General features: G+C 36.9%; 1 protein-coding gene across 1 annotated transcript; it reads left to right on the top strand.

Annotated features, from left to right (window-relative positions):
* Positions 1 to 45,337: 45,337 nt before the first annotated feature.
* On the top strand, positions 45,338 to 63,699 carry SLC40A1 (solute carrier family 40 member 1). The gene is made up of 8 exons (XM_069064536.1): positions 45,338 to 45,741; positions 46,487 to 46,554; positions 52,337 to 52,496; positions 54,614 to 54,729; positions 55,687 to 55,813; positions 58,361 to 58,606; positions 59,904 to 60,563; positions 62,258 to 63,699. Exons 1-8 carry the CDS (start codon positions 45,699 to 45,701, stop codon positions 62,569 to 62,571), a joined length of 1,734 nt encoding a protein of 577 aa, XP_068920637.1. The 5' UTR covers positions 45,338 to 45,698; the 3' UTR covers positions 62,572 to 63,699.
* The last annotated feature ends 8,390 nt before the right edge of the window (positions 63,700 to 72,089 follow it).

The following is a 72,089-nucleotide window of genomic DNA, read 5'->3' as shown; positions in this document are numbered from 1 at the left end:
TCCTTATGATTTCTTTTCCCTGTTTACCTTCTCATGCTTCTCTTTCTTCTTGTATCTGAATGTCAAATTTTCTATTCAACTCTGGTTTTTTCATCAAGAATGCTTGAAAGTCCTCTATTCCACTGAATGACCGTATTTTCCTCTGAAACATGATGCTCAGTTTTGCTGGGTAGGTGATTCTTGGTTTTAATCCCAGCTCCTTTGACCACTGGAATATCATACTCCAAGTCCTTCAATCCCTCAGTATAGAAGCTGAAAGATCCTGTGTTATTCTGATTGTGTTTCCACAATATTCAGATTGTTTCTTCCTGGCTGCTTGTAATATTCTCTCCTTAATCTGGGAATTCTGGAACCTATCTATAATATTCCTAGCAGTTTTCTTTTTCAGGTCTTTTTCAGGAGGTGATCAGTGGATTCTTTCAATCTCTATTTTGCCCTCTGGTTCTAAAACATCAGGGCAATTTTCCTGGAGAATTTCTTGAAGGATGATTTCTAGGTTCTTTTTTTGATCACTGCTTTCAGGTACTCCAGTAAATTTTAAATTATCTCTCCTGGATCTATTTTCCAGGTCAGTGGTTTTCCCAATGAGATATTTCACATTGCCTTCTATTTTTTTCATTATTTTGGATCTGTTTAGTAGTATCTTGATTTCTCATAAAGTCACTAGCTTTCATTTGCTCCCATCTAATTCTGAAGTAGTGATTCTCTTCAGTGAGCTTTTGAGATTCTTTTTCCATCTGGCAAATTCAGCTTTTTTTTTTTTTTTAAGCAATCGGGGTTTAGTAACTTGCTCAAGGTTACACGGGCAGTTATTTCTGGGTGTGGTGCTGAGTGTCTGAGCCCGGGATTCGATCTCCAGGTCATCCCAACACTGGAGCTGGTGCTCTTACTCGCTGAGCCACCTGGCCACCCCAAGCATTTTTTCCCTTGAATTTTTTTTTTTGTTTTGCCTTTTGGAGGGCAATTGGGGTTAAGTAACTTGCCCAAGGTTACACAGCTAGTTCTTTTTGTGTGTGTGTGGGTTAAGTGTCTGAGGCTGGAACCGACTCCGGTCCTCCTGATTCCAGGGCCAGTGCTTTACTCAGTGCGCCACCTAGCCGCCTCGCAAATTTGGCTTTTTAAGGCATTCTTCTCCTCATTGGCTTTTTGAGCCTCTTTTGCCATTTGAGTTAGTTATTTTTTAAGGTGTTATTTTCTTCAGTCAAGTTGTTGACTCTCATTTCATAATTTTCTTGCATCATTCTCATTTCTCTTCCCAATTTTTCCTCCACTTCTCTTATTTGCTTTTCAAAATCCTTCTTAAGGTCCTCTGTGGCCTGTAATCAGCTCGTATTTTTCTTTGAAGCTTTTTATACAGGAGTTCTGACTTTACTTTCTTGCTCCTGTTCCATGCTTTGATCCTTTTTGTCCACCAAATAGGAGTATAAAGTTGGGTTGGTCTATTTGTTTTGCTTCCTTTGCCTGCTCATGTTGCCACTTAATTACTTGATTTTGGGGCTTTTTGCCACAGTAGGACTCTGCCACCAGACAGGGGAGCTTCATCCCAAATGCTGGGGTTTTCTCAGCTGCCAAAGATGTTAGTTGGGTGCCCTCTCTGAAGCCTCCACATGCTCCTCTGGCAAGCTGGTTACACACCCCAGGACCTCCACCCTAAACTGCAGTCCAGATCCAAGCAGGTTAAAGCAAGAGCAATTACCCCTCAGACTGGTCACTTGGTCCACCTACAGTCTGCAGGCCAGGAGCTGAAGCAGTCACATGGCTACAGCTGCAGGGCCTCAGGGCCTCAGCAGCTTCTCCCCCCAGGGGCAAAAGCCAAGGTGCTCCCAACTACTGGATCCTAAAGTCCACACTGCACTGACCTCTTGCTTTGTCCTTAGCATCTATGTGTTGATAATTCTGGAAACCACCACAGCTGCTGGTGATCTGAAGTCCCTCAAGCCAATGGTTGGTCAGGCCCACCCTGGGGCTAAAACTTTGGGCTCTCAAGGGGCTGGGCTGGGCTCCCAGAGCACTAAGCTGACTGCTTGGTGCCGGCCTCCCGGGCTGTCCTCAGCAGGAGGTTAGCTTCTCTGTGTCATTTTGTGGGTTCTGTGGCTCCAAAGTTTCTTCAGAGTCACCTTTTACATGAATTGGGGGAGGTGGAAACCAGAACCCTATGGAAGTCCTATTCCTACTCTGCCATCTTGACTCCCTTGCCTTGAATTTTTCAAAGCAAATTGGGCATTGCTACGAGTTATGGGGATAATAATATACTCCACTTTACATCTTTTGCCCTGCCTGATTTCAACTTCACAGAACAAGATGCCCTTCCCAGGATAAGTTTATCAGTTCTAAACTCACCACCATGCTGCTGACTCCAGCCTTGAGTGATACCACCTCTCTTAGCTTTCTTTCCCCTCTGATTGGAGGGAAGAGTACTAAACTCCTTCCAATATTTTTCTTTATAGAGAGCAGAAATTGGACTCAGCTCACTCCACTCTGCATCTACTGCCTTGCCTGATTTCAGCTCCACAGAACAGGATGCCCCATGCCAGGTAACCCATGGTATACTGTTCACTCCCTTTTCCTTCCTTTCCTATGTTGTCTCCCCCTTTAGATTATAAGCTCCTTGAGTACAGGGACTGTCTTTCTTTTTATTAATTGTGTCCTGAGCACTTAACATAGTACCTGGTACATACTAGACACATTTAATAAATGTTTATTGGATTGGATTGGATAATGTTAAATTTTGCATATACCAAAACTAAACTCATTATCTTACCTTTTAAAACTGCTCCTGCTCCCAACCTCCTTCAGAGACTGGAGGCTAGAGGAAAGAGTGCTCATCCTGGTGGTGCAGAATGGGTCAGAGGGACCCTTACCCACTCCTCTTTCCCCCCCCCCCCCAACTACTGTGCTGGCTCTTCTCTCCTCAAAGGCAGGGTTAGACATAGATTAGATATTTTTTCTAATCCTTATGGCCTATCAAAAATGTCCATAATAAGAATTATGTGCAAAGAATTAATTACAGCTATCTCCTTGGCCTAAGACACCTAGAACCTGATGAGCCAACAAGAGAGTAGGCTAAAGCTTAATCCCTAACTTGTTCACTTAGTGAGTGCTGTCCCTCCTCCCCCAGGCCCACTCTCTAATAAAGCTGTACAACAGTACCCACAGATATGCTCTCAGATCCCCTCAGCAATTCCTTTGCTGCTGCTGCTGATTTTATCAGCACAACCCCTGTCTCTGCCCTCATTCTACAACTTTGAGGCAAGAATTCAATTCTGCTCCCCTAGAGTATCTTGACTTTGATTCTGAGAGCTAGAGAGACCATATGAAGCATTCATATGTAGCCAGTACCATATATGCAAAATGAAATTGGCACTTTGAGAGTTGTATAAATATTCAAAGGGACAGATAAAAAAGACTCATACTGAAATGTGACCATGTATCCCCATATGAAGTGGTTAAATATGGACTCAATTTATGGCATGACGATTTCAATTGCAATCATTTCTAGGACTGATTTCAGACCATACAGTTATCCTTTCCACATCATGATTTTCCCCATCATGGTTTTAATATATCGCAGGTCAGTAAAAGAAATTAAATGGAAATTTGGGCGGGGGGGGGAGTTTTGTGGAAACTACAGAAAATATATAAAAGGCCAGCAGATGACAGAAAAAGTTTAGAAACTCAGATATGTATAAAATATATGTATATATTGCATAATATAAACCCAATCAAGTATAGCGCCTGCAAATACTCTCACATTAGGCATTAGTCAGGTTATAAAGAAGGATTGTAACAGATGGAATGAAGAATTGGAAAGAGGAAAAAAAACCAAACAAGAAAACAAAAAAGGGCAGGTATTTGGCTTAAATCTGGGTTCAATCTCAGTTCTTTCTCTGGATGTAAATATCTCTCTCCATCATGAGTCTTTTGGGTTTGACTTATATCTCTGGATGGCTGAGAAGAATCCAATTTATCAAAGTTGGTCATCACACACACACATTGTGTCTGTAATTGTGTACAAATTCCTCCTGGCTCTACTCTTCTCACTCAGCATCAGTTCGTATAAGCCTCTCCAGGTAAATATGAAGTCCATCTGCTCCTTGTTTCTTATTGCACAATAGTATTCCATAACATGAATATACCACAACTTGTTTGGCCATTCCCCAATTGATGGCCCCTTAATTTCCAGTTCTTTGCTACCACAAAAAGAGCTGCTATAAATATTTTTGTACATATGGGTCTTTTTCCCACTTCTATGATCTCTTTGGGATACAACCCTAGAAGTAGTATTGCTGGGTAAAAGGGTATGAAATTATTTATAACCCTTTGGGCAAAATTCCAGATTGTTTTCCAGAATGGTTGGATCAGTTCACAACTCCACCAGCAATGCATTAGTGTTTCAATTTGTCCACATCCTCTCCAGCATTTGTCATTTTCCTGTTTTGTCATCTTAGCCAATCTGACTGGTGAGGTGTGGTACCTAAGAGTTGTTTTGATTTGCATTTCTCTAATCAGTAGTGATCTAGAGCATTTGTTCATATGCTTATAAATATCTTTAATTACTTTCTCTGTAAACTGCCAGTTCATATCTTTTGACCATTTATCAATTAAGGACTGACTTGTATTCTTACAGATTTGACTCAATTCCCTGTATATTTTAGAAAGGAATCCTTTATCAGTGACATAGGTTGTAAAAATTCTTTCCCAATTTTCCACTTCCCTCTTAATGCTGGTTACATTGGCTTTGTTTGTACAGCAGCTTTTCAATTTAATGTAATCAAAATTATCCATATTGTATTTTATAATGCCCTCTAATTCTTGTTTGGTCATAAAGTCTTCCCCTCTCCACAAATCTGACAGGTAAACTATTCCTTGCTTTCCCAGATTGCTTAGAATATCAGCCTTGATTTTGGTATATGGTGTTAGATAATGGTCTATGCTCAGTTTCTGCCATACTATATTCCAGTTTTTCCAGAAGTTTTTGTCAAATAGTGAGTTCTTATCCCCAAAACTGGGGTCTTTGGGTTTATCAAACAGTAGATTACTATAGTCATTGACTGCTGAGTCTCGTGTACCCAATCAATTCTATTGATCCACTACTCTATTCCTCAGCCAGTACCAAGTATTTCTGAGGACTGCTGCTTTATAGTACAGATTAAAATCTGGTATAGCTAGTCTACCATCCCTAGCATTTCTTTTCATTAATTCCCTTGATATTCTGGACCTTTTGTTCTTCCAAATGAATTTTGTTACTATTTTTTCTAGCTCTATAAGGTAGTTTTTTTTGGTAAACTGATTGGTATGGCACTAAATATATAATTTAATTTAGGTAAAATTGTCATTTTTATTATATTAGCTCGACCCAGCCACGAGCAATTGATGTCTTTCCAATTAGTTAGATCTGACTTTATTTTTGTGAAAAGTGTTTTGTAGTTGTGTTCACATAGGTTTTGGGTTTGTTTTGGCAGGTAGATGACCAAATATTTTATAATGTCTACAGTAACTTTAAATGGGTTTTCTCTTTCTATCTCTTGCTGTTGAATTTCATTAGAAATATGGAGGAATGCCGAGGATTGATGTGGGTTTATTTTATATCCTGCAACTTTGCCAAATTTATTTATTGTCTCAGGTAGTTTTTTGCTTGATTCTCTAGGATTCTCTAAGTATATCATCATATCATCTGCAAAGAGTGATAACTTAGTCTCTTCTTTGCCTAATTTGATTCCTTTGATTTCTTTTTCTTCTCTAATTGCTACTGCTAACATTTCTAGTACCAGATTGAATAAGAGGGGTGATAGTGGACATCTTTGTTTCACCCCTGATCTTACTGGAAATGCTTCTAGCTTCTCCCCATTACATATAATACTTGCTGATGACTTTAAATAGATGCTACCCATTATTTTAAGGAAGGCTCCATTTATTCCTATTCTTTCTAGTGTTTTTAATAGGAATGGATGTTGTATTTTTTCAAAAGCCTTTCCTGTATCTATTGAGATAATCATGTGGTTTTTGCTAGTTTTACTGTTGATATGATCAATTATACTGATGGTTTTCCTAATATGAAACCATCCTTGCTTTCCAGGAATAAATCCTACCTGATCAAAGTGTATTATTCTTGTGATAAGTTGCTGTAGTCTTTTTGCTAATATTTTATTTAAAAATTTTACATCTATATTCATGAGGGAGATTGGTCTATAATTTTATTTCTCTCTTTTATCTCTTTCTGATTTAGGTAGCAGTACCATATTTGTGTCATAAAAAGAATTTGGTAGGACTCCTTCTTCATTAATTTTCTGGAATAGTTTGTAGAGTATTGGAATCAATTGTTCTTTAAATGTTTGATAATTCACTAGTAAATCCATCTGTCTCTGGAGATTTTTTCCTAGGATGTTCACTGATGACTTGTTCGATTTCTTTTTCTGAGATGGGGTTATTTAAGTAATTTACTTCCTCTTCAGTTAATTTGGGCAATCTATATTTTTGTAAATATTCATCCATTTCACTAAGATTGTCAAATTTATGTGCATACAACTGGGTAAAATAATTCCTAATTATTGTTTTAATTTCTTCTTCATTGGTGGTAGGTTCACCCTTTTCATTTTTGATACTCATAATTTGGTTTTCTTCTTTCTATTTTTATCATATTGACTAAGGGTCTATCAATTTTATTGTTTTTTTTTATAAAACCAACTCTTAGTTTTATTTATTAATTCAATAGTTTTCTTAATTTCAATTTTATTAATTTCTCCTTTGGTTTTCAGTATTTCTAATTTAGTATTTAATTGGGGATTTTCAATTTGTTTTTTTTCCTAGCTTTTTCAATTGCATGCCCAATTCATTTACCTCTCTTTTCTCTAATTTATTCATGTATGCACTCAGGGATATAAAACTTCCCCTAAGAACTGCCTTTGCTGCATCCCACAAATTTTGGTATGTTGTCTCATGATTGTCATTCTCTTGAATGAAGTTACTGATTGTTTCTATGATTTCCCGTTTGACCCACTCATTCTTTAGGATTAAATTGTTTTTAGTCTGCCTTTCCATGGCCCTTTATTGCATATGATTTTTATTGCATCATGATCTGAGAAGGATGCATTTATTATTTCTGCCTTTCTGAACTGAATTGTGAGGTTTTTATGTCCTAGTATATGGTCAATTTTTGTGTATGTGCCATATTCTGCTAAGAAGAAGGTATATCCTTTTTATCCCCATTCAATTTTCTCCAGAGAGTTGTCATACCTACTCTCTCTAAAATTCTATTCACCTCCTTAACTTCTTTCTTGTTTATTTTGAGGTTGGATTTATCAAACTCAGAGAGGGGGAGATTAAGGTCTTCCACTAGTATAGTTTTGCTATCTATTTCTTCCTCTAATTTCCTTACCTTCTCCTCTAGGAATTTGGATGCTATACCACTTGGTGCATATATGTTAAGTAATGATATTGCTTCATTCTCGATGGTGCCTTTTAGCAGGATATAGTTTCCTTCCTTATCTCTTTTAATTAGATCCATTTTTGCTTTTACTTTATCTGAGATAAGGATTGCCACCCCTGCTTTTTTTTACTTTAGCTGAGGCATGATATATTTTACTCCAGCCTTTTACCTTTACCCTGTGTATATCCCTCAGTTTCAGATGTGTTTCTTGTAAACAGCATATTGTAGGATTATGATTTTTAATCCATTCTGCTATCCACCTCCATTTTATGGGAGAGTTCATTCCATTCACATTCACAGTTATGATTATTATCTGCTTTTTTCCCTCCATCCTATTCCCTCCCCTGTTAATGCTTATATTTTTTTCTCTCCTTCTCCCTTCTGCTCCTTAATAATTTTTCTTTTGACTACCACCTCCCTCAGTATTCCCTTATCAGCCCCCCTCCCTTTTGTTCCCCTTCCCCCTTACTTCTTCCCTCCCTACTAACCCCCCCTCTTTCATAGCCCTTTCCCCCTCCTACTGCCTGTAGGATATTTTTATGCTTAATGAAGTATGCTATTTCTTCTTCACACCAAGAGTGACAGGAATAAATCACATGCAAAGCTCTTCTCCCTCCCCTCTTTCCCTTTCATATGATATGTTTTGTGTCTCTTCGCCATAGAGTCCTATGCTTAACTGGTTGTTATTCTCTCCTTGCACCAGACCCAATGAGGGAAAAGCTCATATAATACTCATTTCCCTCCCTTCTTTTCCTCTGCTATATTGTTTTTATGCCTCTTTGTGTGGCATAATTTACCCTTTTCTACTTCATTTATTCCTCTTCTTCCATTGCAGTCCCTTTTTATCCCTTAATAAGATTTTTTAATCGTCATTTTGTGTAATTTATACTCATATCCTCTACTTGTCTATAAACAGTTTGCTCTTATTAAATAACAGGGTGTGTGTGTGTGTGTGTGTGTGTGTGTGTGTTTTCCTTGTTTACCTTTCTATGTCACACTTACATCTTGTAATTGGAGGTTGAATTTTCCATTGAGCTCTGTCTTTTTCATCAGAAAGGTCTGGAAATCTGTTATATCATTGAATGTCCATCTCTTTGCCTGGAAGAATATGCTCAGTCTTGATGGGTAGGTGATCCTTGGTTGTAACCCAAGCTCTTTTACCTTGCAGAAAATTGAATTCCACTGCCTCCGATCTTTCAGTGTAGAGGCTGCCAAATCCTGTGCATTCCCCTGCATTGAGTAGGATTTTTTCCCCCTAAGACATACTCTGTCCTGGTCAGATCACATATAAGTTTTGCTCTGGATAAGAGGATCACTTAGTCCTTTGGCCACATGTACTGTAGTTATAACAACCAACAGTGTAGAGACAAGTTGGCTTTTTATACCATTAGGTGTTTTTTTGTTTGTTTTAAATATATGAGTAATGTTTAAGTTCATATCATAATGATCTTTGGCTAAAAATCATAATTTTATTTGTAAAATAGTGGTGCTTTAGAGGGCGATACCATGTTTGAGGGCAGCTAAGTGCTGGGCCTGGAGCCTCCTCTTCCTGAGCTCAAATCTGGCCTCAGACACTTGCTAGCTAGGTGACCCTGGGCAAGTCACTTAACTCTGCCTGAGTTTTCTCATCTGTAAAATGAGCTGAAGAAGGAAATGGCAACTCCAGTATCATTCTAATTTTCATTCTAATTTAATCATGGTATTAGGAAGAAAGAGTGTGGATATAAATGACTGCTATGTGCTAGGCTTTTTATAAATATTATCTTATTTGATCCCTACAACAATCCTGTATTAATGTTTTCAATGTAATTGATTCAGGTTTAATGACATTAGGTGAATTATAGGGAAATTAATCCACATCAGAAAACCATTTCCAAGCTTAGTAACTTCTTGTTTTTGACAGAGGCCCATGACTTATATTGGTCATTTTTTTTGCATTTCTTGAAAACTGTACCTTATCTCTTCTGTATCTCAGAATATGGAGCAAAGAATGAGATTTACTTTGGACATGAAGTGAAATGAAGGACTATTGGACTAACTTGCCTGATAAATCATTTTTTGGTTGGTGCTGTTCAATCCTTATAGTACTGACAGCAAGCAGCAAGGCCTAGCATTTCATGACCCTCTCCTTCAACAAATGTTAATTATTAATGAGGTCAACTTTACTAAAGTAAGTCAACTTTACTCACCAAAAAAGTTGAGAGGGCAAGAATAATTTTAAAAAACCCATAGCTATTAATGGAGCTTAAAAGTTATTTATTTATTTGTTTATTTTGCTTTTTGGAGGGGGGAGGGCAGGGCAATTGGGGTTAAGTGACTTGCCCAAAGTCACATGGCTAGTAAGTGTTAAGGCCAGATTTGAAATGAGGTCCTCCTGACTCCAGGGGTGGTACTCTATTCACTGTGCTGCCTAGCTGCCCCTATGGAGCTTAAAATTAGTTATTCTCTCTAATTAAAATTTTTTCAGGTATGCAGCCACTGGCTAATAATTAGCCAAAATAACAAGCTCTTCTAGTCCTTGGGATGAAAGACAACTGGGTAAAGACAAATGGTTATTATTATTATTATTATTATTAATGGCTTCACATTGAATTTTTCAGGTGACAATTATAATTTGGCACTTTTATGTGAGGATCTCAAAGAACATTAAAAACAAGGATTCATTAAAGTATCATAGAAACCCATATAAGGTAAGTATTATTATCCCTGTTTTACAGATAACCAAACAAATGGAAAATGGCTTTTTACAAGGTCACAAACAAGTCAATAGCAGAATTGGAATGTGAAGCTAGCTTCTTATTACAGACAGTTAATGTTGATGCCTCCTGGGCAGACTAATCAGCTTTCTTTCTGTCACTCAGTTGTTTACCTGGGAATAGCTAAGACTCACGTGGTTATGCCCTGGCTTTAACTGGGGGATTAACAAAGACCAATTATATCTGTATGTCTTTACAAACTCACTCTGTGTTATTAAGGAATTTAAATGCCTTTCTTGTGGCAAAGGAAGACGATTTGTCTTTCTGTTTTAAGGTCCTTAATATTCCCAACCATGTTACAGATGTTCCCAAAGTGGGTGATACCACCACCTGGGGGGCACTATAATGATGGGGGGGATGATAGTAGCCTTGGGTGCAACTGCAGACTATTGAATAAAAATAAGGGGGTAGTGAAAGCATAAGGAAAGAGGAGAAGAAAACTTTGAAAAACCATTCCTACACGTTTTATCTGTTGTATAACAAAGCTAACGTCATAATAATGACATTATTTTCCAAATCAACACACAAAATGCAAGTTATAACCAATTGGTGGTTAAGCTTGCCAACAGGTCTTCATAAGTGAGTATTGGCAGGCAAGCATGCTGTACAGTTGTTGGGAAGTCCAGCATGCATGGGCAGGAACATGTTCATGTAATGACTTGTTTACAATACAATACTATATGGTTATACAATGCAATATTGTGTCATTAAAATTTCAATGCAGGAAAACCCCCACAAATTTAAAATAAATTATTAAATTTAAGGTGTCATTAAAAAAATTATACATACTTTTTGAAATGATGCGAATTTTTAAAAAAGTTAAAGAAAGTATATTTCTAGGGGGGCACTGAGTAGTTTGCTTTGTTTTGTTTTTCCGAAAGGGGAGCAGTAGGTCAAATTAGTTTGGGAATCTCTGGTATAGAAGTTGTAAATAGGAATATTATTACTTTGATGTACACTTGCTGAAGTAACAGTCTTAAAGTTTGCACATGTTCTTTTAATGAGAAAAGAGTAATGTGTAAGGTACAGCACCTGGTTCACTACTTCTTACATATTTCATGACCAATAAAACTATTGATTGAATGGTTGAAAATAAAATGTGAACACTTTTCCTTTATATTATTCTTCTACCTTCAATAGAATATTAGGTGATCCTCCACTGTACAGCTGATCCCTGGAACATTCCTGCTACCCAGTGTACTCTAAAGTTTGGCTTCTTAGGGTAAATGTATTTGAGAGTTAACAGAATGCTGTCTCTAAAACACTTCCCTTCAGAAGAAAAATAGGCAACAATTCTCCCATTATCTTTATTGCTTTCCAGTACTTATGTTACAAAATTTTATAAAGCTCTGACTGGGTTGGTTTCCTTTTTTGTTTTTTTAAGTTGAATACTTTAGTCCAGAGCTTTGCTCATAGTAAGTGCTTAATAAATCTAATTCCTTAAAGGCTGTGTGTCGTAAGATGAGATAAGACCACAGATCTAGGTCTGCAAGAGACTTCAGAGGTCATCTAATCTAAACTAATGATTTTATAGAAAAGGAAATTGAGACCCTGAAAAGTTGGGGACTTCTTCAAGGTCACACAAAATATCAAGTGTCAGAGGAAAGATCTGAATCCAGGTCCTTTGATTTCATAGCTAATTCTCATTCTACTGGACCTCCTCTCCTGCTGATTTAGAAAACTATGGAGATGTCTCAGGTAGGTATAAAAGAATCAGGTTAGTTTGCATCAGGCCTTTCTCTATTAAGTAGCAATTATTACCTGTTGCTTTTAAACTACCTGACAAAGGGTTAGGCTAAAAAAATTACATTACATTTTGGCTTATTTTTGCAACTGTTTTCCCTTAAACTGTGGTATGATTGGATATTTATATGTGAAGTTGGAATGTATTTTAATTTACATTTTTATATGAGTGTGTCATATGCTGAGAACTTAAATACACACCAGGTAATATAACAAAAGTGTCCTATGAAGTTTTTGACTTAGAAGTTTTGAATCCAGAAAATAGCCCATTTCCTCATCTTGTCCTGCTGAATTCCTCCTTGGTCTTCATGACATGTTTGGAATGAACAGTATTACAGTCTAAGTAGAGCTGTTCATTCTAAGCTTGATTGCTATTGGTTCATGTTTTCCTTGACAATGAGAAGGTAATGAAGTGCTTTACACTAAATTGTAGTAAAATATCTCTGTAGTTTCTGAAGGGGCAATAAACAGAAAAGGTGATAATGTTTACAAAGGAATTAATAAATTGATATCACAAGAAAAATTTGCTGCAAGAAAAAAAGTAACATAGATAAACCACTACAGAGTTATTCTTAGTGATTGATGATAAAACTAATAATAATAATCCAAAGGGGTGGCTAGGTGGCACAGTATATAGAATGCTGGTTCTGGAATCAGGAAGACTCATCTTTGTGAGTTCCAATTTGGTCTCAGATGCTTACTAGCTGTGTGACTTTGGCCAAGTCACTTAACCTTGTTTGCTCCCGTTTTCTCATCTTAAAAGCTGGAGGAAGAAATGTCAAACCACTCCAGTATCTTTGTCAAGAAAACCCCAAAATGGGGACATTAAGAGTTGGACATGACTGAAAAGATTGAACAACATCAAATAACCGAAAACACTTTTTCCCCCTCAATGATGGGTATTTTTTGATTAGGTTTTTTGTCACCTAAACTCTTTCACAGATTACAGGGCTGCAGGATCATAGATTTACAGCAGGCAGATACCCTAGAGGTAATTACTTTAGGCTAACTTCCTTGTAATACAAATGAGGAAACTGAGACACATAGATTTTAAAGCAACTTCCAGAGACAGTAAATAACAGATTTAAGAGTTGAACCCCAGTCTTCTGAAGCAAAACTGAGTATTCTTTTCATGGTGGGTGGGGAGAGGCAGGATACAACTCCTTTTATTTCACTCAGAAAAGTAAGTTCACTTTGTTCCTGAGAGCATATGGTCCTGTCATTATCATTCTCACCATCAATCAGGGCCCCCTTTACAGACTTTTTTCAGGTACTTATTTTAAGACTTCCTCTGGCCTTTCCATTATCCATACTTTTTCTATGTGGATTCCACTGTCAACACCACACCTATTAACTTTTCACCTTTGTCCCATTCCCTCTAATGTTCTTAAGAGAAAAAAAAGTAGTTATTCCTTTTAAAGTATTGGGTAGTCCTGACCTCACTGTGTTCCATTCTTTATTTTAAATTTCCTTTTATATTCTTTGCTTCCTGTTTAAGTAATGTATCTATTTCTTCAATGTTGTTTATAAGATAAAATATAGCATTAAAGACTGGGCTTTTCCACATTTCCATTGGTGAATACCTTTAAAAAGAAAATAACCAAAATTTGTATAGAGGACCTTAATGTTAAAGAATAAAAAAGATTGAAAGACAAATATTAAATACATCCTTCTCAGATCATAATGCAATAAAAATAATATGTAATAAAGGGCCATGGAAAGATAGACTAAAAACTAATTGGAAACTAAATAATTTAATCCTAAAGAATGAGTGGGTCAAGCAAGAAATTATAGAAACAATCAGTAACTTCATTCAAGAGAATGACAATAATGAGACAACATACCAAAACTTGTGGGATGCAGCAAGAGCAATTCATAGGGGAAGTTTCATGTCCCTGAATGCATACATAAGTAAAATAGAGAAAATGGAGGTCAGTAAACTGGGCATGCAACTGAAAAAGCTAGAAAAAGAACAAATTGAAAACCCCCAATTAAATACTAAATTAGAAATAATGAAAACCAAAGGAGAGATTAATAAAATTGAATTGAAGAAAATTGTTGAACTAATAAAGAAAACTAAGAACTGGTTTTATGAAAAAACCAATAAAATTGACAGACCTTTTAGCCAATATGATAAAAAAAAAAGAAAGACAAAAACCAAATTAAGAGTATCAAAAATTAAAAGGGTGAATCTACCTCCAATGAAGAGGAAATTAAAACAATAATTAGGAATTATTTTCCCCAATTATATTCATAAAAATTTGACAATCTTAGAGAAATGGATGAATATTTACAATAATATAAATTGCCCAGATTAACCAAAGAGGAAGTAAATTACTTAAATAACCCCATCTCAGAAAAAGAACTCAAACAAGCCATCAACGAACTCCCTAGGAAAAAATCTCCAGGGCCAGATGGATTTACTAATGAATTCTATCAAACATTTAAAGAATAATTGATTCCAATACTCCACAAACTGCTTGGGAAAATTGGTGAAGAAGGAGTCCTACCAAATTCTTTTTATGACACAAATGTGATACTGATGCCTAAATCAGGAAGAGACAAAATGGGAAAGAAAAACAGCAATTTCCCTCATGAATATAAATGCAAAAATTTTAAATAAAATATTAGCAAAAACACTACAGCAACAGATCACAAGAATAATACACTTTGATCAGGTGGGATTTATTTCAGGAATGTAAGGATGGTTCAATATTAGGAAAACCATCAGTATAATTGATCATATCAACAATAAAATGAGCAAAACCTACATGATTATTTCAATAGATACAGGAAAGGCTTTTGACAAGATAAAACATAGATTCCTATTAAAAAACACTAGAGTAATGGAATCTTCCTTAAAATAATAGGTAGCATCTATTTAAAGCCATCAGCAAGTATTATATGTAATGGGGAGAAGCTAGAAGCATTTCCAATAAGATCAGGAGTGAAACAAAGATGTCCACTATCACGCCTCTTATTCAGTCTGGTACTAGAAATGTTAGCAGTAGCAATTAGAAAAGAAAAAGAAATTGAAGGAATCAAATTAGGGAAAGAAGAGACTAAGCTATTACTCTTTGTAGATGATATGATGATATACTTAGAGAATCCCAGAGAATCAAGCAAAAAACTACCTGAGACAATAAATAAATTTGGCAAAGTTGTAGGATGTAACATAAACCCATGTAAATCCTCGGCATTCCTCTATATTTCTAATGAAATTCAACAGCAAGAGATAGAAAGAGAAATCCCATTTAAAGTAACTATAGACATTATAAAATATTTGGGAATCTACCTGCCAAAACAAACCCAGGACCTATAAGACACAACTACATACCACTTCTCACACAAATAAAGTCAGATCTAACTAATTGGAAAAACATCAGTTGTTTGTGGCTGGGTTGTGCTAATATAATAAAAATGACAATTTTACCTAAATTTTGCCTACATACCAATTAATCTACCAAAAAAAATTACTTTATAGAGCTAGGAAAAACAGTAACAAAATTCATTTGGAAGAACAAAAGGTCCAGAATATCAAGGGAATTAATGAAAAGAAATGCTAGGAGAGGTGGCCTAGCCATAACAGATTTTAATCTGTACTACAAAGCAGCAGTCCTCAAAACTACTTGGTACTGGCTGAGGAATAGAGGAGTGGATCAGTGGAATAGATTGGGTACACAAGACTCAGCAGTCAATGACTATAGTAATCTACTGTTTGATAAACCCAAAGAACCCAGTTTTGGTGATAAGAACTCACTGTTTGACAAAAACTGCTGGGAAAATTGGAATATAGTATGGCAGAAACTGGGCATAGTCCATTATCTAAAACCATATACCAAAATCAAGTCTAAATGGGTGCATGATCTAGATATAAAGGCTGATACTGTAAGCAATCTGAGAAAGCAAGGAATAGTGTACCTATCAGACTTGCATTATAAAATGCAAATTGAATAATTTTGATTACCTTAAATTGAAAAGTTTCTGTACAAAGTCAATGTAACCAAGATTAAGAGGGAAGTGGAAAATTGTGAAAGAATTTTTACAACCAGTGTCTCTGATAAAGGCCTTATTTCTAAAATGAGAATACAGAGAATTGAGTCAAATCTATAAGAATACAAGTCATTCCCCAATTGATAAATGGTCAAAGGATATGAACAGGCAGTTTTCAGAGGAAGAAATTAAAGATATCTATAAGCATGTGAAAAAATGCTCTAAATCACTATTGATTAGAGAAATGCAAATAAAAACAACTCTGAGGTACCACATCTCACCAGCTAGATTGGCTAAGATGACACAACAGGGAAATGACGAATGCTGGAGAGTATGTGGGAAAATTGGAACACTAATGCATTGTTGGTGGAGTTGTGAACTGATTCAACCATTCTGGAGAACAATCTGGAACTATGCCCAAGGGACTATAAATAATTGCATAACCTCTGACCCATCAATACCACTTCTAGGGTTGTATCCCAAAGAGATCATAGAAGTGGGAGAAAGGCCTATCTATGTACAACAATATTTTTAGCATCTCTTTTTGTAGTGGCAAAGAACTGGAAATTAAGGGGATGCCCATCAATTGGGGAATGGCCAAACAAGTTGTGGTATATGAATGTAATGGAATATTATTTTACTATAAGAAATGAGGAGCAGATGGACTTCATATTTACCTGGAGAGACTTATACAAACTGATGCTGAGTGAGAAGAGCAGTACCAGGAGAAATCTGTACACAATTACAGACACAACCCATGTGTAATGACCAACTTTGATAGACTGGTCTTTTCTCAGTGATGCAAGGCTATAAGACAACTCCAAAAGACTAATGGTGGAAAAAAATGTCTACATTAAGAGAAAGAACTAGAGAGAACAGAGTTTGAATGCAGACTAAAGCAAACTACCGGCTCTCTTTATTTTTCTTGCTTGGTTTTGCTTCCTCTTTCACATTGTAACCCACAAGTTGCAATCCTTCTTCACAACCTGATTAATGTCTAATGTGAAAGTATTTTCAGACCCTATACTTGATTGCATGATGCCGTGGGGGGGGAGAGGAAAGGGAGAAGAGGAAGGAGGAGAAATTTTGAAACTCAAGGGAATGTAGAACTGAATTTTATAAACTAAAAGTAAACAAACAAATTAATAAAGGCAGAGAAAAAAAGAATAAAAAAGATTTGTTGATCCAGGACAAAAATTAGTCTTAGGAAACTATCATAGGGTGACTACCATTTTTTCATATTTGTTTTCAGATTTGGAAAATTAAAAAAGAGAGGATTGTGCTTCAAAGTTGCCAGTCAATGGGACAACTAGGTGGCATAGTGAATAGAGCACCTGCCCTGGAGTCAGGAGGTCCTGAGTTCAAATTTGGCCTCAGACACTTAACACTTACTAGCCATGTGACCTTGGGCAAGTTACTTAACCCCAATTGCCCTGCCTTCCCCCCTCCAAAAATAAAAGTTGCCAGTCTTTTGTTTAGTGTTTTCAGAAGTTCAAAGGACTTGTTTTATTATGAAATGTTCCTCTATACTATGGAACAGGGCTTACTTATTGTTAGTAGAAAGAACAAATGCTTCAATTACAAGAAAAATTTGCCCCTCAAAAGATTTTCATCCTTAGAATTCAGTTCTTAATGTAAATGGAAAGAATGATGTATTGAAGGCAGAGAAGTGGGATTCAAATTTCAGCTTTGCTTCTTCCTACTTCTGTGACCTTAGAAAGATGACTTCCCTTTTCTGATCTTTAGTTCTCATATCCACAAAGTTAAGATGTTGAAGCAGATGGTCTCTATGATTCCTTCCAACTTTTAATGTTCACTAATAATGGATTAATGCATTCATGCAAATGGTAATGCAATAATGTACATGTGCTGTGGCCAACCAAACCAGTCATAATAGTAATATTTTACAAGACTGGCAGGTTTCTGGAGAAAGTGGTAAGGACATCTTGCAACATAATATGCCCACAGTTGCATATATAGCTGTTTAAAAAGGTTCAGGAGATTGCATCTTGAATTCCCTTTACATTTTACTTCTTCCAGATGTTTACCACTGAACTGTATATTGTCTTGCATGGTTATAGAATGTAAAAAGATAGTCTGCTTCAAACCTGACAGAAACTCAATTAGTTAATTTATGATGGCACTAAAGATGAAATACACCACCGTCCTCTTACCATAGAGGTGATGGGCTTCAAAGCAGACATGAACATGACCAATACAGAATTTATTTTCTAGACTATTCATATATGTAGTGAAAGTTTTGTTTTAAATTTTTTTTAAATTATTCAATAGGGGGAGTGAGGAGAGATATTTAATGCTTGTAGAAATTAACAAATTTTTTTAAAATTTAAATTTACATTGGGCTCTATACCCTCCTAGCAACCACAGTGCTTGAGCCTTTTATCCAGGGTACTCGTTTTCCAGTGTTGAGTCACCTGCAAAAACAAATTAAGAACTAGAAAATTGATTGGAGAACATGGAATTGTAACAAAGGGACAGTCTCAAGGCATTCTTTATAAGATCATAAATATAGAACTGGAAAGGGAGAGAACAAAAGTCATGTAGTAAAATCCCATCATTTTACATGTTTGGAAACTGAGTCCCACAGATCATACAGGTAGTAAGTGTCATAACAGGTATCTGAGCCCAGATCCTCAGATGCTGAATCTGATTCCTCCCCTGCTCACCAATATGCCATACTGCCATCTTTTGTCCAGGCAAACTGATAACCTAGAAACATCTAAGAAATACCTAGCATATTTAACAAAACAAGTTCTTCTTACTCAACCATAAAAACTTTCCTAGGTAAGTGAAATACTTTGTCTGTTAGATAAACACTAACAAAGTCTTACAGGGAAATACCATGGTGTAGTGAGGAAAGCCCTGCATGTGGAGTCGGAAGCATGTTTGTTTTGCCTTGCACTCAGTAACCACGTCTATACCCAAGGTATAATAGAGCTTGGGTGTATAGTTTTAATTTCTCTTGAGTCTCAGTTTTCTCTTCCATAAAACGGAGATAATAATATTTACACTCAAAGTAAGGATCAAATGAAATTATGTCTGTATAGTGCTTTATAAATGATCCTCTTCACTTCTCTCCTTACAGGCGGGTTTGGTGATTTCATCTACTCCTATGGGCAAGATTATCATCTCTACATCTATTTAGCCTTAATCTCCATTTTGATCTCTGGTCCCACATCACCAGCAGCCTGTTGGACATCCTCCCCTGGATAGCCCATTAACATTTCAAAATCAGCATGTCCAAACATGTCCTTAAATGTTTCCCTCCACCAAACTCCTCTACTTTTTTTGAGAACTCCACTATCCTCCCAATCATTCAGATTGATCGCCTTATAATCATCTTTGATGTCCTTCTCTCTCAGCCCCTCTCCCCATATTCAGTCAGTTGCCACGTCTTAATTTTATCTCCACAAGATCCCTTGCATCTATCCTTGTTCTTCCATCCACACAAACATCATCACTCTTCACCAGGCCCTTGCTAATGATTTTTTAACAGCCTCCTGGGACTCCCTGTACCTAGTATCATCCTTCTCCAAGCCACCCTCCTCCACACCATTGCCAAAATAAATCTTTTTAAGGAACAGCCTTAAGACCATGTTTTCTCCCTTACCCCCAAAACCTTCAGTAACTCCCTATTACCTCTAGAATAAAACAAAGAAAAACTTATCAGTCGAGATCTTAAGGCCCTCAATTAACTGTCCACAATCTACTCTTTGAGCTTGATTTCATATCCCTCCCCATCCACATACTCTGTGCTATCTACCTGTTGACTAGTCGTTTACTAAACTCTACATGCCATCTCCAATCTCCAAAAATTTATATCATCTATCCCCCATGCCTGTAGCCTCCTTATATCTGCTTCTTTGGATCCTTCTCTTCCTTTAAGGCTCAATTCAAATGCTCCCTCCTCTCTGAAGCCTTTACCAATTCTCACAGCTGTTAGTGCTTTCTCCCCTCTCAAATTACCATGTATTTACTCAGCTTGTTTGTACATGTGTTCCTCTCTCCCTTGACACTGCACCTCCCTCCAAATCTCTAGAGGGCCAGGAAACTTGGGTTTTTGAATCCTGAACACCTAGCAGAGGACCATATACATGGCAGGTGCTTAATAAATGCATACAAAACTTAATTAAATGTAGGCTGTTTTAAAGACTCTCTTTTATTGAGACTCCATTAGAACCACTCCTACCCTTTTATTTGCCTTTGGTTATTATGACATTCTATGTTGTCACTTCAACATACATTAAAATCTGTATCTCTAATTTATTCTAAATGTTAGGGTGGTTGTTTACTGGTGACATGTAGGGAGGCACCTTAATATAATCAAGGAAACTATCTCCAAATCAAGTTTGTGTTCCTTCTGGGAAGTTTTCTGATAAACAACTTCAGAATCCAATCCTATCCCTGATTCTTGTTACCTTTAGTTACAGCAGTCACTTCCTGATCTCAATATCTTGTCTGAGTTCTTGATGTATCAGTACAGGAGACTGGGTCAAAGTGCTCGCCCATCCCATAGTACCTCAGAAAAACCCAGTTTTCATTTTCAGATACTTATTAGCTATGTAATCCTGGGCAATGCATTTAACCTCTGTCCACCTTAGTTTCCTCACATGAAAAAAGGGGATGATAATAATATCACAAAGCAGTTGAGAGGATCAAATGAAATAATATGGGGGGGTGTGGCTAGGTGGTGCAGTGAATAAATCACTGGCCCTGGAATCATGAGGACCTGAGTTCAAATTCAGCCTCAAATTGACCTTGGGCAAGTTACTAATCCCTAATTGCCCTGCATTCCCCCCTCCAAAAAGCAAAAAAAAAAAAAAAAAGAAAAAACATTTGGAAAATGCTTAGCACAATGCCTGGCACATAGTAGGTGCTTAATAAATCTTTGTTTTTTTCTTTCAGTTGACTACCTGCGCCATGTACTTTTTGTCTCATCCACCAGTCTGTGTTCAGGATACCTTACTTGAATTTATGTGGAAGGAAAAATATAGCCAGTTTATGTATTTAAATTAAACAAATATGTACTTCTTCACCCCTCCTCATTAAAAGTAAGTTATGTTTGTGCATCTCATTGGAAGTAAGAACTTTTCCTTTCTATGTAGTGTAAAGAAAATTTCATCTCTATGGGATACATGGGTTTTCATCCCAGCTCTGACACATTCATTTTAGTTGGGTGATTTTGGATATGTCAACTAGTTATCTTGAACTTGAGTAACCTTGTGTAAACTTTTTATAAAAAGGTTTCTGACCTGCTTAACATTTACCCTAAAAATGCCTATTAATTCTCTTCCTCTTCTCTAGTAAGGAAGAGCTCATCTTTCTGTAGTTATCTTCAGTTGACTGGCTTTGTTAATATCATAGAGGTTTTTGTTGGGATACTTTTCAAATTTGTTGTGGTCCATTTTATAGTTGTAGAAGTGTATACTCATTGGTTTGTTGTTATGTATATGTATACTCATTGCTGTTTGTTTCTTTTGGGGGGGTTGTTTTTTGTTTTTTTAGAGAGGGGAAGGCAGGAAAATCGGGTTTAAGTGACTTGCCCAATGTCACACAGGTAGTAAGTGTTAAGTGTCTGAGGCTGGATTTGAACTCAGGTCCTCCTGACTCCAGGGCCAGTGCTCTATTCACTGCGCCACCTAGCTGCCCCTTGTGTAGCTGTTAATTGCCTTAAACATGTTCTTCCATAATACTTTGATTTTAGGATGACAGTAAGTCTTACACGAGTCACAGATATCTCTTTCTATGGGACCTTTAAGGTTACTGTGTCTTCATTTAGGAGATTAAGGTATCTGTAGGTGTCATCTTCATCCACTGATTCAATGCAACCTCCAAATTCAAGCATAAAGCCTCAGTTTCTATCTTTCTTTGGTGTACATTAATAACCTGACATATAGTCCAAATGATGTTTTGGTATCAGTGGAGAAATATCTCTTACAATGAAGTTTTTAAAGTTTTTGGTGGAGTCATATATAATAACTCATTATCATCCATGTACATCAAGAGATTAATAAGATGTTTTGGTGTGATTCCCTTTGTATTTGGGAACTATACTTAGCTCTATTAAGAAGTGATGAGAGGGGCGGAGTTAAGATGGAGGAATAAAAGCAGGAACTTGCTTGAGCTTGTTCCCCAATCACCTCCAAATACCTGTAAAAAATGATTCTAAACAAACTTTAGAGCTACAGAGCCCACAAAAGGATAAAGTGAAACACATCTCCAGCTGAAGACAGCCTGGGAGGCAGACAGGAAGGGCCAATCACACTGGCCTGGAAGTGGAGCACAGTCCTGCAAGTGCCAGTTGCTGGCATAGACCAGACCGGCCAGAGCAGACCTCAGAGGACTGAATCACTGGCAGCTCTGGCAGTTTCTGAACTTCTCAACCCACAAACAGCAAAGACAAAGTAAAAGGTCAGTGGGGAAACTCTGTTGGACCTGGGTGAGAGAAGAACGCAGTCTGGCCCCAGGCCTGGGGTGGCAGAGATAGTAGCTGCAGCAGCTGCAGCAGCAGCATCAGGAGCAGTGGCTGCTTCTAGAGCTCCAGGTTCGCAAATGGTAGGGGGATCAAGGGGCTGATCAGAGGGCAATTGCAGGGATCTCTTTGCTGGCACTGAGGCAGGATTCTCTTACTTTGCCCTGCTTGGATCTGGGTCACAGAGTTGGGTGGCAGTCCTAAGGTGAAAAGGATTGCTGGCATTGCAGAGCTTGTGATGGCTGTGGAGTGAAAAATCCTTCTCAAAGTTCTGAGGCAGAAAAGAGTGCTTGTGGTCAATCATAGACCAGAACACAGACCAGAAGAGAAGTAAACACCTCTCCTTTCATCATATCACCTTAGAAGAACTGAAAATTTACAGGTGCCTAAAAGTAGCTCTGACAACAGCTGTGCAAACCCCCAGAAATTTAGGACACAGCACTCTCCACTTTGGAAGCAGAGTCCTACCTTGGCAAAAAGCTCAAAAGTCAAGTAATAAGCTGGAAAAATGAGCAAACAGAGGGAAAAAATCAGACTATAGAATCTTTCTTTGGTGACAAAGGAGAACAAATCATACAATCAAAAGGCAACACAGTCAAAACTCCTGCATCAAAAGCCTCCAAGAAAAATATGGATTGCAGGCCATGGAGGAGCTCAAGAAGGATTTTGAAGATCAAGTAACAGAAGGAGAGGAAAAATTGCAAAGAGAAATGAGAGTGATGCAAGAAAATCATGAAAAATGAGTCAACAGCTTGCTAAAGGAGACCCCAAAAAAGTACTAAAGAAAATAACACCTTAAAAAAATAGACTAGCTCTAATGGCAAAAGAGGTCCAAAAAGCCAGTGTGGAGAAGAATGCCTTAAAAAATAGAATTGACCAAATGGAAAAAGAGGTCCACTGAAGAAAATAATGCCTTCAAAATTAGAATGGAGCAAAAGGAAACTAATGACTTTATGAGAAATCAAGATAGTATAAAACAGACTCAAAAGAATGAAAAAAATAGAAGACAATGTGAAATATCTCATCAGAAAAACAACTGACCTGGAAAATAGATCCAGGAGAGATAATTTAAAAATTATTGGACAACTTGAAAGACATGATCGAAAAAAGAGCCTAGACATTATCTTTCAAGAAATTATCAAGAAAAGCTCCTTTCCTGGTCTGTGGTCTGGTCTGTGACTGACCACAAGCACTCCTTTCTGCCTCAGAACTATGAGAAAGACTTCCTCTCCACAGCCACCACAAGCTCTGCAATGCCAGTAATCCTTTTCACCCTAGAACCAGAGGGTAAAATAGAAATTGAAAGAATCCACCATTCGCCTCTTGAAAAAGATCCGAAAAAGAAAACTCCCAGGAATTATAGTCAAATTCCAGAGTTTTCAGGTCAAGGAGAAAATATTACAAGCAGTCAAAAAGAAACAATTTGAGTATTGAGGAAACATAATCAGGATAGCACAAGATCTAGCAGCTTCTACATGAAGGGATCAAAGGGCTTGGAACATGATATTCTGGAAGTCAAAGGAGCTAGGATTAAAACCAAGAATCACCTACCCATCAAAAATGAGTATTGTTCCCCATTCAGGGGGAAAAATGGATATTCAATGAAATAGAGGACTTTTAAGCATTCCTGATGAAAAGCCTAGGGCTGAACAGAAAATTTGACTTTCAAATATGAGAATCAAGGGAAGCATGAAAAGGTAAACAGTTGAACTGTTTACATTCCTACATGGAAAGACAATATTTGTAACTCACGAGACTTTTCTCAGTATTAGGATAGTTGAAGGGAATATGTGTGTGTATGTATGTATATGTGTGTGTATATGTATATATAGACAGAGGGCACAGGGTGAGTTAAATATGAAGGGATGATTTATAAAAAATAAAATTAAGGGGTGAGAGAGGAATATATTGAAAGAAGGAGAATGAGAGAGATAGAAAAGGATAAATTCTCTCACATAAAACAGGCAAGAGAAAGCAGTTACAATGGAGGGGAAGAGCAGGGAGGTGACAGGGAATGAGTTAACCTTACTCTCAACGTATTTGACTTAAGGAGGGAATAACATACATACTCAATTGGGTATCTTACCCTAGAGGAAAATAGGGGGGAAGAGGATAAGAGGAGGGGATGATAGAAGGGAGGGCAAATTAGGGGAGGGGGTAGTCAGAAGCAAACACTTTTGAAAAGAGACAAGGTCAGAGGAGAATATAGAATAAATGAGGGGCAGGACTGGATGGAGGGAAATATAGTTAGTTTTTCACAATATGACTACCATGGAAATGTTTTGCATAACTGTACATGTATAACCTATATTGAATTGCTTGTCTTCTCAATGGGTGTGGGTGAGGAGGGAAGAAGGGAGAGAATCTGGAACTCAAAGCTTTAAAAACCATTGCTAAAAAAATTTTTTTACATGCAACTGGGAAATAAGATATACAGGCAATGGGGTATAGAAATCCATCTTGCCCTACAAAAAAGTAAAGGAAAAGACGGGGAGGAAGGTGTGAGATAGGGAGAGATAGAAGAGGCATATTGGGGTAAGGGGTAATCAGTATACTTGCCCTCTTGGGTTGGGGGATAGGGGAGATATGGGGAGAACATTTGGAACTCAAAATCTTGTGGAATGAATATTGAAAACTAAAAATAAATAAATTCGGGGGGTGGGGAAGAAGTGATAATAATGCATTTAATGTTAGGCAGAACGATAATGCATTTAAAAACAGTCTCCCTAAAAATCTCATGTTTTATATGAATTTTTCTTCAGATGACTGAGTTGGTATATTTTAAATAAAGAATGGTTTTTCATATGTTCACCATGTACTCTAATATTCAACACATTTAGGTCTATTTTACATTTTTACATTACATGAGAAAGCCATGAATGTGGAATTGAGTCAAAGGCTTTGAGATAATCAAAAAAAGGGAATATGAGTGTCATAGCACATTTGGGCAATTTGTTCAGTATTACTGAATTCATATTAAGTTGCTCCCTGGTACCTCTTGGCTTCCATAACTGGCCCCCCATAACCACCAGTCTTGGAAGTAATGCCCATGGAGATATAACCTGGCATCTGTAGACCTTCAGCCTCAGTAGCCACAGCTATAAAGACCCAGAAAATAAAGTTCTTACCCACCAAAGTCTCCGCACTGTTCAATGGAATCAAAATCAGAGATATTATTTTATCAATAGAAATTACATTAAATAAGATGTGTTACTATACAGACAATGGGACATTTTCACCTGACTTACACCTGAAAGCTCCCCTGTGTGTCATCTCCTCCACTGGAACATGAGCAGGGATGGTCATCCCCAGCACTTAACACAGTTCCTTGTACATAGTAAGTGCTTAATAAATGGTTTTTCATTGAGTCATTAGTAATTCATGTGTCATTGTGAAGTGTTGGAGATTATTCATCTTCTCTGGTTCTGCTTTTCTTCCTTTCTTTTTTTTTTTACAGAAGCTAGAGTTTCAGTTATTTCCCTTTACATAACTGTAATCTTTCATTATATTAACTATGTACAAGCTTTCTGTTTCTCATTTAATCAAATTTGCATTTTTGCTATATTGGATTTCTTGCAAACACACAGATAAAGTAATTCCCCTTTTCCTTTTTGGGGGGAGTTCTCTCTCACCCTTGATTTCTTTATTTCTCAAGCCTCTGTAGTGAAGTTTTAAATTGATTATTACTAATGATTTATTGTGCTCTTTGTGCTGCTGTATTGCTTTAATATTTTTTATATTTGCTTTCAGTTGTTGATTAAGGGAGTCTAGAAATTCTGATATGCTTTGTTTTTGTATATATTTTTGGTTGTTGTTATTGCCTTTCACTGGGAGATACATATGGTATTCATTTTTTCTACTGTGTGTGAACAAGTCAGATATTGGTATAGTTTTCCAAATGTCCCTGTACAGATCTTCAAGTAGCTTTTGTTCAGCTGGTCTTTGATTCCTGTCCTTAGGGATAGTCTTCCTTGATTGTTCCACCTTAGAATCTATCTTGGAATTTTTATTATAGCCAGAGCTGCCATACATCCTCCTGTGTACAGGTCTTGAAATGGTTGCCTAATTCTGTCAAATACTGTGGGAAAAAATTAATGATAGTTATAATACACCAGCCTTTTAAAACTACTTGATATAGTTGATCTACTAACTGGATTCATGCTATCAAACTGAAAGGGGGCTTTTAAAAATTCCAGTCTAAGAATACTCTTTGCCTTTTAAAAATAATTTGAGACATTGGTGCTGTTTTTATCCTTTCATTATTAGGTAAAATTTCTAGAGTTTGTATCAAGTGAAGATTTTTAAAGATCTCAAGGTCTTCAACTTTTTCTCTTCAGAAACCTTTTTCTCTTAGCAGCTTTATTATTTCATCTATTTTGTCTACTTTTATTGATAAAAATACTCAAAAGCTCCACTTTAAAATCTTTTTTTTTTTGCTTTTTGGAGGGGAGAAGGCAGGCAATTGGGGTTAAGTGACTTGCCCAAGAACACATGGCTAGTAAGTGTTAAGTGTCTGAGGTAGAATTTGAACTCAGATCCTCCTGACTCCAGGGCCGGTGCTCTATTCACTGCGCCACCTAGCTGCCCCCAAAGTGCCACTTTTTAAGCTTATATGACTTGACTTTATCATTTAAGAAGCCATATTTTTTTTTCCTTTCTGGTATCAGGTAGAAGAAAAAGCATAATATGACATTAAGTATATTTGAGGGTAAAAGCAATAAAAATCAAAATGATTTTAAGCAGGTTGCTATCACCATTCTCATTTTATCTGACATTTATTATTTAGTCTGAGAATAGGATTTCTAATATTATATTAATTGATTGAGACTACTTAATAATAATGTCAATTACTTTGCCCTACAGAATCACAATTTCAATTAAAAAAAAGTCTCACACACAAACTAAAGTTCTGTCACTCCATGGATTATATTGCCAAAAACAAATTTTTTAAAAAGGGAGAAGAGAGCAAGAACAAGGAAAAGAAAGACAGATTGTATATAATCTTCCTTCTAGGAAGTGATAGGGTAGCCACCCATCCTGAGTTCTGTGAAACTGTTCCAATTTAACCAGGAAAACTCACATCCTGTAAGCAATGCTTTCATATCTAAAATGTATTTAATTTTGTTTTAAATTAGGGGCACTAAAAGAACTTGCAATGTGATGAAGGCTTTAACATCATCAACTCAGGTTAATTCAGCAGATAGACTGAAAAACAGCAAGAGCCTCCTGCCCCAAAGAAGACCCAGCAGTGAGTGACTATTAGATTAAATCTCTTACAACATGTCAATGTTAAAGGCAGATGACCTTTCATCACAGTATATGGCACCTAATATAAAAAAAAAACTGAATCAGTGTTTTGGTTAAAGAATTCATTTTACTGGTATCCAAAAGATGTCAATACACGGACACTAGAACTTCTATATTATGGTACTTTGGCCTTAGTAAATTCACAATTTCATCAGTGTGATATTCCTTCCACCCATGCAAATCCTGGTCCTTCCAAGCTTTCTCATCCTATTCTCCATGTACTTCCACAAATCCTTTATAAAAGTACTCAACATGTTGGGGATCTAGAAATCAAAAAGACATTTTTTGGCATATTCTCATCTGTGTTAAGGAGAGAGGAAATTTATTTTGTTTCATATTCATATTCACCATATATACATTTAACCATTTATTTAATATTGGCATATATGGATTACTAGGTGCTTTCACTGGAGGAATCAGCACTCAAAATTGTTCTTAAGGATATAAGTAAAATTTAATGTCATCTTAGAATTCAACTGCTAATCATTTAAATTGTCTGAATTATATGTAATGCTGAGGTCCTGATCAAGTTTAAGAATTAGATATTAGGAATAGTTCTGAACTATAACTATGAAGTCTTTATTAAAGTTGTTGTTAAAGCATTGGCTAATCTCCTACAAGCTCACATTCTCTGGCCTACAACAGTGTCTTGAAATTGGGGCTTTCAGAAACAAGTCTGACTAGAATTATTTTTTCCTAAATAGTAGAAGTTAGTAATAAGATTAAGAATCTGTAGAACAGGAAGAGATCTTAGATTTCATCTGTCTAGTCTAATGCCTTCATTTTACAGATAGAAAAAGTGATCTGCAAGAATATAAAGTGATTTGCCCAAGGCTACAGAGGTGGTAAGTAGAATTACATAATTTTAGACCCAGAAGATATCATAGAAAAGTCATTAGCTATCCTCTCCCATCCTCCTAAAATATGGCAGACATATTACACTAAGTTATATTGATCTTATAATAAAACTAAATAAGCCCACATAAACCATCAACATTTCTATATAATATGAACAAAATCCAGCAGCAAGAGAAAGAGAATTTCCATTTAAAATAACTGTAGACAGTATAAAATATCTGGGAGTCTATCTGCCAAGACAAACCCAGGAACTATAAAAAATACAATTACAAAGCACTTTTCACACAAATAAAGTCAGATCTAAATTACTGGAAAAATATTAACTGCTCATAGGTTGAGCCAATATAATAAAAATGACAATTCTACCTAAATCAATTTACTTATTTCATGCCATACCAATCAAACTACCAAAAGTTATTTTATAGAGCTAGAAAAATAATAACAAAATTAATATGGAAGAACAAAAATTCAAGAATGTCAAGGAAGGAAGGTGGCCTAGCTGTACCAGATTTCAAAATATATTACAAAGTGGTAATCATCAAAACAAGCTGGTATTGACTAAGAAATGGATTGGTGGATCAGCAGAATAGATTAGGTACACAAGACACAGTAGTAAATGACCATAGTCATCTTATATTTGATAAACACAAAAATACAAACTTTGGGAATGAGAACACTATTTGACAAAAATAACTGGGAAAACTGGAAAGCAGTTTGGCAGAAACCAACACCACACACTGTACTCCAAAATAAGGTTAAAATGGGTACATGATTTAGACATAAAGGATGAGACCATAAGCAAATTAGGGGAATGTGGAATAGTTTATCTGTCAGATCTATGGATAAGAAAAGAATTTATCACCAAACGAGAAATATGGGAGATAAAGTAGATAACTTTGATTACATTACATTAAAAAGGGTTTGCACAAACAAAACCAATATAGCCAAGATTAGAAAGAAAGCAGAAGACTAGGGAAATTCTTTTATCACAAGTTTCTCTGATAAAGGCCTCATCTCTCAACTAGATAGAGAACTGAGTCAAATTTGTAAGGGCATGACAGATAGTTTTCAGATAAAAAAACCCAAAGCTATCTGTAGTCATATTTTTAAAAAATGTTCTAAATCACTATTGATTAGAGAAATACAAATTAAAACAATTCTGAGGGACCACTCCACATCTATCAGATTGGCTAATATGACAGAAAAGGAAAATGACAAATACTGGAAAAGATGTGGGACAATTGGAACTCTATTGCAGTGTTGGTAGAATTGCAAACTGGGGGGAAGGTGCAGCTAGGTGGTGCAGTGAATAGAGCACCGGCCCTGGAGTCAGGAGGACCTTTAACCCCATTTGCCCTCCAAAAAGCAAAAAAAAAAAAAAAAAGAATTGCAAACTGATCCAATTATTCTGGAGAGCATTTTGGAACTATGCCCAAAGGACTATAAAACTGTGCATACCCTTTGACCCAACAATACCACTACTAGGTTTGTACCCCAAAAGATTTTTTTAAATTAAGATTTATGTGTACAACAATATTTGTATCAGTTCTCTTTGTGGTGGTAAACAATTGGAAATTGAGAAGATGCCCATCAACTGGAGAATGGTTGAAAAAGTTGTGGTATATATTTTGATGGAATACTATTGTGCTATAAGTAATGATGAACAGAATGCTTTCAGAAAAACCTGGGAAGACAAATATGAACTGATGCAAAGTGAAATGAGCAGAACCAGGGAACATCGTACACAGTAATAGCAATGTTGTACAATGATCAACTGTGAATGACAGCTATTCTCAGTAATACAAAGATCCAAGTCAATTCTGAAGGACATATGATGAAAAATCCCCTTCACCTCCAGAGAAAGAATGAAATCTGAATGTGAATTGAAGCATAATGGTTTTTTTTTTACTTTAAAAATTTTTTCTTTTTTTTTTTTGGTCTTTTTTTCACTACATGACTAATATAGAAATTAAAAAAAAAATTTTCCCCCACAGAAACTAGCCTGAGGCAAAATTGTGAAGTAGGTGAATTTCTTCCACAGAAGCCTTCCTGTGCCCTCAAATTCAGTGCTTCATGTTACTAGGTGTGGGTATTCTCCATTTTCTTTACCTCATGGCATCAATAACAATTTAGCTATTCTATATCCCAGTTTGCTCTGAGATCTGTTCTCTGCTCACTGATAATGGGTGGTCATTGGGTTGACTCATAAAAGTATAGACTTGGGAGGGACTCTAGTGGTTGTATAATCCAACCTATTCCCAAAGGGAATCCTCTCTATAATTTAGCTGACAAATGTTCTTTCTAATCTCTATTAGAACACCTTCTGAAGCAGCCCATTTCACTTTTGAAATAATCTAATTTTTAGGAAGTTTTTCCTGACATCAAGCCTAAAATCTGCCTTTTTTACAGCTTCTACTCACTATTCTTGGTTGAACCCTCTGGGGCCAAACAACAGGTCTAACCTTTCTTCCACATATCATGAAGTCTTTCACATACATGAAGGCAGCTATCATGTTCTTCCCTGAGTTTCTTCTCCAGGCTAATCACCCTCATTTCCTCAATCCACACTCATTTGACAAAGACTTAAGGCCATTTACTATCCTAATTGCCCTTCTATGAATATTCTCCAGTTCATCAGTGCTTTTCTTATATTGTGGCACCCAGAACCAAAAATAACACTTCCGATGAGGCCTAATAATGGCAGAGGACAGAGGGGCTGTCATCTCCTTATTCCTGGAAGCCATGTCTCTCTTAACGCAGCCTAAAATCACATTAGCTTTTTTGGTTGCCACATTCTGTTATTGACTCATGGAATTTTCAGTCCAGTAACCCCCCAAATCTTTTTTCAGATGAAATACTGTCTAACCATGCTTGTGCTTACGAAGTTACTTTTTAACTCCAAAACTAATGCTTTACATTTTTCTCCATTAAATTTGGAGCTTACTATATTCAAACCAATGCTCTAACCTGTCAAGATCTTTTTGGGTCCTGACACTGTCATCTAGTGTTAATTATGCTTCCCAGTTTCATGTTCTCTCAATCAATCAGTCAATATATATTAAATGCCTACTATGTGCCAGGTACTGTGTAAATGTTGGGAATACAAAAAGAAACAAAAGACAGTCCCTGCCCTCAAGGAGCTTGCAATCTAAAAGGGGTGGAGGCAAGATACAAATAAAAATATACAGAGCAAGCTATGTATAGGATAAATAGGGAATAATTAACAGAGGGAAATCACTGGAATTGAGACATTTAGTTGGGACTTAAAAGGAAGCCAGGTTGGTCAGTAATTTGAGCAGAAGAGGGAGAGCATTCCAGGCATGGGGTCCAGCCAGAGAAAAAGGCTGGAGCCAAGAGATGTAGTGTCTTATTCATGGCACAGTCAGGTGGCCAGTGTCACTGGATGAAAGAGTACATGTTAAGAAGTGAGGTGAAGGAAGACTGGAAAGGTAGGAAGGGGTTAGGTTATGAAGGAATTGGAATGACAAACGGAGTATTTTATATTTGCTCCTGGAAGCAATAGGGAGCTGCTGGAGTTTATTAAGTGGGATGGGGTGGGGTGGTAGGGCAGAGGAGTATGTGTGTATGACATAATCAGACTTGCATTTTAGGAAAATCATTTTAGTGGCTGAATGATGGGTGGATTGGAGTGGGGAGAGACGAGGCAGGAAGCCTCACCAGCAGGCTATTACAGTGTTCCAGGTATGAGGTGATGAGGGCCTTCAGTAGAGTGGTAGCAAATTTGATGCTCTTAATTACTGACTAAGAAACAAAAACAAAATATGAAGCCCTTAGCACAATAGATACTGGGGAGTTCTGTTGGAGGCCTCCTGTCACTTTACATTGAATCATTAGTGCACATAGCACTGGATTTGGAGTCAGGAAAACCTGACTCCAAATACTGCCTTACTCACATACTAGCTTTGTGATCTTAGAGAAGTCACTTAATCTCCTTCAGCCTCATTTTCCTCATAAAATTGTAGCACCTACCTCACAGGAGTGTGAGTAAACAAGTGAGATAATATGTAAGGCCCTTTGTGAACCTTGAAGTGCTATCTAAATGCTAGTTATTATTATTTTTTTAGCCACCCAAACAATTCTGAATCTAATCATATTATTCTATTTTATATATCTCTCTATCTTCTCCACAAGAATTACGAAAGATCCTTTATAAATACTTAGCTAAAATCTAGGTAAAATGTAGCTAAAGCATTCCTCTGATCTACAAGTTTGGAAAGCCTGTCATAAAACAAAATAAGGTGACTATGGCATGACCCATTTTTTATGAATCTGTGTTGGCTTGTTGTAACCATTGTTCCCCTTTCTAGATGTCCATCAATTTACTCTTTAACAATTTTTTGTAGGATTTTGCTAGGAACAGAAGTCAAATTACCTGGCTTATAGTTCACAAAGTTTTTTTTTCCTTTCCTTTTTTAAAAATTGGGCCATTTTCCCTTCTTCAGTCTTGCCTCATTAAACAGATTCACAGTAATTTGTTAGCTAGTTACTCTGATAACTACTCAATTCTTACTCAATGCAATGGAAACCTTCCTCTTCTAGTATCTCAAGGTGCCAATGTGCCACTTAGGTTGCTATAGAATAATGGAATCTTAGAGTTGGAAGAGAATTTAAAAATCATCAATTTCCACCCCCTGGACCAGTCACCTCTACAACATCCTTGATGTGTGATCATACAGCCGCTGTCAGTTGTGACTGAGGTGTCATACTATTACCTGAGGCATATACTTTCAGCTAACTTCAGTCCTTCCTACATTGGCATTTTCTTTGGTAGTCATCCATGTGACTAGCATTCATTCTTGCTACATGATTGGTCCACATTCTATACTCATCATAAATCTTTTTAATGTACTACGTAATATGAACAAGTTGTCCAGAGAAATTTTAAACCAATTACTTGTACGTTTCTTCAGATCACCTCAAAGGTGTTATTTTAATAAGATAAATGCAAGTGGTAAGTAGTCGGGGAAGTTATTTTTGGTTGAGGGGGCTTTTATTATCCTTTAACTCATCCTGTGTTGGTGGCTACCTCTCTTACACATAGAATTGTCTTCATTTACACTTGCTTTAGACTTTAATTTTCAGTTGAACAGATCTGTCATAGTCTATTTACACAATGGTATCCTTGTTAAGGATCTGGAAGTATCAATTATTTTGACCATTCCTCCATATAAATATATAACCCCATGATTTTTGTTAGGGGTTCTTTGATTCCATAATGTACTCTAGTATATCATGGGTACAACCTGAGCACTAAATAAGATCAAGGAGGAGTCCATGGAAAACAAAATTGTAGTTCTTTGGAGAATAGAATGTCAGCTTCTTTAGACTAGAATGAGAAGGATCATAGTGATCGAGTAAGGCATCAGATTACCCTAACAAAATAGGGTCAGTGTCTTTGATTTCTTATTCAGTGCTGGACAAGAGAGAAATCTAGAGAGGGAAAGGTCAAGAGGCCCTACATAAATGGATAAAATTCTTTTGAGGAGTACCATCCTGCTTCCTGTGACCTTCTATGCCCTGGGTGTGGTAACAAGGTAAGAAAACTAGGCAGTGACCAAGTGATAAACACCAGCTGAGAGTTGGTAAACGCTGGCAGTATGAGAAGGCTCTTGGTGCTGGACTGTAAGTAACACTGAAAAATTCTCATGTAAGATCTTTGGGACTTGGACTGACTATAATATCTATTGTTGAATATCTATATATCTATATATGTATTTATATGTGGGTGTTATAAATATATGCTATGTCTATGTATATATGTATGATATACATATATATCTATATATATATATATATAACTGTATGTTGATTTTTCTTTTTCTTTTAATAAAATCTTCCTCTGATACAATATGGCCAACATGTTGGCAAGTAGGGAGTTGATGCCAGACTTCAGGGCTATCTAGGGAAGAGATTTCCAGTGAGATAGCTAAAGACAAATGAAGTCTTAATATTCCTTTTGCAAGGGTTAGATCATAGACAGTTCATTTGGCAAAAAGTTATAGTTGGATGTTTGGGCCACAGTGCTTGCTGATACTGCCTAATGTGAATTGCAAAGCAGTTTGGGAATGAATGTCATTATGTACAAGGCAAAATATATGAGCAAGTCAAAAGTCATGAGAAGTATACTTTTTTAGAAGCTGTTTTTCTGTAATTAATTTGAAATGAAAAAATGTGTTTTTCCCTTGTGTCAGGTTACACCATTATGTATAGCTGCAATAATGGCATTTTAATAAATTCATGCTACTTTATTGAGAAATTATTTTGTGACTATCTAATCATTAGCTGTTTACTCTTACAGTAGCTTGACAGAATTTATTTAAAATTTATCATCATTAACTTGTTTTTGTAGGTCAAATGCTTATAACAGGACAATTAAAAAAAACATTTTAGAACTGGCTGTTGTAACAAGTTACAAGCTATTTCCTAAAGCAGTCTGTCTTTGATATTAGCTACAGCTTAGAGGGTCTTCCCTGTGAAAGGGTAGGAACATCAGACATCTAGGTTAAAGGAGAATATATTTGTTGTATATTGTACAAATTGTGTATGTCTCCCAGTTAATTGATACCAAGAGGATACTATTAAACTCATTTAATGACACCTTATATGCTCATAAAAATGGTAATTGTAGCCCACGTGTTTTTCAATTGCAATTTAAAATTAGTCAACACATTAATGTTTTCTAATGCCACTGCCCACTACTGCATTATTTTTTTCCAAAGGCCTAAACCCTTCTAATGCAAAGAAAAACTTGCATGTGCTGATGAAAACAAACAAACAAAAAAGATACCTTGTGACCACAAGAAATTATGTGTTCCTGTATTTGCCATAGCACAACAAACTACTGATCCTGCTAATGATCTTTTTTGGAAGATATACCTTGCTAACTGGTATCAAATGAATATGGGGAGACTAGGGGTAGGGCTGAAGGGAGAATTACATAGCCATTAGAGGTAGAAGGAACCTTAGAGATAACTTAATGAGGAAACTGAGACCCAGACAGGTGAAGTTATTTGCCCAAGGTCACAGACCTGGTTAATGGCAAAGATGGGGTTTGTGCTTAACTTCAAAATCAGGTTCAGTTAAACACTACAAAATATTTGCAGATAGAGAAAGAATGGCATCCTGGAATACTGGACTTATCAATATGGTTGCATCCCTAAAACTGGAGAAAGTAGTGTTGGGGACTGATAACCATAACCCATTTTCTCAAACCAATTTGTAGCTACAAACCTGGATGTGATTATCTGTGGTAATGTTTAAAGGTGCATAGTGAAAATCAATTCTTCCTACGTAAGTTAAAAGGTCTTCAGGAAGCAAAACTTCAAATATTCACTACTGCATTTGAGATAATAACTGGAGTTAAAGCCGTCCATCATTAAAAAAACAATTAATTCAAGTGTGGAAGCACCAGAGTAATTAATAAGCCAAGTGCACCAACCTAAGTTACTTGTCAATGTTTTTCCAGGTTGTATAAGTTTGCAGGCAGGAAACAGATAAAGCACTATGAAAGCAAATAGAGAGCATATGTTGCAAAATCGAACATTTCACTTTTTTTTCCAGGGTACTTATTAAGAAATAATGTAATTAAATGTAAACAAAAATCTGTGGAAACATCTTCCATATTTTCACTTAAATTATATATATGTACATAGGTATATACCAGTTTATTGATTTAAAAACAATATTTTGAGGAGTCTAAAGAAATTTTTTTTTGTTAGACCTCTGATTTCATTGTTAGTAAAGGAAACTTCTGATGAGAAAACCATACAAATGCAGATTGGCATTTGCTTTGCAGTTTATAATCTCAGAGTAGAGATTCTTATCTTGGGGCCCATGAACTTAAAATTTTTTTTGATAAATGTGTTTCAATATAGTTGTTTTCCTTTGTAATCCTTTATATTTTTATTTTGCTCACATAGGAAAGGTAGACATTATTTTTATGATATATTAATATCTTCATTATTTTTTAGTCTATAAATGATCTCCAACGCCTCATGCCATGGAAGCAATCATAGGTTCTTAGAGGCTATCTGATAGCAGATGGTATAAAAATTCTGATTCAACAGAAAAACTCATCGTCCTATATCCTATATGAGATTTGTATCTAATTCAGCATCACATGTTATTATTTTAAACATCAGATAAGAAAATTTCATTTTTTTACAAAGTTTGTAGAAGGTAGAATTTTTTAACCAGACTTTATGATTTCATGGGCCTAGGGAACTTCAGAGGAGGAAATTTAGTGCAGCAGTACATACTGGAAGCTGCTTGGCAATTTAGAGTCTTAGAGTTACCTAAGGTTAGATGACTTGCCCAGGGTCACACAGCTAGTCTGTGTCAGAGCTGGTATATTTGAACACATCTTCCTGATTCCAAACCCAGCTTGCTATGACATGCTACCTCTTTGAAATGAAATTACTTCTAACCACTATCTGCCTCTTATCTTTTTCTGTACTGTCCTATAAGGCAAGAAACTAAGGGATTGTATAGAAGAAATTAATTTGGACATTTTTGAGCCTCAAAAAAAGTTTTAAACTCCATTAAACATACTAATTGCAAAATGTTTCAGATAATTCACCTGTAAGTAGCCCAAAGAAAACAAAATGAAAACTTCCTGAATATTTAAACCTTGTCTCCTTCTGCCACACATCTTGATACACTTTATAAATTAAACATCTCAATAGCCCATATAACATATCATCCTATTATTTCTAGAACTGTTCAGCTGCTTCCAGGGCATAACGAAGCCCCAAACCTAGAGACATTTGCCTCATGCCAAAAATACCGAGGGACCCTTAGAAGTTGTGCTCAAATCACTGATTTCTGTGGGTATTGTTGGGATTTGGGTACCACCCTTGCTCATGGAAGATTCCCATGGCTTATTCTGTGCCCAACATTAGGACAGCCACAGGTATTCTGGAGCCTCTGAGAGCCACTTACAGGTTGAAGGGCACAAACTAAATGTAAGCAATATCCCAGCTATGTTTTGTTGGTTCCCAGCTATGGGGAGCACTTACTGGTTTGATGATTCATTGTAAGTGATATTGCAATTAAAAAAAAACACTTTAAGGGTTATCTATCCTTGGGAGGGGACTTTTAAAATTGTATTCTTGATTTTATCAAAAGGTCAGATGTATTTGTGTTGAGTTTGTTGTGATGATCTAGTTAATGTTTTTCTCATTTCATCATTGAGTTAGGGCTCTTCCAGGATCTGTTTGAAGGTCCTTTTCCATAACACTTTCTTATTCAATGCATATAATAATAAATCCAAGAACACAATTGATTTCCAAGTCTTGTCAATTCTACCTTCACAAATTGTCTCAAATCTGTCCCATTCTCTCTGTTCACATGGCCACCACCCTGGTTTCAGGTTCTTGCTGCCACCTTGCTCCTGTGCTATATATATAGCTCCCTACTTGGGTCTCACTGCCTCCAAGCTCTTCCATATCCAATCCATACTTCTTCAAACAGTCATTTATGTGATAATTCTAAGGCATAGGACTTACTGTGTTACTTCCCTGCTAAAGAATCTCCATTGGCTACAGATTCCTCCTAGGAGCAAATATAAACTTGGTGGGTTTAATACTTAAAGCCCTTCTTGCTCTGGCTGTAGATTATTTTTTCACACATGTTACATGTTACTTCTCTTCCTTTACTTTCTGGTAAAGTCAGATTGGACTACATGCTGCCCCTCAAACACAATGGCTATTCCCCATGCTGGAATGCATTCTATCTTCTCTGTGCCCCTTATATAATTCTGTAATTCCTTCAAAGCTCAGCTCATACACCACTTCCTCCAGGAGGCCTTTCCTGATCTTCCTTGTTGCTAATGACTTCCCTTCCCATCCCTTTGCTATCTCCCCCCCCATTACCTTGTATTTACTTTATATATAATTGTATCTACTTCAATCAATTAGTAAGCAGTTATTAAGCACCTACTATGTGCCAGGCACCATCTTAGACAAAGGGGATACAAAGGTAGCTCCTGCCCTTGATGAGTCTGTAAGTATAGCAAGGGAAGACAATATGCATGCCTAGCTAAACACATAACAGTGTTTAAGCTTAACTTCCTGCACATACAGAACTGATGTAGGACAGTTTGGGGGGTTAAGACTAGAGGAATCAGGGAAGGTACACATAAAAGCATGGCTCTTAAGCTGAGTCTTGAAGGAATGCAAGGATTTTAAGAGGCGGAGATGAGGCATGGGGTCAATGCAAAGGTATGGTGATAAGAAATGGAACACCTCTGTGTTAGGAAGAATGAGGTCAGTTTAGTTGGATCATACTGTGTGTAAAGATGAATAACGAGTGACTAGTCAGAAAGGTGTGTAGGACCATTTTGAGAGAGGTTTTAAATACATTAAAAGAGAAGTTTATATTTGATAGTACCAATAAAAGGGATCCACAGAAGTTTGAATAGGCTTCTGGTGGTGGGGGGAGGTTCACACAGTCATTTGTGTGTTTAGTAAGAGTCAGTTGTGTGGAGAATGGATTAGAGCGGAGAAGGTGACCAGTGTGGGGAGGAAGGAAAGAAACATTAAGTGCCTACAAGGCCATAGTAATGAATGAATACCATATTACCCAAAGCAGTTTTGTGTAGCGATGTGTGTTAGACTTAAGAGTCAGGAAGACTTGGTTTCATGTTCTGCCTCTTTCCATGGATAAATCACTCTGGATGGTACAGTGGAAAGACCATGGACTCTGGAGTCAGAGGTTCTGAGTTCTAATCTTATTTCTGATATTCACAACCCTTGGATCTTGGGCAAGTCATAGCCTTCATGTGTCTTTATTACTTCATTTATAACATGGGTTTGGGGTTGAGGGGAGAAAGTTCAGCTAGACAGCCCATCGAAGCTCTATGAGATCTATGATCTAAGAGCTAGATCTATGGTCCTATGAATCTTTCTGGGCTTAGGTAATTTGGTAAGACTACAAATCATATTTTGTATTTTATTTTTATATGTGTGTTGATGGAAGGAGTTCCCATACTGAGGAAATCACAAGTCCTTGGCCATATTGACCATATTATCCAATCACTCTTTGTATTTGAGGTGAGGAGAATGCCTCAAAAACGTGAAATTCCTCACCACTGGAATGTAGAAATTCTAACTAAGAAACCCTTTCTGCAATGTTTCCTGGGAGGAGGGTCCAAAAAAAGTAAATATATACCAAAAATAGGAACTGACTATGTTATCAATAGAGTACTACTGAAAAAAAGCAAGTGAAGGGTAGAACAAATAGGGCTATAGCATGGTAATTGTCTGTCATTACTTGGGTTTTACTGGGGGTATTATATTCAGTTGGGCCTCATAGGAGAACTATGAAGTTGGGAAGTATCCAGAAAAGAGTAGTAAAAATGATTGAATACTTGGGAATAGACCAGTGAATGATGAAAGTCTAAAGCCACTGTGTTTATGTGTCCTGAGGAAAAGAAGGCCTACTGCAGATTTGAGAAGAAGGAAGATTGACTCACATTGTAAGCAACCTCCTTCTGCCTTGGTGAAGACAGATTATAGGGTAATAAATAGGTTTTAATTGCAACATGAGAGATCTAGGTTAGACACAACAAAACAAGCAATACTTTTTGATTTTAGAGTTCTGAGAAACAGGGACAAATTATTTAAGGTGATTGTGTGCATTTCCTTTTTTGAAAACCTTATCTTTAAGATAAGATGAGACTATTTCCTTGGATATTTTTATGTCAAGCACAGGAGTGCTGAGTTAGATGACCCCAAGTTATCTTCTAGACCTTATGAATTCATCACTGGACCAGCCCTTGGTCCAATAAACATTACTACTGAAAAATGCCACGTGATGAAGCCTAGACTCTTGGAAGTTTCTGGATACAGCCCTTATTTCAGTTTCAAACAGGAAACTGTAGCTTATCTAAAAAGTGTGTATGTGCTTATGTGTATGTGTCTATCTAGATGCATGCAGACGCCTTTCAGCACTGGGTATGTTTGGAGGTGAGACAACATGATTAGTGGAGAAAGGGTATATATATCTATATGTCTTTCTAGAAAATTAGTGCTTGCTACTTTAACATTTCACAAGGGGACAATTTGACATCCATAGATTATAGAAAATGTGGAGTGATGCTTGAAATATGCCTGTAACATGGAGAAGATAGACCTATAACGTGGCTTTAAACCTCAGAGGTAGGCTGAAAGGTTTTTCATCCAAAAAGATCAGTTATAGAATCTGAGTTTTTCCTGTAATAAATAATGACAACTATATTACTTCTCTTCAAAGCAATGTGCTGAGGAACATTCTTTGCACTACGTTCAGTGCTGGTGAGACCATCGGATATAGCAGAGGAAACTCAGAGTAACTTTTGGGGGGTAAGTAAAAAAATAACCCTCTTCTCTTTCCCAAATAGGGTTTTATTTTTTAATATTTTTAAACTAGAGTGCATATTTTATTCTCTTCCTAGGACTTAAAAGAAGTTAATCTATTTGCAAACTTTTTTTAATATAGAAAATTAAATAAAAAAAGTTCTTTTGGCTCTCTAATTTTCATTCCTCTGACTTTACAGTAGCAAGTTGAAGAAGTAATCAACAAATAGAGGAAAAAAGTAGTATTCTTTGCTATCTGGATAAAGTATAAATTATCAGAAAATCATAGAATTTTGCAACTAGAAGTGATCTTATTGATTATCAAGTATATTTCCTTATTTTTAAAGGCCTGCTTTAAAAAAAATTAAAACAGAAGCTGTTTCTCAGCTATTGACATCATCTATTTGTGAGAGGCATAGATAGCTTGGTCTTATGATTAAAGCAAGATCTTGGGGTCTAGAACTCCTAGTTCAAACTAGAATTTTCTGCCACTTGTAATCTAACCAAATTTAGGGAACTCACCTTTAATTTTTATCTCCATGACCCTTCCTTTTTATGTACCACAATTGGGAAGTAATTTCCCCCTCCCACACACACTTATTTATATTTAGAATACCCACTGTTTATTGTGAAGTTTCAACTCCTCAGGATTTGATCTCACAGCCCTGGTTCCTTTTTTTCCAGAATACATTTCCCTCACCTAACTGCAGCTTAAACTCCAGTCTTATGCTCTGCTCTCTGCTTTCCCTCCCTCAAGCTTTGCTCCTGAAGACCCTATTGTAATGAAGAGAAAACAAGAGATTTACTCCCCCACCTCTGAGTTCACCCTTTGAGGGGAACTGCCTTGACTTACCCTTCTAACTTTTCTCACTGTGTCCACCTGATGTAAGGCATTTAACTTCAACACAACCAACTATAAGTTGAGTACAGTACTACATGAGTAAAGTATTTTCTGAGAAATGTGATAATGCTAAGAATTAATTAATGTCTATGAAATACTTTGAGGTCCTTGAAATAGAAAGACGCTGTAACCAGCAAAGTATTATTATCTTCTCTGCTCTGAGTCCTAGAAAACAAAATCCAACAGTAATCATGATCTATTTTTTTTAATCATGGAAGGACCTTAGTTGCCCTCCTCTCAGTAGTTACCCTACCAAGCAGGCATGTTTTCTGCTTCTTTAAAGACATAATGAAACAATAGCCTATATTCTCAAATGAAATCATATGAGCTGTAAGACATTCCATTTCCCTTCCCATGCCTTTGCACTGACTGTCCTGACCACTTTGGTAATGTTCTTCCCTCTTCACCTCTACCTTCTAGTTTCCTTGGTTTTCTTGAAGATGGCTCAAATCTAATCCCAACTTCTCCAAAAGTCCCTGTCCCAGTCCCCTACCAACTAGTGCCTTCCCTATACAGAGTACTTTCCAGCTATTCTGCATATATTTTGTAGGTACTTAGTTATTTTTATGTTTTTTTTCCTCCATTACAGTATGAGTTCCTTGAGGGTATGGATTGGTTTTTGTCTTTCTATCCTCTGGGCTTTGCACCAATGGGCTTAGTAATAAAATATCTATTGACTGAGTCCAGAATATATCTGTAAAGTTAGCTATGTAAACATTAAAGCAAAATCACTATAATTCTGCACCTCCAGTAGTCAAAGAAAGAAATCTCTTTTGGAGTGAGAAGACAGGACAGACTTGGGAATAAAAAAGGGAGAAAGGGGGCTTGGAAAGAAAAATAGCAGTTAAGTAAAGTAACTAAACTGTAAATCTCCTATCTCTACCCTGCAGACCACATCCTAACTGAATCCAACTGTGCCCCACCCTTGTACCCTGTAGCAGTACACATCTAGCCCAGTGAGACTGCTTACTACATAGTAGTTCTTTCTAGTCCTCCCCTCCACAATTAACTAGCTATTCAGTTCACTTCCGCTCCAAGAGCCATGATGAAGAATCCATTTTCCGGGTTTTATTGGGACTGGGTAGGAAAAAGAAGATGGACAGGATTCCCTCCAGAGGCTTAAAAGGCTGAAGGGTTTTGATTCTAGGGAAAGAATCTGTAAAAGCAGGGAGTGCAGACTGACACAAGGGACAAGGAGAAGTATGGAAAGTTAGGGACAGAAAAGGACAGAGGAAAAAGCTTGCGAAGAGTAGGATGACAGGGAAAGTGCTTATGCCCCCTTCCCCCCTCTCCTCTCAGAAGGTATTCTGAGATGATTTGGAAGAACCACCAGGCTGCCCCCTCAAGAATAAGACCTAAGAGCCTTAGACTACAAGAACCTGAAAGGACCTGAAAGGTCTTCCAGTCTAGAGATGTCAAACAGGCAGCTACATGCAGCTCACAACCCCTTCCCCCACAACAGAATAAAAAGTAACTGGGAAATATTTTAAAAAGAAATAAAATACAATGAAATCTTGGTAATATTACATTTTAAAACTAAGTCCACACTCAGGCCTCAGGGATTCTTCTGTACCAAGTAATGGCCCTCATTTCCATTTCAATCAGTCAACATTTATTAAGCTTCTACTAAGTGCCAAGCAGCTAGGTAGTGAAGTGGGTGCTAGGCATCGAACTAGATAGAATGCCAGGTCTGGAGTCAGGAAGACTCATCTTCCTGAGTTCAAATCTGACCTCAGACACTTACCCTGGGCAAGTCACTTGATTCTCTTTGTCTCAGTTTCCTTATCTGTAAAATGAGCTGGAGAAGGAAATGGCAAACCACTCCCATGTGTTTGCCAAGAAAACCCCAAATGGGGTCATAAAAAGTCAGATATGACTGGAAAAAAAAGCATTATATGACAACAAAATGCCAGGCACAGCGCTAAACTCTGAAGATATAAAAAAGAAACAGAAGACATTCTCTGCCCTCAAGGAGTTTAGGAGCTTACAATCTAATTGGGCAGACAACATGCAATCAAATATATACAAAGCAAGTTACAAGACAAACAGGAAACAGACAGAGGAAAGGCACTGGAATTAAGAGGGGTTAGGAAGGTATCCTGTAGAAAGAGGGGGTTTGACACCACTGTTCTAGTCCATTTCTCTCATTTGGCAGGCAATCAATCAAGACACTTTTATGAAGCTCCTATCCTGACAGTAACCTGGACATCTAAGTCCATAGAGATCTTGTCAGCCCTGCCTGTGACATGTATTGGTTTTGTGATCCTGGACACATCACTTAATCTCTCAGTTTTTTACACAACTCTAAGACTTTTTAGGCAATTTATGTTGCAGAGCAGGTCCTGACTTGCTTTGGAAGACGGAGTTCATTCATATGGGGGTTCCCCATACCAATGAAACCACATTCCCTATGTAGCCAATACTGTTAGGCTCTGGAGATACAAAGACAAAAAAAAAAATAAACTCAAGCAATTCACAGGGGAGACAACATTTGCGTAAATAAACACATACAAAATAAATACAATATAAATGCAAGATATCTAAATGCAGGGTCGTAAGAGAGGGAGGATACTAGCAGGGGGATCAGAAAAAGCTTAATGTAGAAGAGTGGTATTTGAAGTAATGGATGTCAGAGATAGAATGTTTGTGAACATGGCAGGAAAGAGTGAAGAAAACAAAGAGGAAGAAGAGGAGGAGGAAAAGAGGAGGAGGAAGAAGAAGAGGAAGAGGAGGAAGAGTAAGGAAAGAAGGAAGAAGAGGAGAGAGACAAATACAGGCCTCCTGTTTGGGTGACTAAGCTAAGGAACTGAGCCTTGTCCAAGGTTACACAGTGGCAGAGCTTGGGACTCGAACCTAGTTCTTTCCCCCTACAATCACAGTATTCGCTAAATGCAATATGCACATCAAGGCTCTAAGAAAGTTGAAGAATAGGGAATGACCAGTGAGGTTATTTTCGTGAAATAGACTCCTCAAAAGATTCTCCTTCACTGGAAAAACCCACGTTGAAGGCTTGAGACTTCCACGAAGTGCTGTACTGCCTGCTCTCCCCTCCACCCTCTAGTGCTAGGACTGAGTATGCGCAAGCAACTTCTCACCAGAGCCCCTCGGGCAGTCAAGGCTGAGCGTATTCCCTCCCTCTCTCCCACATCTCCGCCCCCTACTTTCCAGGCTCGCCTCCCACCTCTCCCCTTACACCCCCCCCCCGCCCCCCCGGTTCTTCTCTGCTCCTTCCTCCTCAGCACAGGCGAAAACCCGGACAACTGGAATTTCCACGCACAAAAATGCTCCCAGGCTTCCCACGCCCCGTGCGCGGAGGTGCAAATCCTGGAGTCTCGGGGCAGCTTTTTATTGCTAAGAGCGAAGGTTCTGCCTCTACGGAGGCGACTCATGTACAGAGCATGGAGGGATGCGCCGAGGTTCTCCGGTCAGCGCCCCGCACTCGCGGGGTGAGCTCACGTGGGGCGGGCGCTGGCCAGGTGCCCGCCCGAGCCCCACCCCCAGGCCCGGTATAAAAGGTCGGGTTGAGGCCCCGGCCTTGGTGACAGCCTCGGCAGCTGGGAGCCTCTGTTGAGGCCCCCCAACAGCCATCCGAAGCCTGCTTGTCCTTCTCCCCTAGCCATAAGGCTATCGCTTTCCAACTTCAGCTACAGTGATAGCTAAGTTTGGAAAGAAAAACAAAGAGATATCCCGAGGGTTGCCTTTTTTTTAATTTTTAAAAAGTTTTTAGAGTATTGTTTTTGTTGTGTTTCCTTGCTTTTTGGTGGTGCTGTCTCCAGTTATTTGCACTCCAATTAAAGACAAAAAAATCAATAGCAGCAGCAACAGCTGAGGACGAAGAAAAAATCAACAAGGATCTCCTGTTGTCATGACCCATAATAATGACCGAAACACTCGTGGAGGATGCTGTGGTGAGTGGGGACGTGACCATTTCTGTTTCTTATGCCAGTTAGGCTAATAGGTATATGTGGGTAAGCAGGTTGGGTGAAGATGCAACTATTAGCTGCAAGGATTTTTTGTAGCAATCTTGTATTTTGGTGAAAAAATGGGGAGCAGAGGAATTTATGGATTCCGTAATTTGTGTACCGTATAACCATGCCAGAGAGGCACCGATGGGGGCAGTGGTATGGATGCCGGGAAGATCCCAATTCCAGCTTTCTTCTGACACATACCGGTTGTGTGACCCTAGGCAAGTCACTTAAGCTCTCAGTGCTCTAAGGAACTCTTTAGGACCAAAAGTTGCAGAGAAGTTGCTCACTGAGTTGTACAGGGACTTTTCTCACCTAAGAGTTCCGTATAGCCTTGGAATCATAGATCTATTTCCTATTCTTGTGTATAGAATGTGGGTAGAGTGGGCGTGGCCCTGCATGGGAGGCGAAGGGAAGCCGACTGAAGGGTTATCTGTCTTTATTTTATGCAATTCCTTAGGTGCTTGATGTACTCAAATTAAATGACTTTATAGTCAGTTAAACAAGATGTCTCTTTTATTTCAGGGACCTCCTGAGAGTCATAGGACTTATTTCATGAAGTGACTTAATCAAAATCAGTTTTAAAAGAAAGAAAATGATGAAGACTAGAGATTTGGTAGTACAATTAATAAAAATATCTTTTCACAAAGACTGAATGCACCCATTTCTGCCTTTGTCTCCATTGCAGGATCCTTTAAAGACTATGTTACCACCGCAAAATTTCTTCTCTACCTTGGTCATGCTCTATCCACCTGGGTAAGTAAAAGTGTATTGTAATATTTGCTACATAAGTTATACAATTTATCTTTCCTTCTGACATGTGACCATTGAAGTGACTTCCAATTGACTTGTGGTGCTATTAAAGAGCTGAATCATTTAATAATCATTTATGTTTTTACTAGCATTCTTACCATCACATTTTCTTACCATTCACATTCTTACCTTCACATTTTCTAATTGATGTCTGTGATATCATTTTATATAGAATTATATTAAAATAGGATACAGGTGTCCAAAATGCAAAGCCAAAATGACAAATCTTTGAGTCATTTAATATGTTGTGTGTCTCTTTACTAGATTGGCATAAAGAGTAATGGTGAAAGAAGTGAAGATTGCATGTAACATTTTTTTCCAACTATTTGAAAAAGATTATGATTGTGTGTGTGTGTGTGTGTGTGTGTGTGTGTGTGTGTGTGTGTGTGTGTGTGTGTGTAAGTTTGCTTCCATTATGGCTCCTAGGGACCTACAGAAGGCATTCAATGATTGCCAGAATTAGCAGTTATATGTGCAAGTAATAGAATCAATGAGAATGGATATTTAGATGGTTAAAAAGACTGATCCTTATATATTATTCGCTGTTAGTTATTTGTGAAGCAAACCATTTTGTGGTCCAATGAACTGAAATGTTTGAACATCAAAAACTTTGTAGAAATTATACCATTCATGTGCCATGTGTGCTACATTAAAATTACATGCCTTGGTTCTGTCATCAGCAAAATGAGAATAATTATACTGACCCAACTTCACAAGGGAGGTAGGTCCGTCCCTAATTATTGATTTTAAGAATCCCTTCAGTAATAAATGCTTCCTCCTTTAGAAAAATAAGTGGAGTGCATTGTATTCATGTATTGTCTTATATTAAAAATGAGATAAAAATTTTGAGAGAGAAGCCAAGAATGATTTTAAGATTGTTAAAAATTCTAAAGTTTTATATGATCACCTTTGACCCATTAGTGAAATGGGAAAAACCTGTGCCCTGTGTTTTTATGTAATATAATTTAATAGTTTCTTAATCTCTTTAACATCTAACAGCAGTTGGTAGCTGTTTTAAAAAGGCGGCACACGTCTCTTAAATCAGGTTGAGCAGATGAGAGTGACTCTGCAAATAAACTGTAAACAAAGTGTGGTTAGTGTGAGTTGGTTACAGTCCATACAGCAGATTCTCTGTCCGTCTTCCTCTCTATTTCTCTTGGGAAATTGTCCTTTGTAAAGTTAAACCTGTAGCTTGTTTTTCATAACCAAATATAAGCCCAGGAGATCAATAAATGGCAGGAGAAACACAGTATTTGTCATTCTTGGTTTATTCACAGGACTTAGCCCATATAGTCAGAAGGTGCTTCATTTCCAAATATTTACCAAGTTTAAGGTTTATTTCTTTGAGCTTTGGTTAATGGGTTTGGGGGTGGGGGAGGTGTTAGATTGTCTAAAAGGGAGCAAACTTCTACTCCAGCAGGATTTTTCAGTCACTTGAAAAATCACGCCTCCTCCCACAAAGTGATGACCAGTTAATATAATCCCAAAGCAGCTCAGGCAAAGGGAAGTTAAATTAAAAATACTCCAAAATTTAGCTTTTCCTCCCCCTCTCATTTTAAAGCAAAGAATATTACAAGAATCTCAAATTCTGTAGTTTCTTCCTCATTTTAAATTCTAGAAAAACATTTTCCATAAAGGATTTCTTCCTACCCTTTGTGAGAACTCTTAGGGTGGAAAGATTGTCCTCACCTGTGTTTGGATAAACCCTAGAGGTTAGGGTTGAATGCCTTTTTGTTTGATAGTGAGGACCAATCAAAAAATAATTATTGAGAGCATCTCTTCTATGCTAATTACTGTGAGTGATGCAAAGAAGAGGCCTTTGTTTTCCAGTCACTAATAATTCTGATAGAGAGACTTGATATCTATGAAAAGATAATGGACAAATACAAGGCAAAAAGACGAGGGAACAAATTGATCATCTTAAAAGTCTCTTTGGGACAGGGGAGAGAATTTTAAAAGGAAAGACATCTAGTCACATTTAGTTCATCTCCACTTTTTATATCTAAAGTGCCCAGTTCATTTGCCCAGTTCATCAGAAATTGGTGCTCAAGAAGTTTGTGCTCAAAGGGAAAAAAAAGTTTGTGCTCATGACTACAACCCTAGCTCCCCTGCCTTCAACTTCAACAAATCTTTGTTAAACTCCTCCTGTGTGCCAAGAGACATATAGACATATATGATTCCTGTCCTCCTGAAGTTCACAATCTAGAAGGAACATGTGATATGTATATAAATAAATATAATGGAGAATGGTGCCCTTATGTTAAATGGGCTGTATGAGGTCTGAGGCAACAGAAAGAATGCTGACTGGAAGGATCTGGGAAGGTTTTGAGGAAAAGGCATTTGAGCTAGATTATAAAGTATGAGGAGGATTTCCACAACTGAGATTGGAGATAATGGAAGGAGGAAAAGAAAAGACATTTCAGTTGTAGGGAAGCTTGCCCCTCTGAACAAAGTCAAAGAGGTGTTATAGTTCACAAGGGGTGGACTGTGTAAAAAAAAATCAGTTCCTATTTCTAGAAAAAAACAACTTTGTTGGCTGCCACCTTACTAACATTGAGTTGCTGCTTTCATTTTTATAGGATGTTTAAACTGCAAAAGAACTTAAATCATTTTGTCTAGCATCTCTTCCCTACCCCCCATTTAAGAGATGAAGACACTGGGGGTGAATATGCCTTGCCAAAGTCACAGATAGCTCAGTAGAAGAAGTGGGTCTCAAACCCTTATATTCTGACTCCAGTCCAGGGTTGTTGTTTTTTTTTCTCATATCAGCACCACACTGTTTGGTATACAAAGGTATACCATTACTCACTGGGACAATATGGAAACTGAGGCTTCTTTTTGGAATATCTTCCTAAAAATCTTACATCATGACATCAGGGACACCTTTGATATTACTTTGCCATTACTGCTATTTCATTCTTAGACTTTTGTTTAAATAGACTAGAATCTGACATGCCTTGTAAGACTGACTTTCTAGTTCTGTTGGAAGTTCAGGTGACTGGAACAAGAGTGCCTTCCTTCCCCATCATGGCTTTAGCTGTGGTATGGAAGAGGGGTTGGGAATGTGACAAGGCAGCGAGGGGAGGAAAGAGCAAGAAGGAAAACAAATTTAATAAAGCAGGGTTTCCACTGCTGTACCTCCTCAAGATGATTCCAAAACCAAGTCTTTTGGAAGAAGTATAAGAAACAAAACAAAAAAAAATTAAAATTATATTTCTTAATCTTCAGGTTAGGCAAGAAGAATTTAATTTGCTGATGCAACTTCATAATATTTGTACTTGTGTTCACTTTTATAGAGAGAACTACCTACTGGTCTAGATGCTACAGGAAAATCTTCCCCTGTCCTCTATTCAAACATAATTCTACCCTTTATCAATGGAATTTTTGCATATATGTATATATTTGTGTTTGTACATGTTAACTATAAAAAACATTACTGAAATGTAGTTTGTTTATATTATGCACTTTCAATGATTTTGAAAGCCTCCTGTTTTAATTGTAGCATGTGGCAATTTTTTAGCATAGTCAATTCTTGGTTAATTTTTAAGCAAAACAAACTTCCTATTTCTTATTTCTCAAGTGAAACTCACTACCTTTTCCCCTGTGTATTTTGCTTTATAAATCTGGTTTCTAAAAAATTTACACATTTTTACTATCAAATAATTCAGTACTATGATTATTTCTCTTCAAAACTCTGTTAAATTTAGACTATAAATCTATTACAGTAGGATAGAATAAAATGATAAATCATTTTTCATTACTTTTGCTAATCACTATAACCTGTCCTTACAAGTTTCACAGCTAAGATGCAATTAGTAGATTTTTTAACATAACAGAAAAGTGTCATAGGTTGAGATCTCCCCCTTCTCAGACCTGGATCTGGATATTTGTTTTTTTTGGGGGGAGGGGGACTAAATAAGCATCATGATATAGATGTAAGTTTATCACAAAGGATTTCTAATAAGGCAGATCTTAATTTTGATGAATCCTGTCATTTGTTACTTTGGTTTTTATTTTAATTTTTCTTTTTGATCTGGGAAAGTTAAGTATTTTTTATTAGTGTATTAAGAGCATGCTAACATGTGGGTAAGACCTACGAGTGACTCATCTAGTATTCCATCTTTAACAATAGGTATATGTGATGAAAGACCATGTTTGTCTTCCTAACCTCTGAGCTTAATATCAAAGATATCTCAGAACATTATTCCTTTGACTAACCCATTCCTGAATCAATCATCTGTGAATTTATCTAAATTCTTTTTCAGAATCTATTTTCCATTTACAGGTACATTTGAAATCTATGAGCATTTTACCTACTCTGTTGTAGGGATAAGCACTTTTAAAAAAATTTAATTTTCATCCCTTGAATGTTTTAATCACTTATCCTTCAAAAAGCTTTTATTTCTAAAAAGTTTGAGGGTCTTAGAAGCTCACATGCATGAAATATACGTTTGTGTATAAACTTAAATCCTTTACTAACTCTGTCCATTTAATGTCAAAATTGGCACTTGTTAATCTTATCTTTCTGCATCTAGCTACTTTTCCTGTAAAATATTTTTTTTCTTTTGTAAAATTACCACAGGGAATAAATTATATCATAGAATCTTAGAGTTGGGAAGAACCTTAACATCATCAAACACAATCCTTTAATCTTACAGATGAGGAAACTGGCCTTTTCCTGACTGATTCAATTAAGGGTTCATTGAATCCTTAAAAAAAAATAACTTCATTTATATCAAATGCCCACTATATGCAAATCACTGTGGAGCATACACTGGGGGATGTGTACTAAATTTCAATAAAGCACTGTCCCTCCTTTCATTTTAACTATATTTCTGAAGTATGGTTATACTATCTGACCAAGAGTATGTCTGATTTTATCCAAGGTTGTTTTAGTTCTATCTCTATCAGTTTTGGTGCATCCAAAAGTGTGATGCCACTGAGTTGGACAGTGGAAATGAAGGATGGGGTGAGAGGAAAACAGTTGCTGATTAAATCTATCCTTTCTTTAGACTGAGGAGTGTGGTTTTTTTTCTTCCATGCCCAAGTATTTCATTGTGAACTCAACTGTTGGGGGTATAATGCCTTCTGTGTCCTGTCAGGGTTGCCAGTTTTAACTCCTGATGATTGTGCTATCAAGTAGCTGTTGATTTTGGGAGACAAGAAATGTGTATCAGAAGAGTTGGGTGTTTTGGGGTTTTTTTTGGGGGGGGGTTTCTTGTTTTTCTTTTGGTGAGTCCTTTCCTAGTTCCCTACCCACCCACTCCTGCCCCCTACCCTCAAGTGTCTTCCCACTGAGATTGCCTCTCATTTACTATATATATATACACTCCTTCCTCATTTCTGTTTTCTGACTTCCCTTCACCATCCACTTAAATTCTACACTCCACAGGAAGCCTTTCCCAATTGCCCTTTAATTCTACTGCCTTCCCTCTTTTAACTATTTCCTTATTTCGTATTTATCTTACATATAACTTGTTTGTACATAGTTGTTTGAATGTTGTCATCTGCATTAGATTGTAAGCTCCTTGATAGTAGGGTCTATCTTTTTTTATGTCTACTTCTAGCTACTCTGACAATGATATGTAGGTAGGTAATGTCTGACTTGGGATTCTTAGCTGGAGGGGCTCTTTGAATAAGAAAGTAGCTTTCTGTGTATGATTGTCTATAAAATGAAAATACTAATGAACTCTTCCATTTCCTTCCATTTTATTTTTTATTCAAGGGAGATCGGATGTGGCATTTTGCAGTATCTGTGTTTCTGGTTGAACTCTATGGAAACAGCCTGCTCTTAACTGCTGTGTATGGGCTGGTAGTGGCAGGCTCTGTTCTGATCCTGGGAGCCATCATTGGAGATTGGGTAGATAAGAATCCAAGGCTTAAAGGTTGGTATTCTTTGAACTAGCCCTCTTCAATTCAAGAGGACAGACATTTTTCTGATCTATATTTAAAAGGATATGGGAGGAGAAGAAAGAAACAGTCAGTGAATTATCTAATTAGTGATGAGAAATATTGTGTTGGGAAAAGATCTATCCTTTCCTTCTGTAAAGTCTTCAACTGTTCCTTCTGCAGTGGTAGTTGTGATCAAATTAGAGGGCAGTTGAGTAGATGAAATACTTCAACAAACCAAATAATTATTAAATACCTACTTTGATGCTGCATTTTCTACTAGGGGTAGGAGACCTAGATCCTGGACCATGTAGAAATGCCTGTCACATTTGTGCTGAGGGAATAAAGGACTTTTAAAAATGCCTGTAACTCCTGATAAAGTCCAAATGTTAATAATTAACATCAAGTGACACTTTACTGAGAACCATGTTAAGCATTAAAAGGTGGCTTAACTCTGGCTTGATTTCTCTTGGAAATGCAGCGAAATCCTTTTTTTTAAGACTAATGCTAGAGGATACTGAAATGGGGCTTTTATATAGGGAATCTACAAGTCCCATATCAGTGCAAGGTTTTATATCTGTATATGTAGAGTAAGGGGCTGTATTATGTTGGAATGTTATTTCCATTAGATATTGTTGCTTCTTACATACTTTTCTCCTAACTGCACAATTGGAGAAGCCAGTTCCACACAGCCAAGAAATTAACCAAAGGATTGAACAGTTTCAGTTGTCTACTGACTTAGGGCAGTATAGATGGCCAAAGCAGATAACTCAGGCAAAAATTTCCTGAATTACCCACTTAATTGTAACCAAGAAGGCCTGACAAGATTGTTAGAGGTCCTAGGGAAATGTAAAGTTAACTTTAACTTCTCTGGTCTCCAAACCAACTCTCTGAAGGAAAGTTCTGTGTTCTGTTTTTTTTTCCCCTAGTTATTTTGAATATTACAAGGTAGGGAGGGCATGCTTATTTATTGGTTAATTCATAATTTTAACACTGGTAATCTTTAATCTTTTTGTAGTAATCAAAAAAATTGAGGAGTAGGATAAAAAGGTTTTTAAAAATTATTTTTTACTTAAATAACAATATATTACATTCTGAATGCTTTCAGAAATGATAGAATGTTACTCCTTCACCGTAGCCCAATGAGGTGTGCAGGGCAGGCAGTTCCCTCCATTCTTCAGATGAGAATCCTGAGGTACAGAAAGATTAAGGGAGTTTGCCAAAGGGAATTTTCCCTAAGGGAAAATTTGGGACTTCCTTTAGCTTGTAAGCTCCTTTAGGGCAAGGGCTGTCTTTTTCCTCTTTTTGTATCCCCAGCATTTAGCCCAGTGCTTAGGATATAGTAGGCTCTTAATAAATATTTATTGGTGATTGAAATGTTTATTGATTGACTTGAACCCATGTTTTCTGACTCTTAACTCCAGACTTCTAAGATTCTCTAAGTCTAAACTAATTCTAGATTTCTTATTCTTTCCACCATCACCTACTCTGCTCTTCACTGTAGGAATGCTAAAATTGTCTGAGGAGAAGGTAACTAATGATTTAGCAGCAACAATATATTTTGTGGTGATAAAAAGTATAAACTATTTCTGTATTCTCAGCAAACTTCTCTATGTTTTACTTTGTCTCATAGGTTTCAGTTGACGGTGTAGTAGATGACTAATTCTAGCTGTAGTATAAACTGTTTTTCTATCTTACCTATGAATCTTAAGCAAAAATTAAGAGCTGTGTCATTTCTTTGTAATAGTACCAGTGAGGATTTGATTCCTCCTTCAATCAGAGTAGTTCCAAAAAACCCCAAAACAAAATCCAAACCAAAAGTAAACAGTTTCTCATGAGATACTTTAGGAATTGCTCATTATGAGTGATCATAGTCACTTGTGTTGGGTATACCTTATTTTATGTGTAAGTTATTATTGTTTGATTTGGAGTATGATTGGGGGATGTAATTCAGTGAATCAGCAGAGTTATTTTGTGTGTGTGTGTGTGTGTGTGTATGCTATTTAGTGCACTTGTATCTTCAAGTAGTTCTAACACTGAAGTGAAAGTGGATGTTGTCTCATTAGATACTTTTGTGTATTATAAGCAATTGTTTTTTCCTCCCTTGCTATAGTGGCCCAGACTTCTTTGATTGTACAGAATGTTTCAGTCATCATGTGTGGTGTCATCCTAATGATGGTTTTCTTACATAAAGTTGATCTTCTGACCATGTACAATGGATGGGTTCTTGTAAGTTCTCAATTAAATACTTTAATGAAAAGATATTAACAGGCACTAGTAATAAAAGATTTAAGTATAGTTTCTTCTTTTAATTCTATCCATAAGGTTTCAGCACATTGTTATTAACTTGAGACCTGTCTATTGTTTGAGGAATTACAATAGTATTGGAATTAACCAATACTATAATTCTCAGACTCACCTACTATGGTGACTAAATTAAATGATTTTTCAATAGCCCTTAATACTGTGATTCTATGGTGTTGACTCCATGGAGAAAAGAGGAATAGAGTGTTACAAAGGACTTAGTGTCATTTAATGAAATTGGGCCATGAGAAAAGAACAGATATTCTATATGCATATGTCTGAGGGAAGGTTGGGGAAGAGAATTGTTACTTATGTCTCAATAGGCTAAGCAGTTTTTCAAAAATTATCTGATTTGGTGCTCCCAACACTGTTAGATAGGTGCTGTTAAGATCCCTATTTTACATTTGAGAAAACTGAGGCAGACAGTTTAAATGACTTGCCCAGGATCACACAGCTAGTAAGTACCTGAAGCCAAATTTGAAATCAGGTCTTCCAAATTCCAGGCCTAGAGCTTTATCTACTGAGTAGCCTTGTTGCCTCAACTATGTCTAGGGAGGGCATACTCCACAAACGTATTTTTGACCATTTTGCCATAAATTGTATGAATATTTCAGCATTTACTTACATATATTATTACAAAATTCTGTAAAACAAATGACCTAAAATGAAGAAAATATGTAAGTTCTAAAGTACTTTCTAACCTTAGGGGACCTCTGACACATTTTACTAGTGTATATTGAAAATAAAATTGTTCCTTAAAAATGAAGGCTAAAATTTGAATCACTTAATAGTGTCACCAAAGAATAACATGTAAAATTGTTATGAAGGAAATTTTTTAGGATTAGAATTTTAACCTTGATTTCCCCCTTTGTGACTCTTTAGACTTCCTGTTATATCCTGATCATCACTATTGCAAATATTGCAAATTTGGCCAGCACTGCAACTGGGATCACAATTCAGAGGGACTGGATTGTTGTAGTTGCAGGGGATGACAGAAGCAAATTAGCAGGTAAAATGTAATAGACTTTGTCTTCTGCTCCGGGCTACCCCCTTTCCCCCTCACCCTTTGTTAACTGCCTCGGTTATTTAAGGAAAAATGCTGAAGTCAACATTGACAAAGAAGTTTTTTTTTTATGATTAGAAAAAAGCTCTAATATTAATAGTTGTAAAGTAAAGTACTTTTGTAATCATACTCCTAATGTCAGAACCCAAACCCAGACAACAATAACAAAATTGGTTTGTGTTATATTGATAAATTTACAAACTGAGTGTCCTATAATCCATGTTCTCTTTTAGCATAAAGCATACTATATGGTGCTTTCTTTTTCCTTTCAAAAATATCTCCATTTAAGAGTGTTCCCTCTATTCAGAGTAATGTAGACCAAGAAGAAGACTTAAAAAAGAATCATTGTTGAGAAAAGTGAGCCTGTTAAACATCTGTATTAATGAGGCTTAGAGTTACCCATTCCACTTGGATCTTTCCTTTACTCAGGAAAAGTTTTCTGGAAGATTTTAGTTTTGACTAGGAGGAAATAGGCAGGTACAGAAAATTCAAGGGTACATAAGTTGGATCATACAAATTGTTGGCATGGGATGTGCTGAACAATACGACTTCAGAGTACACACAGTAAATTCATGTTAGCTCATAACAATAGATGAGACTGTGAAAGATGACCAAAGTTAGTGGCAGACCTTAAAGGCTAAAAGGAAGAGTTTGGATTTGATGCAGTAGGGAGCCATTGCAGTTTCTTGAGGAAGGGAGTATTTTGTAGTAGCAATATAATAACTAGAATGGTAATGCCTTTAGGGACCTCTATAAACCTATTAACAATTTAGTGCAGGAGAATGCAGTTCAGAAGACTTTTACCTGTGTACCGTCTGGAGCTAAAGTAATATTCTAATTTTCTCATTAACCTTTCTTCCTGTGACCAGATATTAATACTTAGTATATCATATCTATTTTACATATTGAACTCTTAAGATAAGGCCTATCCCTTCTGGAATGCAGGCACCTAATAGGTATGACTCATTCTGAGCTTTTTTTTTTCTCTTAAAGTCTCCATCATATTGATTTCTCTCTGTCTATGTCTCTGCCTCTGTCTCTGTGTGTGTGTGTGTGTGTGTGTGTGTGTGTTTTGGTGTGTTCCTTTTAGGCAATGAATGATTTTTAAAATGCTTAAATGATTATTTATTGCATGCCCAACTTAGAATAGCTGATCATTTGTGTATCTTTTGTAAGGGATCTGTATATGTATACATATGTGCATTTTCCATGTCTCTTAAAACAATAAAAGCATCTGTAAGTATGTCAAAGAAAAAAATCTTTAAAAAAAAATATTTGCTTTCATGTAAATTAATTTGTTAGCTAAAATCTTGGCATATTTTATTTTTTCCTACTTTTCCAAAGCATAATTTTAAAGGGTTTCTTCCTTGTCTATACTGTTTGTCCTAGAAATCAATCTAATACCTAGTTTGATTTGTCTACTATCATTAAAAATAATTTCACTTTCAAATAGTAGCTTGTACTATGTGCTATTTATTCAATTAATCCTTGCTATTTACAATTCTCATTTTACTTCTCTTTCTCTTTAACATAGTTTTTTAGTTTCATTGATTAGCTATTACAAATATATAATACAAACCTCCAAAAATGAAATTTGGATGCTAATTGATAAAACTTTTTTTTTCCATTTGACAGTAAATACAAATTTGGTAGAATTAATAGTTGTGCAGAAAACAATCAACACATAATAGTAATGAAACTGAAAATTGTTTATAGTTACAAAATGAGGCAGAGTTCTATGACCTTATCTACTGAATTCAAATTAGCCCTGCTTATCTTGATCTTTCAGATGAAAGCAGTTTTTGATCCAAATTATCTAGTTATTTGTTTTAATTTGACACTCCTGGCCACAGCAGGTTGTATCTACACATAAGAGTATAAGAGATGGAATCTCAATTCAGTATTAATTTAAGAAATGACTGCTATGTTTCAGGTGATTAACTCATTGCAAAAATAGCCTCATTTAAAAATCATTATTACCCTTGCTTCCCTAGAGAAACTAGGAAACATGTCAAAGTTCTTCTGTTATCAATAGACATTTATATTCACCAGTCTAATGGGACCAACTAGACTAGCAGAAAGGATTAGAAAATTATTAAAGGCTGTTTTTTCTAACCACATGCCTAGTAGTTACAGTGCCTTTGTCTCAAGGTGCTTTGAACAACAATACACAGGATCTTATTAATTCTCTGCAATGTAGGAAATGACAAGAGAGGTAGGTTTCAGGCCTGAGTTTTCTTTCTTGTGGAAGGACCTTTTTTTATGAAATATAATCTTTCAGGTTTGAGATATAACAGTTTCCAAATATACAATTGTTACTATATTATATTATAATTTGATAAAAACAATGAATATTTCTGCCAAAGCAATACACCCCCCCCTTTTTTTTAAAAAGGAAATTTTTGAGATTAGGTCTATGTCTTGAGATATATTTTTTTCCTGTTTTTTTTTTTTTTTTTTACAAATGTCTATCATTCAATGATTTTTCCACAGATATGAATGCTACAATACGAAGAATTGACCAGTTAACTAATATTCTGGCACCCATGGCTGTTGGTCAGATAATGACATTTGGCTCTCCAGTGATTGGCTGTGGGTTCATTTCTGGTTGGAATCTGGTGTCCATGTGTGTGGAGTACTTCTTACTCTGGAAAGTTTACCAGAAAACTCCAGCTCTGGCTTTGAAAGCTTCTCCGAAAGCCAATGAAACAGAACTGAAACAATTGAATTTACAGAAAGGTATTCTCAAAAAAGATGATAAAACCTTGTAATGACTTTGAAAATATTCAGAATTTCACAAGCATTCTAGGCCCACTGAGAGGCAGTTTATTGTTGTAGGAAGAGGTCTGGGCCACAAAACCGGGAAATCCTAGACTCAAGTCCCAGTCTTATCCACACTAGCTTAGTGACCTCAAGCAAGTCATTTAACATCTCAATGTCCCAGGAAGCTTTGTGAGATTGTAAGTGAAGGAGTAGACCAGCTTTGGTCCAGGGAGTTTCCTTGCTCAGGAATTCTCTATGCTAATGAAGTCACAGGTCCTGTGACTTCATTATTTTTTTTTTGATAGGAATCTTCTTTCCTTATCAAAACCCCAGCCCTAATTAATGAGGAAGACCCAGGCTTTCTTTAATCTGTGTGGCTCTTGTCTGGCTTAGGTACCTCTAGCTACCTTAGGTTTAGTTTACCTGGTCCTCGCTATCAACTTAGGGCTGCTATAGAAAGGAGGCTTAATGGAGATGACCCATTGGGAAGCACATGAGGTATGGGGAGTAGAATAGGCTTCAATTATTGAGACATGTTAAGGAAGAGTTATAGGGAAGTTGTCAAAAGAACAGACAGAAGAAAATGAAGAGGTGATAAAAGAGCATTTTCACGAAATTAGTAGACTAACAAGCATTTTTAGGCACTCAGTATGTGTGAGGCACTGTGCTAGATACTGAGGTTTCAGAGAAAGACAAAAGATAGTGCCTACCCTCAGGGAATTGCATTCTAAGGAGGGTAACAACATGCAAAAAGAAAAAGGAAAGAAGGAACAAATAGGATCATTGTCTAAAGGATGTCACTAAAGTGTGGGTATGGCAGTTTTTTTTTTTTTGAGAAGGGGAGGTAGGACAATTGGCGTTAAGTGACTTGCCCAAGGTCACATGGCTAGTAAGTTTTAAGTGTCTGAGGCTGGATTTGAACTCAGGTCCTCCTGACTCCAGGGCCAGTGCTCTATTCACTTTGCCACCTAGCTGCCCCCAGCAACTTTTTTTTTTTAAGAAAATTCTCTAAAAGTTCATAATATGTGGGTTGCTTTTTGACCAGAATACTCAAATTATTATTGAAGTAAATTATTCAGATAAAATAATAAAATAACATAAGCACTAAAAAATTTATTATTTTAGTAAAATAATAAAAGAACACATTGCATTTGGGGAAGTGGGAAAAACTATAAGGTTTTTAAGTATGGTTATAAGGTAACTGCTAAATGGCTTGTGGTAGTCTCATAAGTTAAATGTTTAAGGATCAATGCTTTTTTTTTTTAATTAACAGATACTGAGAAAGCCCAGGAGGGATCCCATCTGATGGGTGAAAAAGATTCTAAGTATGGGTATGAAGATGAAAAAGAACCTGGTTGTGCTTCCCAGATAGCGGAGCCTTTTCGTACTTTTCGTGAGGGATGGATCTCATACTACAACCAACCAGTGTTTCTTGCTGGCATGGCTCTTTCTTTCCTCTATATGACTGTACTGGGCTTTGACTGTATCACTACTGGCTATGCCTACACTCAGGGTCTGAGTGGCTCAGTGCTAAGTATTCTCATGGCAGCCTCAGCTATTACTGGTATTATGGGAACAGTGGCTTTCACCAAACTACGAGAAAAGTGTGGACTGGTTCGAACAGGTGTAATCTCTGGAATAGCCCAGATAGCCTGTTTGATCCTCTGTGTGATCTCTGTTTTCATGCCTGGAAGTCCTTTGGACTTATCAGTTTCTCCCTTTGAAGACATCCGTACTAGATTTATTCCAGATAAGGAATTGAGCATACCAATGGGGGCCACTACAGGAGAACTTGAAACTCTCTCCACAACTGGAATGTACAATTTACGAAATGAGTCTTATCCTACTAAGGGATACACAGAGATGAGTCCAAAGCCTGTATCTTTAATCTCTGTCAGTCTGCTGTTTGCAGGGGTCATTGCTGCTAGAATTGGTAAGCTTTTTTAAAAATTTATTAATCACTTAAGGAAGACAAATAATTCAGAGATAGAAGAATAAAGATATTTGCTGCTTTGAATGCTTTTTGAAGTAGAATTTAGTATACTTAAGTATCATTAAGAATAACTAGATGCTTAAGGTTTAAGGATATTTCTTTTTTTTTCTTTTTGGAGGGCAATTGGGGTTAAGTGACTTGCCCAGGGTCACACAGCTAGTTTTGTGTTAAGTGTCTGAGGCCGGATTTGAACTCAGGTCCTCCTGACTCCAGGGCCAGTGCTCTATTCACTGTGCCACTTAGCCACCCCTGGGATATTTCTAAATATTCTTAATTCTGATACCTTAATTCAGATTTATAATCAAACTAATATTTACAAGTCCTTTCCCCACCTCTAGCATTCCTAATCTTGTTCCATTGGAATTAATTCCTTAAGAAAGCCTAATGAAAGGGGAGTAGACTGTTGATTGCTTCATTATACTTTTATTTGGTAATTCAGAACTTTCATAGCTGTAACTCACAGGTTTTTTTTAATTTACATATTTGTCACAGTATTGTTCCATGAGAATAAGGCAGTATTTTGGAAGTTGTTCTATTTTGTTTTTTGTAGCTCTAAAAGGAAATATTAGTTCACATTGTAAGAATTACTTACAGAGCAAATTTAAGTAATAATTAATAGAATGCTAACATGTTACTTCTGGACTTCATCCTTGAAATGAAATTGCATTCATCTTGTGGCATGAAATGAGTGCACTAATTTATCAAACATATCAGTATTCAGCTAAGACAGATTTATTGTAAAGCATTAAGCATAGAGGTAGTGAGTTTACTAATTACATTGTAAAGGGAACTTAAACCCTTTATCATGAATATATGTGCCATTTATTTCATTATTTTCAAATAGTATTTCTAGTAATCCTTACATATGATGTCACAGATTGGATTTCAGAGACTTACTTCCATGTTGCATAAATCAGTAGCAGAATAAAGGCATGAGGTTCTTCTTAAACTCTTATTATTTAAGGAATTAAGTCATTAACAAATACCATTGTAAGCCTCTGTGGGGAATAGTAACATTGGATTTGGAGTTGGAAAGGAGCATAGGTCATTTAATCCTACACCCTCACTTTATAGATAAAGAAACAGGCCCAGAGACTTTTTGATTTGCCCAGGATTACACTGATGGTAAATAGCAGATCTGGAATTTTATCTTGGATCATCTGAAAACAAATTCATTGTTCTTCCTACTACACCATATAAAATCATTGGTATCAGATCAAAATAATCTATATATGTACCCAAACTCAGCATCCCATGTGATCTTGAGCAGTCATTGAACATCTCTGGGAACCTTTATGGACTTCAGTTCTTACCAACAATAAAGTGGTCTCCAATGACCTTTTACCTCCTTTTTAGCTCTAAATCCATGATCCTCTAAGAAGTACTTAATTTAGGTAACATTAAAAAACTTTGAAAGTTTTTGCTTATAAAAAATACTGTGAGATAAGTGGTGAAAACATTCTTATTCCCATGCTTTACATGTGAATAAACTGAAGGCAATAATATCAGATATTTAAATCTTTATTTTACAAATGTAGTAGGGTAGTATATTAGAAATTGAAAATGTGATCATGAATCAGACATGGAAAAATGAAAGCATTTTGTATCTTTTTTTTTTGTTACTATCTTTACAGGTCTTTGGGCCTTTGATTTGACTGTGACACAGTTACTACAAGAAAACGTAATAGAGTCCGAACGAGGCATTATAAATGGTGTACAGAATTCTATGAACTATCTTCTAGATCTTGTGCATTTCATCATGGTCATCTTGGCTCCCAATCCTGAAGCTTTTGGTTTACTTGTGTTGATTTCAGTCTCTTTTGTGGTAATGGGTCACTTGATGTATTTCCGATATGCCCAGAAAACTCTTGGAAATCAGCTCTTTGTTTGTTGTCCTAATACAAAAACAGTCTCCAGTGAAGCAGAAAGTAATGTGTCTGTCGTGTAACACAGTTAGGTAATTGTTGCTATCCCTGTTACTGAATTGTAGCACCAGTCCTTAATTTAGGGCACCCATAAATGGTCAAGATGTTTCTTTTGAGTTTATTACAGTTATGCCTTAAGGGGTAAACTTCAAAGAAACTAAAAATATGTAAATATGAGTTAAGGAGTCCCCTTCCTATCTAGGGATTAAATGACTAGGAAATATACCCTGCTAACTGAAACATGGGGAATATATTGTAATGCTGAACTTCCCCTTTTGCCCCACGGGTAGAGAGTAGAACAGAAAAGCGATGTTTATGCTTTAATATGGTTGCTCTTTGATAGATGTCCATTGTCTATACATCTGTATGCTCTAGAATTCAGATGCATTGCTTGCTCCCTAAAATGGTAGTTGTACTTACTCATTCTTTTTGAGTGAGGCTAGCCTCATGTTCCTTGTATCTTATCCCCATCACTTGAATATAGTTATTAAAATAATTTCTCCTCCAACCATGAAAATTGGAGTTGTTAACCTGGTCTCAGTATTATCCTGTTGATGGTAAGGTTTTGAGAGAGATGTGGAAAGTTTTGATACTCATCTAGTAATTTCTTGCCATGAATATTTTGGTTGAACTTGGGAGAGCACATTTATTTTTATATAACCACATGGTATAGAATAGAGCAAAATATATTACACATATGTAGCACTTCATGTAACAAACTAGCATATAAGCTGTTAGTTATAACATAGCATTATAACCATCTTTACACAAAAATGCAAGAAATACTGAAAGTAGTCTTCATATAGCAATAACTGGATTATATAAACTAGGAGCTAGAAATGAACATGAGAGGGACATATCTGAATTTTACTCCTGCCACTGAATTAAATCAACTCTATAATCTTGGATTATGAGAGTCTTAAACTTGGTGAGTTCAGTGTAAAGTATGAAGAGTAAACTGGCAAAATTTTTGTTTTTATAAATATTCTGACTTGCTTTTAAGCAGGCTTTTGGTAAAGTAATTCTATCTATACCCTTTTGTAGCCAGAAACTATTTTTAAATAGTTGCATAGTGAGAATGGGTTCATAAATATGTTCCATCTAAATGTCTTTAGAAGAAAAATAAAGAACTTTCACATTTTGCTTTCTAAGGTTTACCAGTCATTATTTAGCATGCCAGCACCAAGTTGGTACTTTGGCATTAGCCATTGATGCACTTTTATGGAGACTGCAATATGTTGCTAGGAGCACTTTCTTCTTTTTTGGTGTGTTTTAATGTTAATCTTTTCCTTCTTCCTTTTTCATTTTTTCCTACAATATGACCATGTGATTTACTTTGTTGTAAAAACAATCTTTGTAATAAATATTTCTATATAAAAAATGTTTCCAAAATGCTTTTCCTTAAGCACTTTGATGGGGTATTTGCCATAGCTTTGTTTCAACAGATTTTTTTCACAGAGGGAACTTTTAAAGCTACAATTTTATAAGACTTAACTTTAGTGGGATGGTTCTAATTTCACCCTCTTTATGTTCATGTATATGGATACACAGAGATCACTCGGACAAACTTAGATGGAGCTTAGGTGGTAAGGAAATGGTTGATTGTCCGAACTAGTGTGATAAAGCTCAGAGGGCATGATCTTTTGGCATTATCCACTAGTGAGTGACTTATAATAACTTTGTCTTGTGTTTCACTAAAGAATGTGAGGCCATTTACCAAGAACTTCCTTCTACTACTCCTCCTTGCGTCACTCGGATGCTGTCTGCCGCTATATCCTTCACCTTCTTCATGACGATGTCTTTTCTTACCGAGGCAAACCTCTTTACGTGCACAAGTGATCCAATTTCATCCCAACTTCTCCAGTAGATTGTCCCCTCTATCATCCCTACTCTCTTACTAATCTTCAGTTTCTCTCTTTCTACTGGCTACTTCCACACTGCATAAAAATATGCTCATGTCTGCCCCTTCTTAAAAAACAAAACAATAAAACCTTCACTTGAATCATCCATCCCTGCTACCTCCAGTCTCATATCTTCTTTCTCTTTTGTGACTTAACTCCGTTGTAGAGAATGTCAACAGTTGGTGCCTCCAGTTCCTTACTCTTTGTAATTCTGTAGTCTGTCTTACAACCTCTTCAAATGAAACTTATCTCTTAATTGCCAAGTCTAATGACTTTTTCTTAGGCCTTATCCTCTTGACCTTCCTTGCAGCTTTTGACACTGTATCACCCTCTTCTCCCTTTGCTACTCTTTTTCTGTCTAGATTTTTGTGACACTTCTGGTTCTCCTACAGGATTTAATTCCATGTTCTCTCGATCTAGCATGCTTTACAATGCCACGTTTCTGTCTAGTCAAATTATTCTGGAAGTAAATTATAACTGGCAGACCCTTGCTTGGTCCCATGAAATTGAGGAAGTTAGGGTAGTTTTGTAGTAATTATTATGAACCTAGTGGGTTTTGTACTAGGAAATAGCAATATGATGTAATTGAATACAATATTAGAAGACATGGGTTTGAATTCCAGCAATGATACTTGCATGGGCAAGTAACTGAAATTCAGAGATTATCTTTAAAATGGAGGGACTAGACCTTTAAGGTTCTTTCAAGAACTGAACATCATGATCTAAAATTAGGGAGGTAGGAGAGTGATGAGCATAGTGAGAAAAGTTGATAGCTATATAATCATTTAAGGTTTATTATCTCTTTGCAGTCTCACAACTATGCAAACAGGTAGTAGAGATGCTAAGTGTTAGAAGTGGGTTTAACACCCAGGTTTTCCTGACTCTAAGTCTGATGTCCTGTCCACTATTCATCACAACTGGGTCTTCTTCCTAGTCTACAAACAATGAAGGAAGATTGAAGTGGAGGAAAACCATTGTGCATCCAGAAAATCCTTGTCATTCTCTGTCTTTTATGTAGGTTGGACAGGGGTTGATGTGGGGGAAGTGGGTTTGGTATACTGGGAGATAATTTTTACTTTGGTATTAAATTATGCTTAAATTTAGGAGGTCAATGTACATAAAATAGGTAGAGTGGCAAGAACAAGGGGAAATCTTATGCAAGTTTTAAAGAAAACTAGATAATTCAAGCCAGCAAAATTGTCTCTGAGGTTGTTGGGTGTTTTTTTTTTTTTGCTTTTTTTGGAGGGGGGAAGGCAGGGCAATTGGGGTTAAGTGGGTTGCCCAAGGTCACACAGCTAGTAACTGTTAAGTGTCTGAGGTCAGGTTTAAACTCAGGTCCTCCTGACTCCAGGGCTGATGCTCTATTCACTGTGCAACCTAGCCGCCCCCTGAGGATTTTTTTTTTACACACACACTGTAGAAATGAGTAAATTATCCATTTTCATTCTAAATTATTTCATCTGTAATATCTATATGCTGTAGGTGAGACAATTTTGCTGGTTTGAATTACCTAGTCAATTGCTTGAATTAGTCACTTTTCTTGATTTATGCTTCTGTAGTTTGAATATTCACATACACATAAAAGCCAGTCTAGAAAAGATGTTAAATTAATTTCAAATTTCTTTTAAAATTGGTAGTTTTTTTGGTTCAGCCTATCTTCATTTAATATATTTCTATACATTTACTTAGAAAAAAGCTTTAAACCGAGGTTATGTCATTTCTCTGTCTCGAGATGAAAAGCTCTTAGCTCTTTTTGTTTTTAAAGCCATTGGGGTTAAGTAACTTGCTCAAGGTTACACAGCCAGGTGTTTCTGGGTGGGTGCTAAGTGTCTGAGCCCAGATTTGATCCCAGGTCATCCCGACTAGGGCCGGTGCTCTTACTGTGCTACCTGGCTGCCCCATAAAAAGCTCTTTCAAAGAGTTTATATTTAATCTGGAGAAGCAATGTATAAATATGTTGTTCAGTCATTCAGTCATGTCTGACTCTTTGTGGCCTCACGGACCATAACACACCCTTCCATCCTTCACTATCTTTCAAAGTCTTTGCAACTTCATATTTATTGTTTCCATGATACTATCTATCCATCTCGTTTTCTGCCATCCCCTTTTCCTTTTGCCTTAAATCTTTCCCAGCATCAAGGTCTTTTCCAATGAGTTCCATCTTATAATGTGACCAGAATATTTAAACTTCAGCTTCACTAGTTGACCTTGAAGTAAATAGCCAGAATTAATTTCTTTAAGTATTGACTGACTTGACTTCCCTGCTGACCAAAGGACTCTCAAAAGTCTCCACCAGCACCACAATTCAGAAGTGTCTGTGGTGCTCAACTTGCCTTACAATCCAATTCTCATAGGTACACATTACTACTGGAAAAAAAAAACCAACAATGTGTAACTATACATAGACAAAATAAGTCCAGGTTTATTAAACATAACGTGGTTGGGTAAGTTTGCCAGGCCATCACCCCTGTACTAGCTATACTCTCCTCCCCTCACCATCTTGACCTCTTAGTGAACCAGATCACCTCTGTAATGTCTTCTCTTAAATCCCTTGCCCCCTTCTCATATCACCAAATTTTCCCTGCGATGTAACAATCTTGGATCACTCCACATTCTGCTGCTTTCTCTCTCACACACATGCTGAACAAAGCTGGAGAAGGTCTCAAAATCATTCTGGGTCTATCACAAATTTATATTACATTACCTCAGCTAGGCTCTTATTATAGCAAGGCAATCTTTTTATACCTCCCTAATTAACTTACTGTTTCATTTACCACAGTGGCTCTACAAGTCTTTTCATTCCATCACAAACCTCCCATGGCTTCCCCTCCTCCCACTCTCTCCCACACGTTGCCTTATATTTTACTGAAAAAAAATAAGAGATCATTCATCAAGTGGTACCTTTTCGGGGCGGCCATCGGCCAGATGGCGCAGTGAGTAAGAGCGTCGGCCCCAGTATCGGGAGACCCAGGATCGGTTCTGGCCTCAGATACTTGGCACCCACACAAAATAACTGGCCCTGTAAGCTTGAGCAAGTTACTTAACCCCGATTGCTTATAAAAAAAAGAGGTACCTTTTCTCACCTGATTTCACATCAGTCAGATGCCTTCTGCTACTATACTCCTGTACCAAATAATGAGGTGGCCTGACTCCTTGCAAAGACAAGGGGATCCCATTCTATCTCATTTCTCCAGCATATTACCCCTTCTATCATCTCTCCTCTCTCACTTATCTTCAATCTCTCCTTGTCTACTGGCTGCTTCCCTACTGTCTACAAACATGCCCATGTCTTCCTCATCCTCAAAAAATCCCCATTTGATCCATTGACCCCTACTACTCCTACTACTGATAGACCCATATGTCTCTTCCCTTTTGAGGCTCCCTTGAGTAGGCTATCTATAATAAGTGTGTCTATTTTCTTTCCTCTCACTCTCTTCTTAACTCTCTGCAGGTCTGGCTTCTGAACAGAAAGTTACTATCTTTTTTTAAAGTAATTTTTACTTTATTTTTGGCTTTTTGAAGGGCAATTGGGGTTAAGTGACTTGCCCAAGATCACACGGCTGGTAAGTGTGTCAAATGTCTGAGGCCAGAGTTGAACTCAGGTCCTCCTGACTCCAGTACCAGTGCTCTATTCACTGAGCCACCTAGCCACCCCAGTTACTATCTCTCTTTTTTTAAACAATTGGGGTTAAGTAACTTGCTCAAGGTTACACGGCCAGTTATTTCTGGGTGTGGTGTTAAGTATCAGAGCCCCGATTTGATCCCAGGTCACCCCGACTCTGGGGCCAGTGCTCTTACTGAGCCACCTGGCTGCCCCAGTTACTATCTCTTAATAGCCAAATCTAATGGCCTTTTCTCAGTTCTTATCCTTCTTCACCTCCCTGAAGCCTTTGATATTTGATACTTTTGGCTTCCTAGGTTTTATGGCACTATTCTTTCCTATTTCCCCTCCTCTTTATCTGACTGCTCTTCTCTCTCCTTGGTTGAATATTCATCCAGGTTATGCCTACTAATAGGATCCAGAATAGAGCTTAATGGAAAGAAGATGGAAGATGCTCCAGCAAAGACTATAAAGAAGTATATGTCATCTGTTTCTTGGGGACAGTGTTGATCACTATAGGTAATAAGTCCAACTGCCTTTTAGTGTTGTCTTTGTTTATAATTTTTTTAGTCACTTGTATATGGTCTTTCTTGTTTCATTGTACCAATTCATATGTCTTCCCATGTTTCTTTGAATTCCTCAAATTTTCTATTTCTTATGGAGAAATCATATTCATATGATACACATTAATTTGTCAGCCATTCCCAATCACTGGGCATACATTTTGTTTCTAGGTTTTGTTATCACAACAAGTGGATAAGGAAGATTGACATCTTAGAATGTCTTTCAAGAACTGACAACCCTGAAAAGTTAAAATGGGTCAAACAGGAAACAACTCAAAACAAATTTTACAGAATTTAAAAAGAAAAGAAGAAAAATTAAGGCATTTTATATAAAAAACAACTAGCCTGGAAAATAGGTCAAGGAGAGATAACCCAGGAGTTATCAGACCATTTGAAAATCATAAATTTTAAAATGAAGTCTGGATACTATATTTCAAGAGAGTATAAATGAAAATGGCTCCTTCCTTTTACTGGCTTGTTCCTTTTTTCCATTTTAAGGAAAGTGCTCAGGCCAGCCATGTCTTCATTCCTTTTCAGGCTCCACTCCTGACACACTGGACTCTGTTTGCCATGTACCTGCTGAGGTCACTTCCCCCAAACATCCTCTTTCAGTTTCTTTTTCTGAGTTGGGTCCTTCCCCCAACCCTATTAGAATCAAAGGCAGACACTGTTTTCTTTCTGCTTGTGCTTGCATTCCCACTGCATAGCGCAATGCCTGACATATAGAAAAATGCCTAATAAATGTTTATTGACTGACTGATAAAATAACAGAGGCTGTGGCATCTGCTACTAAAGAAAATAAGTTGGAATATAGTGTTACAAAACAACAGTGAAAAAAGTTTGCAACCAAGAAAGCCTGGCTGGCAAAGCTAAGTACTAGCCTATAGAAGAAAAGAACTTGTCTTTAATGGAATAGAGGATTTCCAAACATTCCTGATGAAAAGGCCAGAACTGAGTAAATATTTTGAAAGAGAAGTGCAGGTGCCAAGAGAACCATTGGAAGGTACACATTAATTGAAAGGAAATATGTAAGGGGGGTAAGAAACAAATGTTTTCTTAGATCCTTTGAAGAATCATAAAGAAAGGTAAAAATTGCAAAAAATTTGTGCAGGTGGTTTTGTTTTGTTTTAATGGTATTAAGAGTATGCTGGAGAAGAATAGAGGAAGGAGAGAGAAATCTTTATAGCATCATGGAAGTACATAGATGAGAATATGGTTATAGAGGAAGGAGAGGGGAGATTTGGCATCCCTTGAACATTGCTTTCATCTGAACCGGATAAAGGAAGATTGAATATAAATAACACAGAGAGTTTGGTATAGAAATACATTAAACTTGAAAGGGAAATATGAGGGCATGGGGGTAAGGGATGAATAGAGAGGAGTCTAACAGGGAAAATAGAATAGGTAAGGTTGTGCAGAGTCAGCTATCTGTGTTGAGTCAGTCTGGGTGACTCCATTTAAAAACTTTGTTTTAAACCTTGAATACAGGGCAAGTAGCCTTCATAAGAGTGGTGTACCATGCTCACTTATCCTATCTTCCTATGATACTATAATGGCGGAGGAGCTGAGATGACCCTAATCCCATCGCCTCATAAATTTTGTGAACCAATCAAGAGCTGAAGTGGTACTAACCCCATCTCCTCATTTGAAACATAGACCAATAAAAGTTGTCTTTCTGTTAGATGGAAATTATTTACCAGTCTATAAAAAAAAAAAAACAAAGAAAAGTTAGAGACATTTTTTTGCTTTTTGGAGGGTGGAAGGCAGCGTAGTTGGGGGGGGGGGATTAAGTGACTTGCCCAAGGTCACATGGCTAGGAAGTGTTAAGTGTTTGAGGTTGGATTTGAACTCAGGTCCTCCTGACTCCAGAGATGGTGCTCTATTCACTGCACCACCTAGCCGCCCCAGTTAGAGGCTTTTTTGATGAGATCTGGAGTAAAGGAAGAATTCCAATCATCACCATTACTACATTTCATAGTACAAGAACCACTAGTTATAGCAATTACAAGGAAAAGAGGTTGAAGGTAAAAGAAAAGGCAAAGAGGAAACAAAAATATCACTGTAGGCAGCTAGCAGGCACAGTGGATAGAGTGCTGATCCTGCCTCAGACACTCTGTGGCACTGGGCAAGTCACTTAAGCTCTAGTAACCTCTAGTTTCCTTGTTTATAAAATGGGAACAATAATGGTACCTACCTCTCAGGGTTATTGTGAGGATAAAATAAGATATTTGAAAAGTGCTTCAAGAAGAAATCAAAGCTATTTATAGTCATATAACTCTAAATCACTATTGATTGGACAAAAACAAATTAAAACAATTCTGAGGTACCACCTCATGCCTACCAGAAATGACAAATGCTGGAAGGTTTGAGGGAAAATATGCTAATGAACTATTGGTGGAGTTATGAACTGGTTCAGTCATTCTGGAGAACAATTTGAAACTATGCCCAAAGGATGATAAAACTGTGCATTCCCTTTGGTCCAGAAGTAACACTACTAGGTCTGTACCTAGTAGATCAAAGGAATAGATCAAATAGATCAAAAATAGATCAAAGGAAAAGGAAAATATCTATATGTAAAAAAAATATTTATGGTAGCTTTTTGTTATGGCAAAGCATTGGAAATTGAGGGGATGTCTATCAATTGGGGAATAGCTGAAAAACTTGTGGGATATGACTATGGTGGAGGACCATTGTGCTATAAGAAATGACAAGGGGAATGGTTTCAGAAAAACATGGGAAGACTTATTGTAGCGGCAAGCAACCCAGCGTCCCCAGGGTGGCTGCCAGCACAAGTTCTTAGATCTGCTTTGATAAAGGAAAGCAACTCAAAAGGGGTTAACAAGCTTACTTTAATCAGTCAAATATGTATCGTTTACCTAGTTCAGGGGAAAAAGGTCAGCACCCCGAACTTCAGAATATATAGATAGAATTATCAAGACAGAGAAACAGATCAAGTAGACAGTTTCCAAACTGTCCAACCATTACATCCATAACAAATCAACATCTGGGTTTCAATATCTGGGTTTTTCAAAGCCAGGGGACTCTCAACAACAGCTTCCCAGAGTTTCATCTGATTAAATCACAGAACATTTCTCAAAGTGAGCCTCAAAACAAAGCTACACATCAGGGCTTATATAGCCTTCTCCTAGCTCAGAGAATGTAACAACCTTATTGACCCACTGGCCAATCAAAAAGTATCTACTGAAAAACAAGCCTCCCACCCCAGGTTCCAGGTGCACTTTAGCCTAGGGGCAGGGAAGATCTTTAAATTTGCATTTCCATTACACTTATATGAACTGATAAAAAGTGAAGTGAACAGAACCTGGAGAACATTGTACATAGTAACAACAATATTGTAATGATGATCAACTGTGATAGACTTAGCTATTCAAATGATTGAAGAAAATTCCAAAGGACTCACGATGAAAAATGCTAGCTACCTTGTTAAATGAAAGAAACAACCTCTAGAGAAAGAA

This window comes from Petaurus breviceps, unplaced genomic scaffold (genome assembly GCF_028583685.1).
Source record: "Petaurus breviceps papuanus isolate PSGF00001 unplaced genomic scaffold, PetGlider_PUasm1.0 90638, whole genome shotgun sequence".
Classification (NCBI taxonomy): Eukaryota; Metazoa; Chordata; class Mammalia; order Diprotodontia; family Petauridae; genus Petaurus; species Petaurus breviceps.
This window is presented reverse-complemented; position numbering and strand designations above follow the sequence as displayed.

What these genes read in the sequence shown, in the direction of transcription:
- SLC40A1 (XM_069064536.1), top strand. Translation starts at nt 45,699, where the DNA reads ATGACCCATAATAATGACCGAAACACTCGTGGAGGATGCTGTG. An exon ending in TAAGAATCCAAGGCTTAAAG is followed by an intron (nt 52,497 to 54,613) that starts GTTGGTATTCTT and finishes CCCTTGCTATAG; the next exon opens with TGGCCCAGACTTCTTTGATT. An exon ending in TGTACAATGGATGGGTTCTT is followed by an intron (nt 54,730 to 55,686) that starts GTAAGTTCTCAA and finishes GTGACTCTTTAG; the next exon opens with ACTTCCTGTTATATCCTGAT.